General features: G+C 33.4%; 1 protein-coding gene across 1 annotated transcript; it reads right to left on the bottom strand.

Moving 5' to 3' along the window:
* Window positions 1-44,692: 44,692 nt before the first annotated feature.
* Window positions 44,693-70,459, bottom strand: LOC115878450 (cathepsin L1-like). The gene is made up of 5 exons (XM_030894960.1): window positions 70,284-70,459; window positions 58,866-59,102; window positions 57,268-57,606; window positions 54,379-54,622; window positions 44,693-45,114 (listed from the first exon to the last, which is right to left on the bottom strand). The coding sequence occupies exons 2-5, from the start codon at window positions 59,088-59,090 to the stop codon at window positions 44,786-44,788; spliced, it is 1,137 nt and encodes a 378-aa protein (XP_030750820.1). The 5' UTR covers window positions 59,091-59,102; window positions 70,284-70,459; the 3' UTR covers window positions 44,693-44,785.
* Between the last annotated feature and the right edge of the window lie 1,630 nt (window positions 70,460-72,089).

Raw genomic sequence — 72,089 nt, 5'->3', positions numbered from 1 at the left:
TCCTAGTTTTGCACGGTTGCTCGACCGCCGCTCGACTCAGGAGGACCAAAAGGTGGTAAAATTCTTGGACTTTTTTTCAGATTTTCGCCTATAGTTCCAAAACGTTGCGTTCTAGCCAATATTTTACTATTACAAAAATTAAAGACCATCAAATTCTTCGTATAATGAGTATCATTCGTTTAATTCGGTCTAGCAGCATGGCATCATCAAAAAAAGATGAAGAATGGTGATATTTTTCAATTTTGAAATTTGAATGATGCAGATTTGTCAATTTTGAATGAAAGTTGCAGAGCATCAAATTAGCATTTTACAGCAAGTAATACATGCTGAAGAAATTGACAATTTTGGCGTTCCGTCCAACTCTCCATGAAATTACTTAAGAAGTGGTATTTTGAATTAAATTAATACACATGTACAGGGTGGTTCGAATTCGACACTCATCATTGGGATTTCGGAAACCGTAAGAGATACAGGATCGGTTAAATAGAGGCAAAGTTACGCAATTTGATCCTCAATAAAATGGAACATTTGGAACTCAATAGGAACCACTAAAAACAATAAAGAAAAAATAAAGATTATAATCTGTATAATCTGTGCCCCTAGAAATAGGAATCATATTGACATCAAAATCAAACTTCTCATGTCAAAAAACTCCCAGACGCCAATTTTCATCCAAGTATTGACGTTACTTCAGAAATTATTTGGAAAAAAATCGAAATAAAAATGAATCTTCTACACATTATATCTCCGAAAATAAGCATTTTAGGACATATATTTATACCAACTTTTTTACTTACTTTTATTTTCAGAATAATATGCTGTTGAAGTTTCCGGAATACAGTTCGGACCACCCTGTATTTTACAATTACTCCATGTTTCCAGTGAAGACCTTTTGTTTTTATAGTAACCTACAATAGTCATTGTTGTACCTAATTTATAATTAGAGCTAAACAAAATTTCAAAATAATTATTTAGGCTTCCGATTGACTCTCTTCAAAAAAGAAATTGAAACATAATTTCACATGTCTATTTCCACTTGAAATTTTGTGTGTGTTCCGAAATCATAAACTTATATCCTAAAAATCCTAGTTATTACATTTTTCAACTTAATTGCTGAACTCTGTACCCTAAAATGAAGCTATTTCTCAAAACTGGGCTTTAAAAAAGCAATTATATCCTATCTTAATTGTTCGAGACACGAAACATGCCTCAAACCGCAAACGCTGTTCAGATTTATTGCGCTGTTTGAGAATTATTTATTTCGTCGGACAATATAATTTTGTGCTTGAACTGGCTAATTCGCTTAGCGGACTTTCCAAATTGGACTTATAACGAATTGCAACAGAATTCGATTTAGTGTTTTAGAGTACTTCTGAAACTTGCAATACCTGGCATCGGAAATAACACACAAAATAACTGAGGGTAGCATACGACTCTCAGTCATCTTGTCTACCGGGTGCGTCTCAAAAGTAGCTCAGCCCTATAACTTCGTCAGACTTGGTCAACCATACACTATTTGAGTGTCACGCGCACGATGATATACGTGAAAATGCAGAAACAGTATGTAGTACGAAGATCACTAAAGAAAACGTCGGAAATCTTCTGACATTATCGAAAAAAAATATCGGAGCGATTTGCGGGATAAGGAACATTGTGAAGAAAAAGGAGAAGAATGAAAAAGACATGATTTGGGTACAGACAAGACTAACCATAGAAGAATAGATAAGTCCCTAATTTCGATGAAATGCCTTCGGCAATACCGAGATTGGCGAGCTTAGGGCATATACAGGGTGGCCCATCGAAAACGTTCCGCAAGGCATAACGGCCAGGGTATTTTTTTTTCAAAAAATCCAAAAACACGTCAATTTTGTTTGTGAGGGGGACAACTTTTGCCACAAAAATGATTGCAAAATCTTCAACCCTCTAAGCGGGGGTGTCATCCCCCAACTTTTTTCAAATGGGAAGGGGGGTCAAGTGGCGCCGCAATGGAAAGGACTTTCTATTCTCTATATTTCCCCGCTTCGTTTTTGAAAATCGGTCGAGTCATTTAGAAAATATGAAGGATTGAAATTTGAAAAGTTTATTAAAACATTTATCAGAGTAAATGATAAGGATAAATTCCTTCGACCAATTTGCTGTTTTTTCTTATTATTTCTAGATGATTACGCATTTTTTCATTTGCCACAAGGTTGAACGATCAGGTGCGGTAGTTGCTAGATAGCTGTTCTGTGACTCGTGCGTTGAAGTTCTTCTCAATATCGTTAAACTGACCCACAATAGAATTTCTAAAAATACCAGCCCACATGTTCAATTTCTGAGGGTTTTGTGTGTGCACCTCGTGAAAAACCCTGGAGTTGTCTTCAGCCCACTACCAAGAGTTGTGCCGGTTAACTATATACACCGTTCAAAAAGAAAGTACACTCATCCGAAAAACACACATTAAATAGAAATTATTATCATTCGCCACTCGTTCACTCATAGTTTCACAAAATTGCAAGCGACGATCAAAATCATCTTCGTTGACTTCTTGTATCAACTGCATTTTGTACGGGTGGAACTTGTGTTTTTTAATAACCTTTGGATACTTGTACGATTCACGCCGGTCTCATTGGCTAATGTTCTTGTACTCAGCATACTATCCATGGCAACTTGGCCCAATACGAATACCTCCATAGCTTCATTTACTACAGGATTTTTCCTCTGCCTCTTTTTATTCATAACGGAACCAGTTTTGCAAAATTTTGCTACTAACTCGCGAACAATTTTTCCATAAAGGTGTTTGTCATGATGGCGTTCATTGAATCTCTGCGCAACCCGATTGCTACATTCATTATTTTTAAAATAAAGTTCGATTGGTTCGGTTGAAAAAGTGGAAATAACTTTTTCTGCAAGTGAAACAATAATTGTTAAAAAGTTTAACGATATTGAGAAGAACTTCAATGCACAAGTCACAGAACAGCTATCTAGCAACTACCGCACCTGATCGTAGAAGAATAGATAAGTCCCTAAGTGAAAAAATGCATATAGTGGCAAGTGAAAAAATGCATAAACATCTAAAAATAATAAGAAAAAACGGCCAATTGGCAGAAGGAATTTCCTTATCATTTACTCTGATAAATGTTTAAATAAACTTTTCAAATTTCAATCCTTCATAATGACTCGACCGATTTTCAAAAAGAAAGCGGGAAAGTATAGAGGATAGAAAGCTCTTTTCATTGCGGTACCACATAACCCCCCTTCCCATTTGAAACAAATGGGGGGATGACACCCCCGCCTAGAAGGTTGGGGCAAAAGTTGTCCCCCTCAAAAACAAAATTGACGTGTTTTTGAATTTTCTGAAAAAAATAACCCTGGCCGTTATGCCTTGCGGAACGTTTTCGATGGGCTACCCTGTATAGATTTTTAGTGGGTAGGTTCTCTCGCATGAGGGCGATCCCCATACTCCGGCCCTAAAGGTGTTTCCCATCTATATAAAAAAAGATTGAAGCTAAGAAACAACGGCAAATACAGATTTTGTGGGGAAAATGGGGAAATACCAAAATATCTAGCCACCGAGTGCGCTGAAACGACAACCATTCGTACCATAAACTTTGGTACGGCTGATATGGGAGATAGTGAACTACTACTCTATGGAACCCTCTCAGATACCGGCTTTTGTCAAAGCCCTGAAACTGTAAATGAGTTATAACTCGTTATAACTCAAGGAAGGGAGACACGCAATAGATCTGTAAGGTCGCGGTTCCCATTCTACATTGTTCAAAATATTTTTCATAGTTTTACTTTTACAACTCATTAATAATTTTAATTGATTTTATGTCTTGCCCGACCATTCTGGAAAGTCCGTCGAAGTTATTAATTAACCATCGCATGGAGAGCGTCATTTAAACTCAGTTTCGTGTTGGCGGTCAGCCTTATTTATATCATTTCACTGAAATGATTTATTTATTACTGCATAATGTAATTACTGTTATAATTGTTGCGGAATAATGAATTCTTAATCGCTAGAAATTAGCATTTTCTATTAATGCGTGGAAAGCAGCAGACAACCTTGTTATATTTAATAAGTGGCCGATTTACATACCCTTATTTGAAATGGAATTGTTTCATTCCATAAATATGCATTTTATTAAACTTCAGAGGAAAAAAGTGCATATAATGTATCTACTGCAGACAATTATGTTGAAATTCATTATTCAGATAGTTATAAAGCACTGAAAAATATGGTAATTAAATTTTTAGAATCTGTTACAGTTGATAGATTAGATATTATTAAATCTACCCTTGACATGTTTGATATTGCATTGTATTTATGTTTGAGTTATAAATAAAATTACTTAGATAACTATCGAGATAATTATGTTGGTTCTCGGCAACATATGGAAACGCTTAAAAATATCATAATAATTATAGTCGAAATATGTTAAAATTACTTTTATTGCAACTTCTTCTTCTTCTTCTTAAAGTGCCTATCCTCTTTGGATGTTGGCTATCACATTGATCCATATTACTTTGTTCACTGCCGTTCTGAACAAAGCTGTTGACGTCAATCCGGTCCATGTGCGTAGATTTCGCAGCCACGATATTCGTCTGCGTCCCGCTGATCTTCTGCCTTCTATTTTCCCCTGCAGTATGAGTTGGAGTAGGCGGTATTTCTCGTTCCGCATGATGTGTCCGAAGTATTCTAGTTTTCTTCGTTTGACATTTACCAGAAACTCCAACTCCTTGTTGATGCGATGTAGTACAGTCTCATTTGACACACGATGCACCCACGAAATCCTAAGCATGCGCCGATAGCACCACATCTCAAATGCCTCCACACGCTTGCATGATGCGTCGGTAAGGGTCCACGCCTCTGCCCCATATAGAAGGGTTGAGAGCACGTAGCATCTCAGGATTCTGATTCTAGTGCGGACGTTGAGGGAGAGGTTGCATAGTATATTTCTCATTTTGTTAAATGTCCCTCTCGCGATTTCGATTCGGTGTTTTATTTCGCGACAGTGGTCCCAGTCTTTAGTCAGGGTGCAGCCCAGGTATGCAACCGTCTCGGCGAGAGAACGATGTTGTTAGCAGTGAACTGAAAGTTGTTGATGTAGTTCTTGCTAATAATCAACGTTTGAGTCTTCTTGCAGTTCATCTTCATTCCGTATCTGCTGCATGTATTCGCCACACGATCTATAAGCCTTTGGAGACATTCAGCGGTATCGGCCAACAGAATGGTATCATCTGCGTATCTCAAACTGTTTACTATTTCTCCGTTTATTACCAGCCCATCCTCTGTGCCATCCAGTGCCTCTCTAAATAGATGTTCCGAGTACACATTGAATAGCAGAGGCGACAATATACAGCCCTGTCGCACTCCCCTCCTTACACTAAACTCTTCTGAAGTTTTGTTCTCGATGCGAACCACGGCCTTTTGTTGACGATAAAGTTTTGCTATTATCTTTGTATCTCTATCGTCTATTCCTGATTCCTGTAAAATCGAGATGAGTTTGTCATGCTGGACTCTATCAAAGGCCTTTTCGAAGTCTATGAAACACGCTTATTGCGTCACGTGCTTGTTGTGTCACGTGCTTGTTGGATTAGGACATGTATTGAAAACAGAGCCTCCCTGGTGCCCAATCCCTTTCTGAAGCCGAACTGAGTTTCACCTACGTTTTCATCGAGCTTTCTATATATACGTGTTTGGATGATATTAAGGAGGATTTTTAGGACGTGGCTCATCAGACTGATTATCCTGTGATCAGAGCATTTGGTCGCGTTTACCTTCTTGGGAAGCGGTATGAATGTTGATAGCAGCCAGTCGTTTGGAATTGGACCACCTGTATAAATATTGTTGAATAGGGTGGTCAGTATCTGTTCCGGTCCGGTATGCAACCGGATGCAACGATAGTATTGCAACTACCAAACCAATATACCAAACTGGTAATTTGACAAGCCTTCCGTTTGCTGTTTGCCCCAGCTGAGCATTGTGTTTAAAAAGTAAAGTAAAGATTTCAGTTAACGTCTCCTTTTTGCTGCCAGGGCTAATCTGGACGGGACCTACTTTGTTTACGCGGAATCCGAACCGCGGTCCTCGGCCATATCATGGTCAATGGCCTACCGACTTGGCAAGTGTCTAAATCGACTCTTACTCACGAGATATCCGATCTCATCCGGCCTCGAACCGGCATGAACGAGCAGTGTGTGTCAATAGATTTTACACTTTTGTCTTTATTGGACAACAGCACGATACAGAGTTTCGAACCGGTCACCCGTCCATCCACTAATATCGCCTTACGTCGCTTAACTTCGGTGTTCTAATGGGAACCGGTGTTTCGACGTAGCTGGGCCGTTGCCTCATTGAGTTTAAGAAAAGTTCTGGAAATACTGCTTTCTTTGCTAAGTTATTGGTAACAGCTCGTATATATTCAGGTCTTTCTGATGCTAAAAATTTCATAATCTCTGCAGGCACACCATGATTGAATAAGGTATAGGTTTTTCAGAATGTCCTAAAAAAACTGCTTGTGGGTTATCATTTGGGGGGATTTCCAGTCACACAAAACACCCACTCTTAAAATCGCAGCTGCTTCTTAAACAACTTTTTTTCAAAAAATAATTTTATTTTTATTTTCGTATATTGTATTTATTATTAAACAGTGGTGTTTTTAATAATATAACATAATATATTAAATTCTAACTATATTGAAAACTTAACTTAAGGAAAAAATCCCAAAAATCTGCTGGAGGAAAAATCCAGAACTGCTTTTAATAAATGCTGCCCATATCGCTTATCATGGATGCTGTTCGGTTTGTACTTATTCCACGTTTTTAAAAATTCACGATGTACGGACTCACCAGCCTGTTCCGACCATAATCCTAAACCTGATTAAAGGTCATCCAATGAATCAATTAGATGGTAAAGGATACAGTGTACTTTTAAACTAATAGAGACATTGGTGTGTCTATAAACCGAACGCAGTAACTAGATATCCAATTTCAAATTGTCAATGTTTTTAACTTGGACAGAAAAACAGTTATTGACAATTCTGTTCATAATATTCATGGCTGATATGAATGGTTGAACATATATTTTATCAATATGTATTACAGTTTGATAGTCCGAAATATTAATTATCAATTTACTTTCTGGTAGAACGTTAAATAAATCCCTGAAATATATAAATTGGTTGGTTAGTAGTCATATTTGATTGATTTATTATTGTATTAGAATATTGGTTTGGTTTTCATTGTTCAAAACTTGATTTCATTTCATTTCCCAAAACTTCCGGGGAGTTAAGTTTATCTGCATTTTGAAGCAGCTTTCGACATGCATTACCTTCAAAAATCTCTCCTTAGTAGTTGTACCAAGGAAAGGAACCAAACCCTTCCAAAACAGGTGGTTCACAAAACCCTGAAGAAGATGCAGTTCTGGCAAAATGCATTTTTTTAACACGGGCATAGCATCATTTCCATCAAAAAGTGGCGCATGCACAGTGCTAAAGCATTCTTTGGCTCTTTTTGGTTGACTTTCTAATACATTAACGTATTTTTGGTGGCTCTCTTTCAGGTTTCGATAAGTTCTAGCCTCATTATCAGGAAATTTCTTAGCTTCCCTAAGTTCCTGCAGGCTAATAAGACAATAAGGACATGGAAACGATGCTCTTTTGGCAAATGGTCTATAAACCATTTGTCAAAAGGATTATTTCAAAATCCGCAATAAATTTAAAGGAAATATTATTTAAATTGGTGATTCTAAATAACAGGGCCATATTCCCGTAAGTTTCCTTAATGTCTGGCACAATACACAGAATTATTAATTTTTGAACGCTTCCACCTTCTTTATAAGTTGATTTAGTCCTTCCTATTGAGTCCTCGTACACTGTATCCTTTACCATCTAATTGATTCATTGGGTGACGTTTAATCAGGTTTAGGATTATGGTCGGAACAGGCCGGTGAGTCCGTACATCGTGAATTTTTTAAATCGTGGAATAAGTAGAAGCTGAACATCATCCATGATAAGCGATATGGGCAGCATTTATTAAAAGCAGTTCTGGATTTTTTCTGAAGCAGATTTTTGGGATTTTTTCCTTAAGTTAAGTTTTCAATATAGTTAGAATTTAATATATTATGTTATATTATTAAAAACACCCACTGTTTAATAATAAATACAATATACGAAAATAAAAATAAAATTATTTTTTGAAAAAAAGTTGTTTAAGAAGCAGCTGCGATTTAAAGAGTGGGTGTTTTGTGTGACTGAAATCGCCCCAAATGATAACCCACAAGCAGTTTTTTTATGACATTCTGAAAAACCTACACCTTATTCAATAACGGTGTGCAGGGATTCCATTTGGTCCTGAAGCCTTATTTTGATCTGGTTTTTTAGTTTATCACAGCCTTGCCTTATTTCATCTATACTAAATTCTAAAGTACTGTTACTAATACCACCGTTGGGTATCATAGTTGGGTGTAGAGGGAAGAGATGGTGTATAACTTATCCATTGAGTGATTTTGGCGTGAGGAAAATATTATATTAAGGTTATATCCATCGCCAAAAGTGTCACAGTTTCAGTTATCACTGATTTTTTTCCAGCTATCTAGCTGGGATGATTTTCTCGCTTTTCTCATTCTTAATTTGCTCTCACCGACACTCTGACTATAAGTTTGCCAGATATTTTCAGTTTGTGATTGATTCCGTTTTCTTGACCTCGTAAAAGCTCTGCGAATTTTTATACATTGAGATCTAAGCATTGCGATGTTATCGGTCCACCAGTACATAGGTTGAAGACGAACATTTGTATTTCTCTTTGGCATTGTTGTATCACAGCTATTTAAACTATTGCTAAATTTTTTTACAACACCTATTTCTAAACTTTTTTAAGGTTTAATAAACGAAGCCGAACGTTGCTTACATATCTATCAGCGGCTTTGATCAGTTTGGAGAGAGTAAAGAATTTAATCAGTTAGCTTTAAATAAAACGAGATCTACTTATAAGAAAGTGGTTTTACTTTCTTTGAAGTTCTTTAAGGCTTCCTTGCATTAAAGTAGTTTATTTGGTGAAATAAGAAATAGGAAGAAACTACCAATTATGTAGAAAATGTTGCATTATATTACGTTATAACTATCAATTTTATAAAACTCTATTGGAAGTCTATTAAGATTTGAGATAATTACAAACACATGCATGGTAATTACAAAGAGAGAAAGTACTCGTTCCGGCAGTACTGTATCCGATTATTATTTAAATTAAATCTAGAGAGAATTGAAATGAAAAGTAAATAATTTCTCGTCCAAATTCTTTCAAGATTGTTAACTGAATAGGTAGATAAACACTTAAACAATATTATTTTTGTAAAATATCATCATATTCTTTGATAATTTAATCTAAAAATATTTTAAGACAATTTTTAACCTTTAAAATAACAAGACAGGAAAGAACGTTAGTTTTTTTAATAAATTTTCACTGCGTAGGTATATTTTATCAGAAGTCAGTTGGAATAGATTGGGACTCTTCGGCACTGTCTTTGCCGGCGTCTTTATCAGCATCGTCTGCACAAGTCGGGCTATTGAGTGTCAGTACCTCCCACTGACTTCGGAAATACTATACAGGGTGGCCCGAATATTTGCAGCATATTCTTAAAAATAAGTAAAAAAGTTCGTATAAATGTATATCCTAAAATGCTTAGGTAATTTCGGAGATAGGGGGTGTAGAAGTTTCGTTTTCTGAAGCAACGTCAATATTTGGATAAAAATTGGTGTCTGGGAGTTTTTTAACATGAGAAATTAGATTTTATTGTCAATAAGACTCCTATTTGTAGGGGGCGCTACCTACATGTGTTTTAACTGTTTTGGAGAGCACTAACTTTTCGTCCGTACCTGTATAAAACTATTGAGTGAAAAAAATATACATTTCCGTTAAATTTTTAACGTAAAAAATGTCCCTTGGTCTCTCGCTACGAGCAACCTTTCTCAGGATATTTAGAACGGAAATAGTCAAACATGTCATTATTGACAAAAAAATAAACACGTTGAGTAGTAGATAGTTATTCATTTGATTAATTAACTAGCGTGTACCCGCGACTTCGTTCGCGTCGAATTAATCATTTGTAATGGTGATGATAAAGCAAAGCAAGAATTTCCATTAACATACAAACTGGATAAAATTTTCTCTCATTTATGTCAGCATGAGAAAAAACAATATGGCGATATTATTATACAACTTGGTAATATTTGAGGGGTAGTTTCATCTCGTTGGAATTTGACTTTCGAAAAATCCGTTTGCCAAAAATAAGCTTTTTACGTCAAGCAGTTTAAGCAGAATCGTGGTTAGGAAATTACCCAGCTTTTTGGAACACCATGTATGATTTTTTTTTTAAATTTCAAAATAAATAAAAAAAACAAAATAAATTATGCGTGTCCCAGTGTTTTCCCGAAAGACTAACCGTTTTTTAAATAACAAATATTGTAATATTTGAGATTCGAGAAACCCCTCCTTATCGAACCTCTACACCCCACAGTCAATCCGTTTGCCAAAAATCAGCTTTAAACGTCAAGCAGTTTAAGCAGAGTCGTGATTACTCAATGGTCATAGTTTATAAAACACCCTGTATAAATTTATAAAAAATCTTAGAATATGTAAAACAATAAAATAAAATATACGTGTTTAAGAGTTTTTCCGAAAAACTCACCGGTTTTTAAATAAAAAATATTTTAATATTTGAGGGATAGTTTCACCCCCTTAGAATTTGAGTTTCGAAAAATCCCTTCTTATCGAACGTCTACACCCTAAAATCAATCTGTTTTCCAAAAATCAACTTTTTACGTCAAGCGCTTTAAGCAGGATCGTGATTAATCAATGACCAGATTTTTCGAAACACCCTGTATATATTTTAAAAAATCTTAAAATATATAAAAAAATAAAATAAAATATACGTGTTTAAGCGTTTTTTCGGAAACTTGACCGTTTTTTAAATAAAAAATATTGTAATATTTGAGGGGTGGTTTCACCCTCTTGGAACTGGAATTTCGAAAAATCCATTCTTATCGAACCTCTACACCCTATAATCAACATGTATGCCAAAATTGAGCTTCTTACGTTGAGTGGTTTGAGCAGGATCGTGATTAATCAGTCAGTCACTTAAAGATTTTATATATTAGTATAGATTTGGGATTTTTTTAAACTAATCATAAATTTTCCTGCGAAAAAATGATGATAAAAGAGTTTCTGTTGAACTTTTGGCACAAAACATTTCAAATTTATTGGTTCAGTCTACAGTCTTTTACTACTTTTAATCTCAACAATGTTTGATTTATGCCAATGATGACAGGTATTGATAAATTCGATTACAAATATCTCAAGAACCATTACTCGTAGCGATTTTTACCAAGAGACCTTTTTTACACAAAAAAGGTCGTAAATGTATATTCTCTACTCAGTAGTTTTATACAGGTACGGACGAACAATTATTACTCTTCAAACCAGTTAAAAAATATGTAGGTGGCGCCCTCTACAAGTAGGAGTCATAACGACACCAAAATCAATTTTTTCATGTGAAAAAACTCCCAGACGCCAATTTTCATCCAAAGATTGACGTCATTTCATAAATTATTTGAAAAAAATCGTTTGAAAAATATTTACTATACAGGGTGGCGCCTCTCATACGCCGCGGAGGCTCCAAGGAGAACGACAGTTTGTGAGCATATGTAGGTTAATTCAGAGCACTTTTTAAAAATATAGAGAGTTCTACAGGGTGTCCCCAAAAAAAGTTACATATCAAAGTTGTATTTTTTGTAATGGAACACCCTATATATTAATTGATTTTCGGATTCTGGGAGAAAAATAAAGGTGAGTTTTATAAGAGAAGTATATAACTAAAATGTAAGGTTTTTGACATATTTAACCTTTTCTAGAAATAAAAACAATTTTAAAATTACAATAAAAGCTACCTAAATTTGAATTTACCCTGTATAGCCTAATATGTAGTTAAATTAACCATTGTACTTTAAATCAAATTAAAACTTAATCCAAAAAGTTATACAGGGTGAGACAAAATTAATATTGAACATTGGCCACCTTTAAAAGCATGTTACTCTTTTGTTTTAAATGGAACACTCAGTATATTATTCCGATATTCAATGGAGAATTCATGTCTCTTCAAAATACTATTAAAGTTGCCTACCCCTCAAACAAATATTTTCCTAGATATTTTCATTTACATGATTTGATCTGAGTAAATTCTTCTTATTAGATAAAATCTAGGTGGCTGTGATATGTCTGAGGTTGCTTCAACATAGCTGTCTAATTAGTTCAACTTTAACAACTAGTTATCATTTTGTGTCTGTTAAAACAAAAAAAAATTCTCAGAAATTTGCCGAAAATGCAAACTTATCCTACATCAGAGAGAAATGATATGGAATCAAGGAAAGGAAGCATTTTGAGTATTTGATTTCATTTTAGCTAATTTTTGTCACATAATTATAGTGTTATATCTAGTTTTAATTCTGTAATAATTAAAATATGTTTTAAACTTGTATATTTTTATTACCGTTGAGTATTTTACACTACAATCGTTAATTTTTCTTATATTAACAAAAGGTATATTACACAGCCCCCTAGATTTTTTCAAATAATAAAGATCCACTGACGCAAAATAATAAAAATTAAAATATCTAGGACAATTTTTGTCTGAGGGGTAGGCAACCTTAATAATATTCTGAGGATATATAAATTCTCCATTGAACGCCGGAAAAATATACGGGGTGTTCCATTTAAAAAAAAAGGAGTAACTTGCTTTTAAAAGTGACTAATGTTCCATATTAATTTTGTCTCACCCTGTATAACTTTTCGGGTCAAATTTCAATTTCGTTTAACATACAATGTTTACTGTAATTAAATATCACGCTATATATAGTCAACTAAAATTTAAGTAGCTGTTATCGAAATTTAAAATTTACTTTTCGTTTTCACAAAATGTGAAATATCTCAAAATTCTTAGATTTTGGGTATATGCTTCTTAAATACAACTCACCTTTATTTTTTTCCTAGAATCAGAAAATCAATTAATATATAGGGTGTTCCATTAGAAAAAACACAACTTTGATGTGTAACTTTTTTGGGGACACCCTGTATAACTCTACATATTTTTATAAAATGCTTTCAGTTAACCTACATATGCTGCCAAAATTTTATTTCGATATAAACTACCGTTCTCCTTGGAGCTTCCGCGGCGTATGAGAGGCTTCACCCTGTACATAGTCTAATAATAATTGAACGTCGGCTTTGAAACGACCGACGATGTTTTATGATTCCGCAAAATACTTCTAATAGCGTAAGCAGGTACAAGAATGCGAGAGTACCACAACCTCGGGCTCGTACCTGTCGACCTTTCTATAGCCGCGCATTGTTCAGCTCGGTACGATATTTTAGCATGGAATTTCTTTCCTGCCCGGTTATTTTCAAGCTATGGGGAACCAATTATTATGACACACGACCACTTTTAAGTTAATGTTTAAAGCTCGGTTTAAGGTTCATTTAGCTATTATTTACTGATTCGAACTTGCAGGCAACAAGAAGTGAAGTTATGCCTAAATCTTTTTTTTGAACCAAATTTGGTTTTGAACCAAATATGAGAAGGAAGACTTTGAATTGAAGCAGCAAAACACAAAATTGGGATCTCACAGCGAAAACTGGCCAGGAGATTTAATATTGGAAAGACTACGGTGTTTAGAACCCTATCAAGTAACAATATTGTCTTCCGAAAAAGGAGGAAAGCTCCAAAATATACAGAGACCCAGCTAGAGAGAATTCCGAGACATAGGTTGTTTAAAAATATGATAAAAATATAAAACTATTTTTATAAGAGTTGTCAGTTTCTGAATTTGTTCCCAAAACTTTAGAACCATGCGTTACTTTTTCTACAAACAAGTTTATGCTCGTACATATCAAGGTATTATTACTTTTTACGTTAATGAATATTTCATATTATGTCATTCTGAAATCGAATTAATTATGAAGTTTATAGTTGATAGGGTAACAAATATCGCTTCAGTGTTAAAAGTAAATCACGTGACTTACTTTTAGTACCAGTGCTAAAAGTAAATGACTTTTACCATCAGTGACATAATGTCACATTTTAGGCACTGGCAGCATGCGTTAAAAATATTACATTTTTACTGACGTTTGCAGAAAAATTACTTTTTGTGCCTCACCTGTAATGTCAACGTACAACCTCGCTACAAAAATAATTCAATAAACTCTGTCATCACCACCGATTATTAACTTTATTTTAACAAACTGTGGTGATACTGAGTCATGGAAAATTTGTTATTTGATTCTCATTTTCGCTATTTTATAGCTGCACCAGAATAATATTGCACCTTCATTTTTATTATAAAAAGAATAATAATATAAGGAAATTAAAGTAACTTTGGTTGCACATCATAATACCATAGTAGGGTAGCGCGGGGCAATAAGAGCCACCTAAGGAAAAGCTGAAATAAAATGCTACTTATTCCACTGCTGGCAACAATTTTCTTTTTCTAGATAGTTCGTGATGTGTAAAATAAAATATAAGTATCAGTTCTTTGTTTTAGATAAACATTACTGGTATGCAAAAGAAAAACTAAAGCCTATCATTGGCTCTCATTACCCATAACAGTGGGGAAATTGAAGCCACTTTATTTTACATATTTAAATCTGTTATTAACATTGTCAAACAAAATTTGAATTATTTTAGGTAAAACACAAGAGAAAAATACATATGTCTGAAATATTTTAAAATAAAAATTTAAGTTATTTCAGTTGAAACCAAAGTTACAAATATGTTTGGAACATCCTAAAACAAAATTTAAATTATTTTAGTTAAAACAAAAGACATAAAATAAGGAAATATGTTTATAACATTCTAAAATAAAATTGAACCACCATGGGGGATGAGAGCCACTCTGGCTCCGATTACCCCGTTTGTTTACATATTTGCAAGTTAAAAATAACAAAATTAAATGCGCTAACAGAAGCAAAACAACTGCACAAATCGAACCTACACTTCAGTAGATTTTGATTAACACCGCTATTTTGATCTAAAGCAAAATATAAATACAACTTACACTAATTTTTTAAAACGTGCACGCTATAAGGAAGTCCCGTAAACTCGATGCGTTCTCTAACAGACTTTGAATCGTACCAAAACAAGGCGGTGGTGGCTTTAGGAAACATTTAATGGGGGATCCCGCATATCGCAACTGTCAGTGCTCAGATCAGGAGGCGTTATTTAAAATTACACAATGGCTCTCATTACCCAATGGCTCCCAATACCCCGCGGTACCCTATACCTAAGGAAACTAGTAGTTTTACTCCTTGTCAAATCCTTTGTTCTTTTTCTGCCACTTTATATGACCTTGTTCTAGCCTCCCGTGACCACTGCCTTAGCTGTATAGTCGTGATCTATTAACTAGGCAAAGTATAGTCGTGGCACTAGTTTCACAGATATGTATTTAGGAAAATATGAGTTCACAATAAAATAAAATAAAAAAATTGATCATCGAGTAAAAACTTGCTTGAAAACAGAATGTTTTCACATTTCGCGTAGGTAAAAATTCTTCTGTATCTGAAAATCTTCTGATTGAAAGAAATGCGGAAAAAATATATAATGACATATTTTTAGAGCATTATCTATTTCAGAGATTTTCTACAACTTTTTTTTGATTTAAAACAAGTTTAATTTTCTGTACATAACTGGATTCGGCATAAAATTCTGCGTATAGTCAATATAGTACACCGTCTTTAAAAACCGTTAAAAACATTATATACGAAAGGTGGTAAAAAACTAGAGTGAATATAACTTTATTAATACTTAGCTATGTTTTCTTAAACACGAAGGATACTAGAATAAATTCGTGTAGAAAAATTTACTTTATCGTATACAGGATATTTTTTAAGGCGTCACCAAAATCGTAATATTTAAAATATTGTATCTCATTTTTTTAAATGCAACACCTTCTATATTATTTTTCTTTCAGATGTAGAATTAAAAGGTAAACATTTTTTGTATTTAAAGTGTTCTTAAATTTTTACCCGTTTTGCAAATATTTTCTGTATTTCATTACATATGGGATTTCCAACGATAAAATATCAGACAAAGATCATATTTAGGTGGCTTTGATAAAAATTTACTGTTTAAAGAGCCATAGGTAATATAATACTGCGAATATCTGCGAAACCGTTAAAAATTTAGAAACCCTTTAAATAAAAAAATGTTTACTTTTTAATTCTGCATCTGACAGAAAAATAATATACAGAATGTGGCATTTAAAAAAATTGAGATATACCATTTTAAGTATTCCGATTTTGGTGACGCCATAAAAAATACCCTATGCGGGGTGTTCCAGAAATGAGTGCGTAATAAATGAGGCTCCAACATAGCAGCTATGCTATCCGGTGAAATAAGCCTCTTTCAACGGTAAAATGAGTGCGAAATAGAATAATGTATACAGAATGATTTAAAATAATTTAAAAAAAATAAAACTAACTTTTTTGTGACACCCTGTATATAACAAAATATTTTAGGATACGCCCCTTTATAAACCTTGAAACATATGAATAAAACTTTTTTCACATCTTCGACGACGACGATATTGGACTTCCTCGCACTAATGGGCCACCCTGTATATTTAAGGTGGTTTAAAGCTAGGTGTGGCACTTTTCTTCCCTCAAATATAAACTCAATATTTTGTCTATAATATTTTGAATATTGTTATATTACGACCACTAATAATAAAAAATAAATAAAAAAACATAAAAAAATACATTCCACTAAATTTATAAGAGATTATGCTATTATAAAATTCTTTCAATTAAAAAATATGAATAATTTGCGGAGACTTTAGATGTACAAAATATTTACTCTAAAATTGTTTCAAAAATAAATCTATATAAATTATCTCGTGAACTATTATTGGAATGAAAATTTTATGGCAAATCCCATGACCAAAAAATATTTTCATGCACATATTTGAGACAACCTGTATATCTAAAAAACTATTTTAAAAATCTGCCCGCATGCTAAAAAAATAATAACATTTAATTAATTACATAATATCTCAGCTTCTAAAATAACCAAATATAATTAAATGTTAATTGATAATTACTATCAGCTTGCCGATTTATATCCGATGGAAATGTAAAAAAACTCAAAGAACAATTTTTTGAATTATTACTACAATTAATAGCAGCACACAGTAATGCACTCATTTTTTATCAGTCCGTCTCACAGTGTTGCACCTTATAGGGGAATTGGGTCAAAATTCATATTTTGAAAACAAACTAATATTAATTATTGCGACTATTTTTATTTATTTTGTTTATAAGAGAGCCAACTTTTGCTCCAAAAATGATTGCAAAATTGTCATCCCCTATGCGAGGGTGTCATCCCCCAAAATTTTTCACATGGAAAGAGGGGCCAATTTATACCTTATTGAAAAGGTCTTTTATTTACCTAAATAGTGGTGTATAGTTCTCCAAAATCGATAAGCCCCTATTGAAAATATGGAGGTTTGAAATATCAATAATAAGGAAAAAAATGCAAAATAAATTATATCAAGAAATTTGGAAGGTTTTTTAAACAAATTTTAAAAATACGTAATTTTAGGGTAAAATCCATAGAGAAATCTTCAACATTCAAGTGGGGGTATCATCCCCAATTTTAAACCCCTATTATTTTCCTAAGGGGTTGATTAATTTTCAAAAATAACTAGCATTATATAGATAAATTAAAGTCCTCTTAATAAAATATTACTTGACCCCTATTTCCATTGGAAATAAATTGGGGATGATACCCCCACTTAGAGGGTTAAAGAATTTGCTATGGTTTTAATACATTTGACGTATTTTTGAAAATGTGCTAGAAACTTAAAAAAATATATTATAAATTTAAAAATAAATATTTGGCATTTTTGGTATAAAATCCTAAATTGAAAATAGCAGAGGATTTCTTTAAAAATAGAAAATTAACAAAAATCGCAAAAATGCACAAAACATGATGTATATTATTTTAATTCGACAATATTACAGTTGAGGGTTGGAACCTTTGGTGTTACACAGCAAAATAAAAACACTAAATCACCACAATACACCAAAACACTTTTACTTTTACACTGGACGCGCGTTTCGCTAACCATGTTAGCATCATCAGCAGATGATTATAAACTGAGTTATTATTTTACAAGTTATATTTTATATTACTATATTTATATATATATATATATATATATATATATTATATATATATATATATATATATATATATATATATATATATATATATATATATATATATATATATATATATATATATATATATATATAAGCAGAAAGTAGTCTCGACTGACTAGTGAGAAAGAAAATCTGGGATTTAGTGGGGTTGCAGTCGGAAGGGTTTGACAAAGAATTAATACACTTTGTTAATTGTCAAGCTTTCGGAATTTATTTATTCCTTCCTCAGGACATTAACGTGGTACAAGAAAATACCTTCATAAAAACTACATTAAACATGGTTTGTGTTGATAACTCCACCGTGAAAGCATCGCTGACCAGTCAACCGCAAGGACTCTTGTAAGGCGCAAAAAAGATTTTTTGCGCCTCCACGCTTCGGATTGAGACGCAAAAAATTCTTTAATTTAAAAATTTCTAACATCTCCTAATTATTCTAATGTTCTAACTTATATTTGGCGGCTTAACCGCCTTACAAGAGTCCTTGTGGTTGACTGGTCAGCGATGCTTTCACGGTGGAGTTATCAACACAAACCATGTTTAATGTAGTTTTTATGAAGGTATTTTCTTGTACCACGTTAATGTCCTGAGGAAGGAATAAATAAATTCCGAAAGCTTGACAATTAACAAAGTGTATTAATGTAGTTTTCAAACCCTTCCGACTTGTACCACGTTAATGTCCCAGATTTTCTATATATATATATATATATATATATATATATATATACATATATATATATATATATATATATATATATATATATATATATATATATATATATATATATATATATATATATATATATATATATATATATATATATATATATATATATATATATATATATATATATATATATATATATATATATATATATATATATATATATATATATATATATATATATATTATATATTATATTATATTTTTTATTACAAGTTATTTTTTTACAAGTTACCCATTTTTCGTATAACATGCTGTTGGGAATAGCAGAGGATTGTTCTAAAAATAGAAAAATAGCAAATTCCGCAAATCTCCGCAAAAAATGATTATTATCATTTTAAACTAAATTGTTTAAAGATTTTATTTTCAAAATTTCTTCGGACCATATTGATATATTTTTTTGTAATTCTAATTCAAAGTTGAATTTTTTTTTTTTTTAATTAAATAAATACTAAAGGCAAATAACGTAACTGACTGCTTACCTTCTAAATTAATATCCATAGTCTCCTTAATGTTAAAAAATAATAGAAAACTTAAAATGACAAAGTGCCTCTTATAGAATAAATTTTACACTAATCTTTCAATTAACGCACAAAATTATTTTTCGTTTTCTTTATCTCTGTTTCTTTGGAATTCGTAAACAATAAAAAAAGAACATTCTATTTTTATTTTCAGCAGACATTCCTCTAAAGATAGGTGTATTTACAAACCCAAAAATAAATACATGCATTTTTGAATTATGTCCATTGAGCGCAACAGTGTGCGTCTCTGTGCTGGAACGCAACGCTCGAACCTCGCAGCTCGACGGACGGAATTCAACTGAAACGCTTTGCAACCTGCCGATATTCGACAGCTTTCAAAAATTGGCAGAAAATATTTGCGAGAGTGCAATTACTCTTTTCCTTAAACTATGATAATACGACCACCAGCAAACTCCATATAAACGACGCGACGTATGGTTGATGACGTGCAACGAAAGTTGTTTTAATTTCCCTTTATGTGAAAATAAAACAAAAAAGTCGTTATAGAGCTGTAACATATACTAAAAAAATAATAGATAGAACAAAACAAAATTACTCCAATACGACAAAAAAACCTCTACTTAAATGAACGGTATCCTGTCTTCCTTTTATGCGGTACTTGAAACATGCTTTCTCTAGTTACATCATCGATAATCTCACTTAATTGAATCTCCTGCTAAATCTGTTATCGAGTCTGTTATACTAATTAAAAAGATGCTGCACGAATACTACTGCTCATCCTGCTGCATTTTATGATGATAGCTCTAGAAGCAGTTTACGTTGTTAAATTTTAATCTTATTATTTCTGTTATTTAAGTTAAACTATACTAATATACAGGGTGGTCAGAACTGTATTCGGGAAACTTCGGCAGCATATTCCTCAGATAAAAATAAATAAAAAGTTCATATAAATTATGTGCTAAAATGCTTAGTTTCGGAGATAGAGGGTGTAGAACTTTCATTTTTATTTCGATTTTTTCCAAATAATTTCTAAACTAACATCAAGTTTTTTGACATGAGAAATTTTATTTTCATTTCAATATGACTCCTACTTGTAAAGAACGCCACCTACATATTTTTAGCAGATTTGACGAATAATGACTTTTCGTCCATACCTGTATAAAACTACTGAGTAAAAAAATATAGACTTTTTTACTTAAAAACCGTAGTCTGCCGTGATAAAGCGAAAAACGAGAAGCCGGTGCACTAACGCCGTGATGTCGTTCAACGGAATAAGATTGAAAACGAGAATAGCTTCATCTTTAGATGCGGATACTCTACAACATGGGTTCTAATTATAGAGTAAATAAATTGATATTATAATAAGGTATTCAATTTTTATAACTTTGCAAACAAATCACTTTTGATAATAGCTTATTTTGGCAAAATCAAGCCAAATTTGCTGACAACTATATATTGGGACAGCACAACAAGAAATTTGTTTAATACGGAGTTACATCACCTTTCGCCTTAACAACTGCCTGAACTCTTAATGGCATTGTATTTACCAAAGATTGGCACATTTGAGGAGAAAAATTATCCGAAATTTCCTGTAGTTTTGCCCACAAATCAAAAATTGTTCGTTGAGGGTGGTTTCTTAAATATTGCTTCATTTTATGCCACACAATTTCTATAACATTGAGGTCCGGACTACTTGCAGGATAGAAGAAGAAGAACTAGAACTTTCATATTATTATTAGTGAACCAATTTTTAGTTGATTTTGATGAATAGCACAATGCTCCATCTTGTTGGAAAATATAGTTTTCGTTTGGAAACAATTCTTGAGCACGAGGCAAAAGTGAGGTCCCAAGTATATGTTGATATTTTTGGGCGTTAACAGTGCCATGTATAAAATTTAATTTGCCCAAACCTCTTGCTGACATGCATCCCCAAACCATAATCCCCGTAGGAAATTTAACAACCCTCTTTAAGCAATCTTTATGAAAGGCTTCTGCTTTATTTCGTATTATTCGTTTTCGGTGTTCTCCAACGCAAACATCAAATTTAGACTCATCGCTAAATATGACCTTATTCCAATCATTTTGTGTCCACGATAATTTAGATTTTGCCCAATTGTAGCGATTTTTCTTTTGAATTTCCGTCAGTAGCGGTTTTTCTTTTGCCTAGATAAGAATTTGTATCAATGATCTCGAATTCTAAGGGGTGAAAATATCCCTTAAATATTAAAATATTTTTTATTTAAAAACCGGTGAGTTTTTCGGAAAAACTCTTAAACACGTATATTTTATTTTGTTGTTTTACATATTTTAAGATTTTTTATAAATTTATACAGGGTGTTTCATAAAATATGACCATTAAGTAATCACGATTCTGCTTAAACTGCTTGACGTTTAAAACTGATTTTTGGCAAACGGATTGACTGTGGGGTGTAGAGGTTCGATAAGGAGGGGTTTCTCGAATCTCAAATTCGAAGAGGGTGAAAACGCCCCTCAAATATTACAATATTTGTTATTTAAAAAACGGTTAGTCTTTCGGGAAAACGCTTGGACAAGCATAATTTATTTGTTATTTTTTACATATTTTGAAATTTTTTAAAAAATCATACAGGGTGTTCCAAAAAGTTGGGTAATTTCTTAACCACGATTCTGCTTAAACTGCTTGACGTAAAAAGCTTATTTTTGGCAAACGGATTTTTTGAAAGTCAAATTCTAAGTAGATGAAACTACCCCTCAAATATTACCAAGTTATATAATAATATCGTCATATTGTATTTTCTCATGCTGACATAAATGTGAGAAAATTTTATCCAGTTTGTATGTTAATGGAAATTCTTGCTTTGCTCTTTTTTTCATCACCATTATAAATGATTAATTCGACGCGAACGAAGTCGCTGGCACACGCTAGTGATACATATTTTGATTTCATCGAAACCCTTTGGGAACACTTTGCTGTCTTGAAAATGTCAATCCCTTGTAAAAATGTTAAATAATTATAGCGACCTTAGAACCAACCTTAGAATTCCAGAGCAATCCAACAGTTCGACAGGGATATGTATCCAAATAAGATTTATCACTACACCAATACACACTATCACTCTCAACCTTAACACCACCTCACTCACGCACTCACAATATTACACGACGTAATTCCACCAAAAATCTACCGCTTTTATTTCGACGTGTTTAGGTAAACAAACTCAATTGACAACCGAAAACTGGTACCGGTACGATGACAGCAGCGATCTCGTCGAGTACAGTTAGGCGGCTCCGGTCCGGGCGGTACTACCAGAAGCGGCGACCGGCCATTCGAAAAGTTCACCGCAACATTGGAGCCTAAAGTGAACGTGTTCTAAGAAGCGGCGTTGCCAGCGGTTCTCGCAGGAGGAAAGGTCAAAAGGTGCAACAGTACCGCGAGAACGAACGACTTGGCTCGGCGCGCTCTCGGATTCAAAGTAGATGATCGCAGTATGCACCTGCTAATCGGAACAGTACAGTGCTCAGTGCATATTTAATTGTAAAGATTACTGTTGTTTTGAAATAGCATTGCTTTGAATAGTTAACTCTGCATTTATAGTTATTAATGTTGAATGTGATTCTTCAGCGTACCGCTTTATCCCATCTAACTTTATACAGGGTCCGGCAATAGTGCGTCGAGCATCTGTAGCTCCTAGAATAAAAAACTTAGGAATTTTGTTTAAGTGCAAATCTAAAGTATGTACTAGGATGTATTTCAGAAAAATATTTTAACTTCTATAGGATAGCTCAAAAAAGTGTGAGTGGATCGGCATGATTTTTTTTTAAATGGAACATCATCATCATGTAGCCATCGTTGTCCACTGCTGAACGTAGGCCTCCTCCATATTTCTCCATGTCTCTCGATTTTGGGGCCGTCATCATCCAATTTCCAGCAATCCTCTTTACATCATCGGTCCAGCGTGTCGGTGGTCTGCCTCTGCTACGTTTATCTGCTCGAGGTCGCCAGTCTAACAATCTTCTAGTCCACCTGTCTTTAGATGTTCTCGCCACATGACCTGCCCATCTCCATTTCATTCGAGTCACGTGTTCCACTATGTCTTTAATTTTGTTTTTTTGTCTGATAGTGTTGTTAGGAATTTTGTCTCTTTTAGTTATTCCAAGCATGGCTCTCTGGGCTACTCTTAAATTTTCTGCTGACTTTTTCGTTAATGTTAGAGTTTCCGCTCCATATGTAATTACCGGCAAGACGCATTGTTCATAAACTTTCCTCTTCAAGCATATGGGTATATCACTTTTAAAGGTCTCCCGCAGTTTGCCGAAAGCAGCCCAACCCAAACCTATTCTGTGCTGTATCTCGTGTGTTTGGTTGTTCTTTCCGATTTGTATTTCGTGCCCGAGATATTTGTATATATGTGTTTCTTTTATGTCGGCGTCACCTATTCTGATGTTCTGTATCAGCACTAAGTTTGTCATTATTTGCGTTTCGGTCGGTCTCCGGATAAATACGAGTATTTATCCGGAGACCGACTTTTAATGAGGCCTGCACTAATTCTTCGAGCATCTGCTTTGAATCTCCGATGTTATCTGAGACAAGGACGATGTCATCTGCGAATCTGAGATGTGTCAACCTTTCACCATCGATATTTATGCCCCTATTCTCCCAAGAGAGTGATTTCATTGCGTATTCAAGGACAGCTGTAAAAAGTTTAGGCGAAATAGTATCCCCTTGTCGAACTCCTCTGCCTACCTCAATTTTATCTGTTGTTTCGTGAAGTTTTACAGTTGTGGTGGCATTACTATATATGTATTCTATAAGCCTTGTATACCTATAATCTACTCTTCCCTGCTCCAATGCTGCTATTATTGATGTTAATTCTACTGTGTCAAATGCTTTCTGGAAATCAACGAACACCAATGCTAGGGGCCTGTTGTATTCCACAGATTTTTCTATCAGGACTTTAATTACTTGAAGATGATCGTTTGTTCCATAACCTTTCCTAAAGCCTGCCTGTTCTCTTGGTTGATAGAAATCTAGTTTACGTTCGAGACGTTTGGCAATGATTTTGGTAAACAGCTTATACAAGTGACAAAGAAGGCTTATCGGTCTATAATTTTCAAGCTCGGTGATATCGCCCTTTTTATGGAGAAGTATCGTTATGGCGTTGTTCCATTGAGACGGGATTATTCCTTTTTCAAGGCATAGATTAAATAAGTCTTTAATCCATTTTAATAGTGTTCCTCCTCCGAGTTTTACAGCCTGGTTAAATGGAACACCCTGTATATTATTGCATTTTTGGCTTCCTTTCAGATCATTTTACATAATCGTAAGATCTGAGTAAATCTATTATAAATAATAAATCTAATCTTTTATACATGCTGTATAAAAACACGTAAAAATATAACTAAAAATTATAATTCGTTATCAATGAAAATACGACCCCAAAATACAATTTCAACATTGCTTATTTCAGAATAATAAGAGCATATCCTTCTTCCTTTCAGTTTTCAATTTATTTTTTCAATTATTACTGATTTTTCTTGAATAATGAAAAGAATATACAGGGTGTTGCATCGTCGAGCGGGACATAGGAAATCTCATGTAAATTTTAATGGGGTCAATTATTATTCACTTCCCTAATTATTTTAGAGAATAATTCTATTTAAGTTTGTTGAAGAGCACTAAAACCCACATTCAAAAGAATAATTTTAGATATTTTTGGTTAGCCCGTTTACGAATTATCGCCGATTTCTCTTTAAATATTTCTCCTTTCTTATGGCCCTGTATTTACTTATGAGCACCAGTCAAGGTAAAAGATAACTGTCAAATGACGTTGTTATTTCAGAAATTTACCTATTTAGTGCTTTATTATTATTGAAAACCAGGGGCGGGAAAGTGAAATAGCAAAAGCGGTTCCACCGTTTCCACGGAAATTTCAAATAAAATAGTTCCAGCCTCAGGCGCTAGGTGGTAGTGCAATTAATTTTTAGGTTAAGAAGTTGCTACTAGTTATTGCCAGATGGCGTTAAATCAGAATATTTTTGTAGTTTCCATAGTTTCCAAAGGCCATTGTCAAACTATTGTCAAATTCTCAAAAATTATTGTCGTTGTCATAGCGCCAATCATAATATTATCAAAACGTTTTTCAAACTATAATTTGTTATAGGTATGTGTTTTAATTAGACAATTGCTTTTGTTTGTGGCCCTAAAAATATAACGTAAGTCTTTTATTTTTGCCATCATTTAAGTACCTATTTATATATACTCAATTTACAAAACTTTGGGCGTATTACCTTGGTCTTGTTTTATTATAATAAACGATGTTTAAATATTTGACTTATAAATAAAAACTTTAAATAATAAATAATGTTTACACATGTTCGGCTTTATTTTTATTTAATTGTATAAATTATACTGTTAAATCTTATTTTTTCACATCACAACGATACTTGTTATTAGTATTGTTGAATTTGTGCAAAAAATAAGATTTTATAATCAAATTTAATTATTTTAGAGTAAAATTCAATAAATACGCTCATTTAAAAAGCCCGCGCTTCGATCCATTTAAAACAAGCCCTACTCAATAGATAGCGCCACTTCTGTGGGACCATTTTTCAGTATGGCAGAGTCCATTCTTTTTCTAGCTAGGTATATTCTTTGTTGAAAACTTAAAGAAAATATTAGCCATAAATTACTCTACCGAAGAAAAAGTATTGATGATTAAATGGTATTATCAAGGAAATAGTTATCAAAAGGTGTCGGACATGTTTGCTGCTCTGTATCTGAATAGACCGATACCTGGAAAATCTAAAATCGCAAGGAATATCCAGAGATTTGAGAGCAAAGGTACTCTAATAAATAACTGCAGATGTGAAGCAGGGCAGAAACAAAGAGAAGATGCAAGAAATAATACCGACTTGGAAGTTTTATTGTGCGTGGAAAAGAACGATGGAAATATCAGCACAAGGAAACTTGAGGATGAAATAGGAATAGATCACACTACAGCGTTTTTGATTTTGAAACGACATAAATACTATTCCTTCAAATATGAAAAGCACCAAGAGCTACGAGATGGGGACGAAATACGGCGGCAGGCGTTTTGTTTTGATATGATGGAAAGAGCAAACACGGATAAGGAATTTTTAAAAAACATATGTTTCACTGACGAATGCACGTTTACCTTAAATAATGAACCCAATATTCAAAATTATCGATATGGAACAAAGAAAACCAACACAGGTTTGTCGAAACAAGGACGCAATATCCACAGAAAGTAAATGTTTGGGCAGGGATATTCGTACACAATATTATCGGGCCATTATTTCTTACGCGAAATTTAAATGCAGAATATTATTTGGAACTACTCGAAAATCATATTTTACCTGCTTTACATGATGCCGCTAGGGAAAATCAGGAAGTTTGGTACCAAATGGATGGCTGCCCGGCATATAGTACCCTGGCTGTTGGGAATATTGAGACAATAGTTTTAACGGAAACGTTATTGGCCTAAATCATACAGTAAATTGGCCAGCAAGGTCTCCAGATATTTCGCCAAATGATTTTTTTCTCTGGGGCCATTTAAAAAACAGGATATACAAGGATAAAAAATACCCTAATCTAGACGAGTTAAAAAATGCTATTTCTGCCGAATGCAATAGAATTTCAGTTTACCAACTAGCGAATGTAAGAAGAGAATTTTATGATCGCCTGGGTTATTGTCTAGCACGGTCGATGGAGGAATATTTGAACATCTTAATTCGTAAAGTTCTAACAATTTAATAGTACCTAAATTAGTAAGTTATTGAATATTGTAATATTTCTATAATTAACCTTGTAATTGATTACTTTATTTTACTTTAATTCATATTTCAATTTGTATTTATAAATACATCTTCAAGATTTCCGATGTAGGAATGAGTTTTCAATAATAATAAAGCACTAAATAGGTAAATTTCTGAAATGACAACTTCATTTGACAGTTATCTTTTACCTTGACTGGTGCTCATAAGTAAATACAGGGCCATAAGAAAGGAGAAATATTTAAAAAGAAATCGGCGATAACTCGTAAACGAGCTAATCAAAAATATCTAAAGTTATTCTTTTGAATGTGGGTTTTAGTGCTTTTCAATAAACCTAAATAGAATTATTCTCTAAAATAATTAGGGAAGCCAATAATTGACCCCATTAAAATTTACATGGCATTTCCTATGTCCCGTCCGACGATGCAACACCCGGTATAAAGTATCAACATTTTACATTCAAGTATTAATTTGACAGCCGAATTATTTTGTGACATATACATACGGTAGACTCACAATTCAATAAACAAGTCAAATAGTCGTTAATCGCTGATATTCTAATAAAAATATTCTAAGAAAGAACATACTGAAAATAATAAGAATATAATGGTTCTTGTTGTGATATATTTAGAAAAATAGAATTAGGTTTTTTAATGGAACTGATAATAATTTTAGCAAATAAAAACATGTTTTTGGTAATTTATTTTTTTATTTTTGTTGATATTATCTCTTTTTTTTCTGATTCCAAGAAAAATGATGATATACAGGGTATTAACAAATAAGTGTGAAAAAATGAACATGGGATTAACTAGTATTATGTGGTGATTTGCATATACAGTGTGTTTTCTACGATGTTTTCTATGGGTATCTCGGAAACTACTGGAGGTAGATAATTAAAGTTAAATAAGGAAAGAATTATAGTTTTGTGGGGTCATAAATACGCGCCTTTTGGATTTTTGAAAAAGTTTATGGCTAACTAGATATTTCGAAAATATCAAATTTCGGCTATTTTAAAAATGCTTCCTAATTCCATTATAATCTATTTTAGACAAAAAGTTTTCAGATAAAAGTTGTAGATAATCACATTCATAATGCGATTGTGTTCTCAGTTTTTTTTTTCTGAAGTCAGTCATTTATGGCATATGACACAAACATTGTAGAATAAAAGATCCATTATTCTACAATTGGCAACACCGGCCCTATAGCAATAATGACTCTATGCGGGCTATGTAATGAAAAAATACAATAGCATGACGGATTAGATATTTGGTAAGTCGGGCTAATCGTTGTAATAATTGTCAAGGTTGACCAACCTAAATTGACAAAAATAACAAGATTGCTCTGGTAGTCGGCCAGACCTTAGTAAAAGATAATTTCAAAGTCATTTCAGTCGATTCGCTATGGACGACTTACAAATTAGCTCCAATATTTTGTATTTAATAGTTTTATACCAATCTATAATGTATACTACGCGAGTAATTCAGCATTTTCTTAGATATACAGAGTAATTTAAATATATTTATATAGTTTAATTGTGTATTTTTTCTTTAACCATTTAACCATTAGTTTATATCCATATAGTTTTTTTTTCTTTCTTTGTTATGGTGAAAAAATTAAAAACATGTGCTATCTCTCGTGAGGAGATTCCTCACATAAAAATAAGATTTATTTTTCATATCAACATAGGTCCAATTCTGCTTTGTTTCATAGCTACAGGGTGTTAAAGTCTTAATATTTTTTCGATTTATTATAATTTTTTTTGAAGTACTTTTAGCGTTTCGAATGAAATTTTGAGGGTAAAAGTTACTATAAATGTGTCATATTTTAAAGCTAAAATAGTGTCGACATATTCACCAGGGACGTGCGTATGGGATATCACTGGAATATTTTTCTCAAAAAAGCATGTACGCCACTGGCTTTTTTCTCTCGTTAGCGAAATACTGTAAGCAGTTTAATGCCGATTAAAAGTTATCTCTTGATATTTTGTCGATTTCGGCCTCCTTGATGAGATAAACGCAATTTTATTAATTTGCCTTTATCCAAGTCTAATAGCAACCTTTAAAAAAATTAATATCTTTAACTTGCGAAAGTTTTAGAGAAGTACTCATTGATTCCTCATCAAAAAATATGAAGAAAAGTTCCTATAAACATGGATATGGAAATGCATAGAAATGGGGTCGAATCAAGAACGAAACATGGATAAATAATAATTAAACGGTATTAAAATGAAATTAAAATATATGTTTTGATATTTTGACGTAACCAATTTACCTCTTTTTGTTTCCTAGCCTACTACTATCATTTTTAGACTATATAATCCTAAGCGGCAGCCTAACATGATTTGTTTTCTTAATATCTCCGATTAGAGAGAAGATAGAAAGATGCGGTTTGCAGTGATATTTTGGAAATTTTGTGCTCTATTTAACTGTGTAAAGAGAAATATAGCCTCCTATAAATTTTTTACGCAAAAGCGCAATATCTGTTATGATGTCAAACAGCGCCCTCTAGCTACCACGAAAAAATTTCTGGAAACAAAATTTATACTGGAGATCATTAAGGAAGAAAAGTTCTTTTAAACGAGCCCTAGTTTGTTTAAATCGCGTAACCTAAACCAGAGTTATACTTATTTTAATAAAAGCAACTTTAACTTTCCCCCACCACTTTATTTCATGAGATAGAGCAAAATACTTTAAATCATAAAAATTACAAATTTGTCGATGATTACAATAGTAATATTTAAAATACCTGTTCACCTTCATATTTTTGAGAAAAACCCTGTTTTCTGATTGGCTATTAGAGAAACGCTCCCTAGCGGGCATTTTTCGAACTTGAAAATAATTTCCAGCGATTTCTCTTGGTCGATTTACTTATTAGATTTTTCCCAAAGTTAATATGATAAGTAGTTTCTGAGATACAGCCGTCGTCCATTCTTAGTTGGCCACCCGGTACAATGCCAGGAAAATGTACAATCATTTGCCTTCGAATATCAAGTCACTTTCATTCTTTCCCGCATTTCGCAAAGCTCTGAAATCATACTTACTGGAGAGTAAACGACTTTTTTTTGTTGATGTTTAATCATGAACAATTTTGAATTTTAAAATTTTGATCATCTCACACACTGGTTAAAGGTCTAGTATTTAATATATAATATTTTATATTTTATGATATACACATAACATGATTTTATCCATTTACAGTTTTCCTTTTGTAAAATTTTCTAGATACGCCTGTGCTCTGGAATGTCCGTGTATGTTTTATTTGTAATTTTAATGACGTATATTTTTTTGAATTGATTTGTATTGTATGACATTTTTTTTATTATTTGTATATTTGTTTTTGTGCTTTTTTGTTTTGTGAATGCTTTGTCGATAAAGCTGTTTTGGTTTTTTGTAAAATAAAGCGTTGTTTTTTTTTCAGGGTCAATTTTTTGGATTTTAAAATCCAAAATAGTCGAGACATTTCATTTTCAAAATTAAAAAAAAATAGTTTTCGAAAGTGGAAGAATGTATTTAAATCTTTATTTACAACTACTACATGCATGTTGTTTTTTTTTTTCAATTTATTCTAAAGAGTGTTCTTTTTTAATCCATTAGCAGAAAATACTATACAGCGATACCGTTATGCATATAAAACAATGTGTGACGTGAATAAAATCGTACATAATTATTTCGTAGGAGTTGTGCTAACCGGTTTGCATACTAAATCTTCGACACCCGGATTAAGAGCTCGATCTAGATTATCCATGCAAATTTCTTATGCTTCGCTTTTCTAACTTGTATTATCAAGATCGAAATTTAAGCCCCCTCGCCCCACGCCTGAGATTAAAATCTAAATTTAAACAACGTTTCCATAAGGTTTAAAGTTGAAAGCATTTTGTAGTTTGACGAGAGATTATAAAATATGGTAGGTTCCACTAGAGGCCCACATCATGTGCACGTAAACTTTCAAATCATCTTAAGAAAGAAAAAATGTATCGGGTTGCGCACATATTCAATGAACGCTATTCTGGAAAACACCTTTATGGCAAAATTGTTCGCGAGTTAGTAGCAAAATTTCGCGAAATTCCATTATTAACAAAAAGAGGCAGAGGGAAAATCCTGTAGTAAATGAAGCTATGGAGGTATTCGTATTGGGCCAAGTTGCCATAGATAGTACGTTGAGTACAAGAAAATTAGCCAATAAGACCGGCGTGAATCGTACAAGTGTCCAAAGGATATTAAAAAACAGAAGTTCCACCCTTACAAAATTCAGTTGGTACAAGAACTCAACGAAGACGATTTTGATCGTCGCTTGCAATTTTGTGAAACTATGAGTGAACGAGTGGCGAATGATAATAATTTCCTATTTAATGTGTGTTTTTCGGATGAGTGTACTTTCTTTTTGAACGGTGTAGTTAATCGGCACAACTGTCGGTACTAGGGTGAGGACAACCTCAGGGTTTTTCACGAGGTGCACACACAAAACCCTCAGAAATTGAACGTGTGGTCTGGTATTTTTGGAAATTGTATTGTGGTCAGTTTAACGATATTACAGAACAGCTATCTAGCAACTACCGCACCTGATCGTTCAACCTTGTGGCGAGTGAAAAAATGCGTAAACATCTAGAAATAATAAGAAAAAATAGCAAATTGGTCGAAGGAATTTATCCTTATCATTTACTCTGATAAATGTTTAAATAAACTTTTCAAATTTCAATCCTTCATATTTTAAGATTACAGTTGAGGGTTGGAACCTTTGGTGTTAAACAGCAAAATAAAAACACTAAATCACCACAATACACCAAAACACTTTTACTTTTACACTGGACGCGCGTTTCGCTAACCATGTTAGCATCATCAGCAGATGATTATAAACTCATCAGTTTATAATTTTTATTTTGGTTTTTATTTTGCCTTCATATTTTCTCAATGACCGATTATCAAAAACGAAGCGGGGAAATATAGAGAATAGAAAGCTCTTTTCGTTGCAGTGTCACTTGACCCCCCTTCCCATTGGAAAAAGTTGGAGGATGACACCCCCGCTTAGAGGGTTGAAGATTTTGCAATCATTTTTGGGGCAAAAGTTGTCCCCCTCACAAACAAAATTGACGTGTTTTTGAATTTTTTGAAAAAAAAATACCCTGGCCGTTATGCCCTGCGGAACGTTTTCGATGGGCCACCCTGTATAATGTATAGTGAAGTGAATAAATATCTATTCTATACCTTTGTGGCCGATTCATTTCTTGAAAAAAAGTACTTATAGCCACTGAAATAGAATAAGAAACTAAAAAAATCCTAAATATTTTTTGGTATCACCTCATATCGGTATATATTTATATATATATATATATATATATATATATATATATATATATATATATATATATATATATATATATATATATATATATATATATATATATATATATATATATATATATATATATATATATATATATACAGGGTGGTCCGAACTGTATTCCGGAAACTTCGGCAGCATATTCTGCAGATAAAAATAAGTAAAAGAGTTCGTATAAATGTATGTCCTAAAATGCTTACTTTCGGAGATACCGGGTGTAGAAGTTTCATTTCCTTTTCAATTTTTTCCAAAATATTTTGTAAAGTAACGTCAATATTTGGATGAAAATTTGTATCTGGGAGTTTTTTGACATGAGAAATTTGATTTTAAAGTCAATATGACTCCTGTTTGTAGGGGGCGCCACCTATATATGTTTTAATTGTTTTGTAGAGTAGTAATTTTTCGTCCATACCTGTATAAAGGTACCCAGTGAAAAAATATACATTTTCGTGACTTTTTACGTAAAAAATGTATTTTCGTAAAAATCGCTACGAGTAACCGTTCTCAAGATATTTAGAATGGAAATAGTCAATACATGTCATTATTGACAAAAAATAAACACTTTGAGTAGAGATATTTATTTGACTGAAATAATAAATTCCGGAAATTTTAATTTTTTTAAATTAATCATAATTTTTTCTGGGAAGAAAGGATGATAAAACAGTTTTTGTTGAACTTTTGGCACAGAAACATTTCAAATTTATGATTTCAGCCTAATAACTATATAGTCAACATGTTTAATTTATGTCAATGATGACAGGTATTGATAATTTCGATTCCAAATATCCCGAGAACCATTACTCGCAGCGATTTTTCCCGAGACCTTTTTTTAGGTAAAAAATGTCGCAACTGAATATTTTTTTACTCAGTAGTTTTATACAGGTACGGACTAAAAGTTATTACTCTTCAAACCAGTTAAAAAATATGTAGGTGGCGCCCTCTACAAGTAGGCGGTATATTGACATCAAAATCCAAATTTCTCATGTCAAAAAACTCCCAATTTTCATCCAAATATTGACATTACTTCATAAATTATCTGGAAAAAATCGAAATAAAAATGAAACTTCTACACCCTGTATCTCCGAAACTAAGCATTTTAGTAAATATATTTATAAGAACTTTTTCACTTATTTTTATCCACAGAATATCCTGTCGAAGTTTCCGGAATACAGTTCGGACCACCCTGTATATTTTTTTAAATACCATGAAACCAGATATTATTTTATGTTGATAAAAACTACTGAACTTTTTATTACACCAAAACAAAAAAAATCCAATGCAAAAAGAGCCAATTAATTTTTAAAACATAACGAGCACCTACAATGTTAATTGTTATATGCCTGATAAAAAATGCCAGTACATTATTTGTGGCGAACCGAGGAGAAAATTATTCATTGAATTTTCGGTCAAATATTTGGTTCTATTCATTGTTGGTTAAATTGTTAGAAAAATGTGGAGTAAATAGGAAAAATTGATGCTTTTTTTATAAATATTTCTATTAATAGACTTCTAAAACTAAACAAATTAATATATTCTACTATGTAGACTGTTGTAGTTTACTCATTAAAATTGATAATGAATTGCACTTAAGAACCGTACATATTAACTAACGGACTACAAGAAGAAGATTAAATGAAGCAAATCTCATGTCAAGAATGCCTGCTTCGGGACCAGAACTTACTAGATGTGTTGACTAGGCCCAAAAGCAAAGGCATGGTCTTAATGTAAAAATTACGAAAAATGTTAGTGCCTTCTTTAAAACCGAATATTTACAACAAAAATAAAGCTAATGAGATGAACCAAAAAACAAACCATCGAGAAAGGATGTATCTAGATGATAAAATAATTTTTGAATTTCTTGCTGTTTTAACATATTTCACAGAGTGTTTCAAACTTTCATCAAAAATATCACCAGTTTGTTTTCCCTCGTATAATTAACCGATGGGGAGTTTCATTTTTAATTTAGAAAAAGATACTGAGAAGTCAAATAATTTGGCAACACACTGCTTAAAAAATCATCAAAATCGGCCCATTAAAATAAAATATATTAACCTTTAAAATACATCAAAGTTTTAAGGTGCCCATTTTTCGTGCCGGTGAATGTATTTCAAAAACTATAAATTTTAGGCAAATACTTTTCTAATGAAACAAACCCTTATTTTTTTACTAGAATCCAAAAATCAATTAATATATAGGGTGTTCCATTACAAAAAACATAACTTTGATGTGTAACTTTTTTGGGGACGCCCTGTAGAACTCTACATAATTTTAGAAAATACTTTAAATTGACTTACATAAGCTCAGAAAATTTCACTTCAATATAAACTTTTGTTCTCCTTGCAAAAACCGCGTCGTATATGACGCACCACCCTGTAGAATTCGATTTCAATGGTTAGCATATAAGCAGAATAGGTATAGCTTATGTATTAGATTTATTTATTTCAATAAATTTACTTAGAAAAAGAATTAAAAAATCAAAATATTAAGAAGGAAATAATTAAGAATTTACTGAAATTACTGAAATAAAAAATTAAAAGCAACGAAAAAAAATGGGTAAACATTTTAGTATTTTATCTATAAAACACAATAGAGGAGGTTTCACATTAAAACATTGGCAGTAATTGAATTCCGAGGTAAGTCTCTGGGCACTCCACTAAGAAGTTTTCAGAAATTCTTAAGGATCTCGTAAAAAATTAATATCGTAAGAAATTTTATACAATGGAATCTTCGAAAATTTTCTGTTATATGATTTGTTGGCTTCAGGATGTCTAACTTTTTCCAACGGTTCGAATAAATTTTAAATTCGAATCGTATCGCCCATTATCTCCAGCCGGCGGCGTATGAAACTTATGCATTCGCATCCTTGAAAATAATAAATTCAGCAAGACAAGTCTGGAGAACATGAAAACTTTCTGACAACGTGCGATGAGATGCATTATTAGATACGTACAAGCCGAATGTTATTGCCAGATTGCATAAAAATGGCTTAGTTTTGAATTCGACACTCGGTGCTGGAGTTTTATATTAAATTTTTTCAACTTTGATAGAGTGGAGTAAAATAAATCAAAAAAGTTTGTACAAAATACACACCGGAAAAATCTAGGGATATAATTTTATTTAAATTAAAAATAAATGTTTTGAATAAACAACCACATATTTTAGGTCGATTCTTTCTACTTCGATTGAAACGAAGTAGTCACACTAGTTATTTCTAAATTTGGAACATTTGCAGAAGTGTTTGTGCATTTTTTTTTCAAATGTATAAAAAGCACCTAGCATCAATTGTTCGAATTTAACCTGTACTGGCCATGTTTTTATGATAACTGGCCAGAATTCATTCAAATAACTCTGTTTAGTATTAAACGACATTATGGAGCGTAGACATCTTAACAGAGACGAAATGGTAAGGACCATGGAAATGCTTGAAGCTGGAATGCGCCAAATCTACGTAGCTAGAGCATTAAATACAACGCAAAGTGTAATATCGCGATTAAGTGCACGTTACCGTGAAAGTGGTGATGTTGCTGAAAGGCACACAAGGCGACATCGCATTACTACCCCTCAGCAAGATCATTTTTTACAATTAAATGTTCGACGCCGACCGACTCTTACAGCACCAGAGCTTAGTTTAATTCTCCAGGAAACACATAATGTAACCGTTAGTCCTGACACTGTTCGCAATAGATTAAGAAAGGTCAACTTAAGAAGCAGACGCCCCTGGAGAACTCAACCCTTAACGAGAGGAAATCGAGAGGTACGATATTTGTGGGCTCAAGATCATGTTCAGTGGTCGAATGAACAATGGGCCAATGTTCTCTTCACGGATGAGCCACGCTTTGGAATTCATCCGGATTCGAGAAGGCTTAGGTTATGGAGAGAACCGGGAAATCTTACTCGGTTGGATCATGTTCAGGAAGTGCATCCTTATCAACACAGTTAACAGAACAAGGTGGAACAGTTATGGTCTGGGGAGGAGTCCAGTTAGGCCGAAAAACCGATCTCGTTTTTCTTGAAAGGTTTCTGGTTCGGGTCGTGAACGCAGCGTGGCAGGCTGTACCTCAAGAAGAGATCGGTAACCTGATCAGGAGCATGGAGGGACGATGTAGGGCTGTAATGGACAGTAGAGGAGACCATACCCTTTATTAAGTAAAAATGGTTTTATCTTTTTTTTTAATTCGCAGTTTAGAATAAAAACAAAAAATGTGAATATTTTTTTCAGTTCAATAAAAATCAAGGTAAATTGAAAAATTCGGTAAATTTCGCATTTTTATTTCCAATACGTCCTGTAAACTATTTGTTTATTTTAATTTTATTATATCAGAAACGCAAATAACAAAATTACTGACGATGACTGGATAAAATTGTAATATCCCTAGACTTTTCCGGTGTGTGTATTTAATAGAACTTTTTATTAAATTATTCTTTTCGATAATTTTATATACTCATTTCTCTTAATTGTGATCAGCAATATATTATTTAGTTTGCAGAAATGATCAAAATATGAATAATTATTGAGAGGTTCAGAAGAGAACGGGAACAAGTCCTAAAAGATAATTATGGAGAAAATGAGAGTTAAAGTTTTTTAATGTTACTTAATTCAAATAAAACAATCTGGAGAAGAAAACTTGCCACGATGCTTTATTTTAAATTGTATAATTGTAAACTAATGTAACTCAAAATATAACTGTGGTCGTTTTTAAGAATGTTTGTTTATACTTTTTTGGACTTGAACCATTTTATCAATGAAAATATTTGAAATTTTAGATATAAATTGGTTCATCGGTTCATTCTTCTTCGTCATTACGGGATTTGTTGACTTAAAAAAAGTTGGCCTCTCAAAAGTGGCTTACCCCCTATAACTTTTTTATATTTTCATACATGTTAGTATATGACATAAATCAGGATTGATTGACGTATTTAATTGTTTTTGGTCACTTCCTGTTTTACCGGAAACGACTACAACTTTTGATTCTTAAATGGCACCCTCGGTATATTTTTACTTTATTCTAGAGAAAATGACACTTTGAGTAGAATGACATATCATATGTCAACTTTTGACATTTTCGCATATCGTTTATTAAAGGGTTTACGGGAAATTGTAACATGGGCTTCATAACGATAATTTGACTCGAAATATCAAGTGTGTGATACCAAATTATTCGTAAAAAATGCTTTTTCCAAATATGCTAATGAGCCATCCTTGTTTCATTTTGAAAAAATTGAGATATGATTAAAAAAACGATTTGTGCATCTTTTAACCCGCCAAGGACAAAACACGTAGAACATGAGTTGATCATATCTATTTTTCCAAGGTTTCTTGATTAAAAATTAGTGCTTTTAACACAGCCGTATATTTTTTTGTTAGCGAAAATGTCAAAAGTTGACTTATGATACGTTTTTCTATCAAGTAAAGTAAAAAGATACAGAGGGTGCCATTTAAAAATCAAAAGTTATAGTCATTTCCGGTGAAATATGAAGTGGCCAAAAACAATTGAATACGTCAATCAATCTTAATTATGTCATATACTAACATACCAAATCTCGTTTCATTATCTGAAAAAATAAAAAAGTTATAGGGGTGAGCCACTTTTGAGACGCACCCGGTATAGGCGGGATAAAGGGAAGAAGATCTTTCATGTGTTGCTTTTTAGAGTGTGTTACCTTATGTCTATATGAAATGATAAGATTTTTCTTCCTCGTGTAGTTTTATTCAGATCATCAACATGTCAGATATCTAAGTATTTGTAAGGGAAATCAGCCTAACTTATTGCAATAGTAATAGTGAAAATAATGATAAATCAAACTATACTTTCAGAATCGATAGAATCAGACTTTTTTGGCTGATAATCTGATTCACTTTGTGCAAATGATTCAGACTTGTTTCATTGTCATCCATTTTATAAATAAATTATTTTTTTAGCTCTAAACCTTAGTACGTGTGTTAAAAATAGCTGCTTAATGCGTGAAGTATGACTTGATTCATTTTTCTACTGAAAAAAAAAACAATATTTTATAAACGTATAAAGACGATTATCTTAAAATAGTAGGAAATTGTAATTTCAGTTTAATTCTGGCCACTCCAATTGTTATCTCTGGAACTCCTCTATACAACACTTAAATAGTTACTGCCTTTTAAAAACAAAAATTCCGACATGGATGGGACATAAAGTAAAATAACCATCGCGGTTTCGCGACCTTGTAGAATGTAGAATGTAGAATGAGTAAGAGGGGGGGGGGGGTAATCACTGCGACCTTAAAGATCTATTGTTCCTCTTTTCCTTGAGTCATCACCTATACATACATATACTGCCATTACTCGCAATAGAACTCAATGGAGAAGAATTGTAAACTCAGTTAACAACGGCAACCAAAAAGTAAAGATGCAACAAAGCAATGAGATTTTTGAATGTCCGGAGTGCGGTAGTCACAGAAAAGCTCATGAAAGAAAACGCCTTGCGTGACCATCTTTTGATGCGTGTCGAATACTCGTCAGCGAGTAATGGCAGTATATGTATATATGTATATGTAATTCCTATTGTGTGGACCAAAACTCAAAAAGTGTGGCATTTTAAAAAATAAATAACAAAAATTAAAAACAAAAATTCCGACATGGATGGGACATAAAGTAAAATGACCAGCGCAGTTTCGCGATCTTACCATTTTGGACACATTTTTGTGGGGCATCTTGAAAAATAGAGTACATATCAATATATTGCCAATGCAGTAAGATTATCAAAAAGTGAAGCTCTTAGAAGAAGGGATATAACTAGAGCTGGTAATGATTTAAATTGACAGGCGTCATTATTAGGATGGGTCAAAAAAATCGACTATTTTTTTCAATTAATACTCTGAAAAAAAGGTTGGAGACACCTCAAAAACATTCTCTCCAAGTATGAGAAATGTTAATGGAAAGATCCTTCGCTTTTCAGTTAGCTATTGGGAAAAATATCTCGTATACAGGGTGGCCCATCGAAAACGTTCCGCAAGGCATAACGGCCAAAAAAATCCAAAATCAAGTCAATTTTGTTTGTGAGGGGGACAACTTTTGCCCCAAAAATGATCGCAAAATCTTCAACCCTCTAAGCGGGGGTGTCATCCCCCAACTTTTTTCAAATTGGTAGGGGGGTCAAGTGGCGCCGCAATGAAAAGAGCTTTCTATTCTCTATATTTCCGCGCTTCGTTTTTGAAAATCGGTCGAGTCATTGAGAAAATATGAAGGATTGAAATTTGAAAAGAGTTAATTTATAATAAATAAATTTACCGTCAATCTATTCGATACGCATGGAAAACTTCTTGATACGTGATTCGTCCTTCTTGTCGAAACGTAAAACTTTCGTACGAACAAGTTTTAAACTCGAATCTAGTCGCACATCTACGAGCGGCACCATATGAAACAAATATACGTTCGCCCGCTGCTTGAATAATAAATTCAGCAGACGCGAGTCCGCAGAGCGTGAAAACTTTCTTCCTACGTCCGATAAAATGCATTATTAGATAGCTATAAGCTGAATTCTATTGCCAGTTTGCATAAAAATGACTTAAAAGCGAGTATATTTGATATTCGGCGCCGTAGCCAAGAGTTTTATATTAAATTTGGTCAAACTCGATGTATTAAATTCGTATTAAAATAAGTTTTAAATTAAATGTTATTAAATAAACGTTAATAGATAAATCAATTCCATGTAGTTATAAATTAGGACACCAAATTTGATTCGAATAAATCCCGTAGATAACTGACAAGGTTTATACTCCTAGAATGCTGCAGATGATCCCATGTGGTGCCGCATAGCTTTTGTATTATTTTGTTTCGTGTGTGCATTTGCAACTTATTTTAGACTTCCATCCAACGTAACTTTTAGATATGTACAGGGTGGGTCAAAAACTCCGAAACCGTAACAGATATCGATGTCCGGTTTTCACCATCATGTTTTTGACAACAATTAATTGAACTCCAAACACCGATATTAGTTTTTGTCTATCTCCTATAGAGAAGGGTGTTTCCATTTAAAAGTGTCGAATTTGACCCACCCTGTACAGGGTGTCCTATTTTGGTTTGGTTTGGTTTGGCCATACCAATAGGTATAGTAGGCTATTAGGATCGGCAAAAAAAAAGTTTTTTTAATTTCACTCAAAATGAGTTACTTGGGTCATAAATGACCTAGATACAAAATATTTTCATGGTGTCTGTCTGTCTGTCTGTCTGTCTGACCGTCTGTCCGTCTGTAGCACGATAACTCAAAAACCGCTGAACCGATTTTAACAAAATTTGGCACAAAAATACTGTGGTACCCGAGAATCTGGCCATTAGTTTTTGGTGGGGGTGGGGGATTGGTAAGGGGGTATGGGAGGGGGTTAAAATTTAAAAAAATCGTAACTCCAAAATTACAGTAGCTAGCGAAACGCGGTTTTCAAATTAAGATTAGGAATAATATTTGCAACAAAATCCATACATATATAAAAGCTCAAAGGGTTTTTTTGTTACATCCATCCCGCCGAAACTGTTTTACCAATCTTGATGATTCTTCTTATAAATGAAAGGTATATATGTCTAGATTTGTTATGAAGTATTTTTAAATTGTTGAATGGCTATTTCTTTGTGTAAATCGACTAAATATTAAAACATACCTGAAAAACACCTACACACAATACCTCCAGAAATAAATTATTTGTCATTGTCAGTGGTTTGTCAGTTAGATTATATATCATTTTTCAGATATTTTAGGGATCAGTTCATACAGCCAGCTTTAGATACATAAATGTATCTAACAAGGAACAAAGGTTCGTTTAAACGACATTAGTGAAATAGCTACACAAAGCAATTTTAGGAAATTCATCCTCTTAGAGAGTAAAATTATGTCGGAATAATTTGTTGTGTGAAAATTCCTTACTATGTGGTCTAGAAGAATGAAATCCAACAAAAAGAATTAGAAGAGATTTTTGAAATTCATCAACCAAATGGGTAAAGTTAGTAAAAATTTATATAAAACTTGGTGACCTCTGGATTATACACATAAAAATTGGCACAAAGGATCATTTAAAAGACATGAGTTAATTGTTTGGATAAAGCGATTTTATGAAATTTATAATCTTAGGGAGTAGAATAGGGAATGAAAGTTTGCTGTACGAAAATGCATTACTATAACATCTTATAATTACTATAACATTACTATAACAGCAGTATAAATTTTTTATTTTTATTCGATTTTTTGTCGAGCGAGTCTTAAATAAGTGCAATTATTCTTAGCGGTAGTAGGTATATTTGACCCCAGAAACACGATTATTAGTTTTTTCGCGAATTTTTTTTTGGAAAATTTGGAATTTTTTGAAAAACCTTTTGGATTTTTTTTAGTTTTTAGTTAAAACCATAATTTCTTGATAATATGACAACATAGATAGATAGTAGATTAAATTTACAAGACAGAAAAACCCGAAAAGCTGCAGTGGTTCTCAAAATTTAGGCAAAAAAAATTTTTTTTGAAATTTTTAAAGTAAATAACTCAGTTATTTTGGAGTTATTTGAAAAACGGTAAAGAGAAAATATGGTTTTTTATCGAGATCTACCAGCCCTGAAAATATTTGCACTTATTCAAGACTTGCCCTGTATAATACCCAGAAAATCGACAATTGATAACTTTCATATGAAATACGAGTAGCTCTAAAACTCTTAAAAACATAATTTAAATATGGCATTTGTAAGGCTCACTAGCTCTATATACAAAGTAAATCATTTAAATCAATGCATGAACTAATCGAGGTGTAACGCGAACGTAGTCGCGGGAAAAACCTAGTTTGTAATAACATGAAAATCAGTCAAAGTCGCAGTTTTCGAGATATTAACATGTTTTAGTATGGGCGGGCTATACGTGGCTCCCGGCGCCAATTTTTTTTTATTTATTTATGACCGAGAAAATTCAAAGATTTTCCTTGATTTATGCAAGAACAATCTTCGGATTGTCACTATGTTTCTAACAGGACACTGTCTCCTCAACGAACACCTCAGTAAATTGAAGCTGAGAAACAAAGGCGAACGCAGATTCTGTGGGGAAAATGGGAAAACACCTTATTAGTGATTGCTCCGAGGCGACAACGATTCATCCCATAAACTTTCTAAAACTGATATCGGAGATGGAGGAGTAGCCTCTGTGAAGCCGTCTCAGATACTGGCTTTTGTCAAAGCCCTGAGACTGTATGGTGAGTTATAACTCAAGAAAGGGAGTTACACAATAGATCTGTAAGGTCGCGATGATTAACCCCTTTTGTAAACATCTACATTCTAGTCCTAACTAGCGATGGGAACTATCGAATGAATTAGACTATCGAATGGTTAATGAATGAATGATTTCAACTATCGAATGGTTTTATTCGAATAAAAGCATTCATTCATTTGTATACTAAAGCATATGTGACAACCTCGCCGTGCGACTAAATGGTTATCGTTGAGCCACGACTATCGAATGCTTTTGATAAATGAAATTTAGTATTCGTTTGATTTTTGTATGCGTCAGTGCATTATTAGTTCTTCCAAATTTTTATAACTTCGCCGTATAAATACTGTGCTATTTTTGCGTTTATTAAAATAGTTAAAATACTAAAATAGTAGTTAATTTTGAATTTTATTTATTGACGATTGTGTGCATGTGCAGGTGGTCAAAATTTTTCCGAAAATTTGTGTGGTTTTCCATAGTCCGATCTTTCAATTATTTAATTTTATATGGTATATGGTCTATTTTTTAATGGGAAATTTTGAGAAGTAGCAATTTTTAAGAGAGATGAGATGAACTTACAATTAATTTTAAAAATACATATTTGTATTTTAGATGTTTTAATAATATGAACATAGTTGAACTTAATAATCATATTTAAGTAATGTGGTTAGTAATGTTTTAATAATATGAATTAGTTGAACTTAATAATCATATTTAAGTAATGTGGTTAAGTAAATGGGTTTATTGAACTCAAACTATGGGGTGAGAAAATTAAAATGAAAGTTTTACACGTGCCAATTTAAAAAAAAAGTTAACGATGTATTTTGTTTATGCTAATTCTCTTACATGTAGTTTTTTGCGAAGAAATATTTCATTTATTTTTTAAAGTAAATGACAGTTAAAGTAAATATAATTTTTAAATAGTAATATAAAGCACCTAATATAAATAATTTTGATTTCTAATTTTTTATTTATATTTTCCTTCCATTACACTGCATGCTTAGAAAATTAATAAATGTTTATATTTCATGATTTTAACATTTGTTGTTAATATAACAAATTAGTTCTGTAATTATTATTATTATTTAATAAACCAACGTTGCCACACACAAAAAATTTAGAGACTATATTATTTTTAAATAGGATCTAATATAAATAATTTTGACATCTAATTTGTTATTTATATTTTGCTACTACTTAAAAAAAATATTTATATTAAATGATTTTAAATTATGTTGTTAATAGGTATAACAAATTATTACTGTTATTATTATTTATTAAACCAGTCTTTGCTTAACAACATTAAAAATCATTTTCCTACATCCAAAATAACAAGTATTATTGCAGTGTAACAACAGAATATTAATAAAAAAAGATGCAGAATATATAGACATACTATCCCTAACTAACTAAAGCCAAACAATAATATTCTTTGCTAATATCAACTAATACCAAAATATGGCAACAGCGCCCTTCATAATGTATTTTCTGTGTAAATACTAGCACCTCAATAAAAAAATAATGTGTCCTTATCTATATCTGACTGGGCAAAAAATCAAAGATGCCGGCTTCTTTCATAGCATTGCCACCGACCGCTGTTGGGTTTCTCGGACAGAAACCTACGTCGCCAGGCGACAACTAAAATTCAGTTAATATTTTATTATAATCGATCCTGACGAATAAATGAATTTCATAAATGAATGAATTTTATAAATGAATGGTTTTTGCTGCCGAATTACTAGAATACAATATTTCAAGGCAGATGACGGATCTATTCGATAATTTTTATTCGAATAGTTTTCAACGAATGTTTTCTTACTAACTATCGAATTATTCGAATGAATTGCAACTATCGAATGTTTCGATAGTATTCATTCGATAGTTCCCACTACTAGTCCTAACGTACAAAGGAAAATAAAATAAAATTTATTTAAAGTATATTTTCAGATATATTATTTTTAAGAACTCATAATATAATTAATACAACTATACAATAGAAGAAACAGATACTAAATGTACTAAACTAAAGGATAAGAGGCTTGCAAGGCAATGCCACAATGATTGCCAGCGTCCTTAGCCATTTTAATATACCCTCCCTGTCCCCAATCCGGTCCGTACGAATTTTTGACAATCCAGTATTTCTTGCCGTCAGATTCCTGACCGTATCCCACAATCAAGACGGCGTGGTTGATGTCGTCTGTGGTGTTGCCGCACTCTGGATCCAAGTAGACACCGTCGGAGTAGAATTGGAACCCGGTTTTACTTGCATCTATGGCGGCCGCTATAGGGCCCAAAGTTCCTACAGCTTCTTCGAGAGCTTTCTCATTAGGAGCTACTTCCGCATATCCTGGAAATAGCAGAAAAATAAATTATTTCGAAAATTCCACACCTGCAATTTTTAACCAATCAAAACGTGTTTTTTTGACAAATCAACATAGCAACAGATAAATTTTAGTGAAAATTTCACACCTCTACTTTTCAACCAATAACATGCTTTAATGTTGACTAGTTACCATGGCAACTGAAAAAATTTCCGGAAATTTTTTCGAGGCGCCACGAAACTTTAGTGGAAATTTTTTGACAGTTGAAAAGGTAAACATAAGATCTACAATCATAATGTGAATGAACTACAATGTCTATATATTGAAATATTACCCATTTGAGTTTTAGCATTTGATGTAACTAAGGTTGGTAATATTTTTATTTAAGGAAATATGTTAGATATACCTACATATGAATTTCTTCGAAATTGCCATGTTCTAAAAAATATAGTTCTGCCGTCTTTATTTAACTAAAGCTGGTATTTTTCTATTTAACGAAATATGATGGATATACACTTGATTTTGATTTTCGGGTGTTATCTGGTTTTATATTTTCAATTTCTTCTTTAATGACTTGTTGGTTTACTTTTCCAAATCGCGACATTTCGCTATACACTTCTTACTCTACGTACAGACGTTTTAAAACTAGTAATAGCTTAATGACAGAATCGCAAACAAAATGACAAAACACATAATATGTCAAAAACATCAATACCTTGGCCAACTTAACAAATTGAAATTATTTTAAAATGTCATGTTGGATTAATATTTTTTTCAAATTTAGGTGTGAAATTTTCTTACCGAATACCACGCAAGCTTAAATTATTCCTGGAAATTTTCTTTCGGGCACGAATATTTTAGGAAAATTATCCCTCGTCTTCGACTCGGGATAATTTTCAAAATATTCGTGCCCTCAAAAAAATTTCCGAAAATAATTTAAGCTCTTGTGATATTATAAGTGAAATTTTTTTCCTCGTGGGCACCCAACAGGAAATTTTTTGACGTTTATAATGACAGAATATCTTTTTGAGAGTCTAGTTTTTATTTGTTTACATGATAATTTTGATACATTTCAATTACAAAGCTGAGATGAAAGTTTGTAAACTGCTTCCATACGCTTGACTTCGATTTCCTAGTATTCGCGGGTGCCAACTGCTTAGTCTCCTGGCCAATATTTTCTTTGCTTTCATGACCGAAGCGAAACATTTTTTTTAAGCCGTGCCGCTTGACAACTTCAAAACTGAAATAGTTTTTAGGTTTGGGCATAGGTAAAAGAAAATAATCTTTTATTAAGATAGATATGAAACTTAATAGTAAAATTTTGGGTCAAAGCGCCCCTCCGTGTTCTTAGTAGAGACTACGTTTAACCCAGCGCCTTCGCCTTTTCTGCTGTAAATATTTTTTATGTTTATATTTGATTTCAAAGGATTTAGTTTTAAAGTTACACTGATATATTAGTATATCAGAGTAACTTTAATAAAACATATATATATATATATATATATATATATATATATATATATATATATATATATATATATATATATATATATAGTTTATTATATATAAATTTTGACTACAAGGTAGAAAGTAAATCACAATATTTGATAAAACTATATAAGTATATATATTTTTACAGTTAATAAATAATAAAACTGATTTCAAGGTATGATATTAAAAATTTAGATAGATAGAATATTAAAAAACATACCATATTTGCAGACGCAGGCCCAAATTCAATAAAAACCAAAATTTTTTCTGCGAAAATCGGGCTTTTTTCACAGAAAAGGTATTTTTGATTTATCAACAATCATTGTCAAGTTGACAATATACAGGGTGTTTTCTAATTAGTCTAAAAAATTGTGGTGTGATTCCTCATGTGTTCTTAAAACAATTTTTATATAACCATTGGGTCTAAAGTACTTCCTTTCTGATCTACAGGGTGTTAAAAATTTAAAAAAAATCGATATTTTGCTTAACATAAATGGTACACTACTGCTTTTTTAAAGAAAATATATTTTTTTCTTGACTGGCCATCCTTTTTCAACAAAATTGATCTTTTTAGTTTTTCTTGTTCATCAAACGGTTGCCGAGAAAAAAATAAATATACTTATTAAGAGCCCTCCTTAAGCCGTTTTCTAACGATTTTTTATTTTTTAGATTAATTAGGAAACACCCTGTATATGCATATCACAGGCAACCAAATAAACTAGTAATCTCTAAAAATTATTTTCCCTACCACTAGCGACATACCGTGTTTTTAGTGAGGAGCACAAAATTATTTTATCAAAATTTCACCATATAAATTTCCAGGGCAATGGGTTTGGGTGTCACTTAGCTGTCATAGTAACTAAATAATCAATTCGACCAAAAATCGAAAAATACCTTTTAATTATTTGATTTTCAAACACAATTTGGTGTGGAATTTTCTTACCGAATACCACACGAGGTCAAATTAAATCCGGACATTTTTTCTCGCTCATGAATATTTATAAAAAATTATCCCTCGTCTTCGACTCGGGAAACTTTTCAAAATATTCGCGAGCTCGAAAAAATTTCCGGAAATAATTTGACCTCTAGTGGTATTACTAGTGAAAATTTCACACCTCTACTTTTCAACCAATAACATGCTTTAATGTTGACTAGTTACCATGGCAACTGAAAAAATTTCCGAAAATTTTTTCGAGGCGCCACGAAACTTTAGTGGAAATTTTTTGACAGTTGAAAAGGTAAACATAAGATCTACAATCATAATGTGAATGAACTACAATGTCTATATATTGAAATATTACCCATTTGAGTTTTAGCAATACCTTGACCAACTTAACAAATTGAAATTATTTTAAAATGTCATGTTGGATTAATATTTTTTTTTTCAAATTTAGGTGTGAAATTTTCTTACCGAATACCACGCAAGCTTAAATTATTAATGGAAATTTTCTTTCGGGCACGAATATTTTAGGAAAATTATCCCTCGTCTTCGACTCGGGATAATTTTCAAATTTCCGAAAATATTTTAAGCTCTTGTGATATTATAAGTGATAATTTCTATGTTGATGAAAATTTAGCTGACATAATTTTTCAGTTTTTTGCTACCCGTTTTTATATCAACATGGGACAAAACTAAAAAAAGCAAAGTTAGGCTGTTATGCTTATGTATAATATACAGTGGCACAGATAGATCCGTATCACATAGATCCTGTCAAAAACATAGAATGTAAAAAATCCCAAATCTCGCAATACAATCCTTCCATTATAAAATGTTGTGCAATCTCATGTAAAACCAAGTCAGTTTATTTATTAAGTTTTTCTTTAAGCACCTATTCAACAATTTTGTTACAAATTGTTAGTATAAATATTAGACATATTTATTTCTGTAATAATTATAATGACTTGGCAATTAATTGCACGATATTCTCTGCTAATTAAAACACTTTTTACCTAAGGGCACTGTTTAGATTTACTTAGTAATCGAAATGGTAGATTATTCTTTTTTAATTATGTGCTTATTAGTTATTTATCTTATTAGTTATCTTATATTTATATGAACCCTTCAGTAATATTAATAGTAACTCTGTGGCACAGCCTGTGGTATGTCTAATTTCAACAAACGCATTCACCATATTGTCAAGACGCAAATACTTCTTATCTATACTAATATATAAAATCCTTAAATGACTGACATACTGATTAATCACGATCCTGCTCAAACCACTTAACGTAAGAAGCTCAATTTTGGCATACAGTTTGATTCTAGGGTGTAGAGGTTCGATAAGAAGGGATTTTTCAAAATTCCAGTTCCAAGAGGGCGAAACCACCCCTCAAATATTACAATATTTTTTATTTAAAAAACGGTCAAGTTTCCGAAAAAACGCGTAAACACGTATATTTTATTTTGTTTTTTACATATTTTAAGATTTTTTAAAAATGTCATTGATTAATCACGATCCTGCTTAAAGCGCTTGACGTAAAAAGTTGATTTTTGGAAAACAGATTGACTTTAGCGTGTAGAGGTTCGATAAGAACAGATTTTTCGAAACTCGAATACTAAGGGGGTGAAACTATCCCTCAAATATTAAAATATTTTTTATTTAAAAACCGGTGAGTTTTTCGGAACAACTCTTAAACACGTATATTTTATTTTGTTGTTTTACATATTTTAAGAGTTGTTATAAATTTATACAGGGTGTTTCATAAAATATGACCATTGAGTAATCACGATTCTGCTTAAACTGCTTGACGTTTAAAGCTGATCTTTGGCAAACGGATTGACTGTGGGGTGCAGAGGTTTAATAAGGAGGGGTTTCTCGAATCTCAAATTACAAAAGGGCAAAAACGCCCCTCAAATATTACAATATTTCACACGCATCATTTATTTTGTTTTTTTACATATTTTGAAACTCTTTAAAACATCATACAGGGTATTCCAAAAAGTTGGGTAAATGATTAACCACGATTCTGCTTAAACTGCTTGACGTAAAAAGCTTATTTTTGGCAAACGGATTTTTTTGAAATTCAAATTCTAACGAGATGAAACTACCCCTCAAATATTACCAAGTTATATAATAATATCGCCATATTGTTTTTTCTCATGCTGACATAAACGTGAAAAAATTTTATTCAGTTTCTATGTTAATGGAAATTCTTGCTTTGCTTTATCATCACCATTACAAAGGATTAATTCGACGCGAACGAAGTCGCGGATATACGCTAGTATATTATTTATATTTAATAGGTAATTGTCGTCTAGGCATTTTCTATGCAAATTTCGTGTGATAAAAATTTAAAAATATAGAAACAAATGTATTTTTGACGTTTATTTCTTTTTATTTAGTGCACCAATTTTACGGTTCGGATGATATTTTCTAAAATCGTTAATATATCCTGTATATTTTCGATCATTTCTCATAGGATGTGAGTTTCTCAAAAAAAATTGATTAACTTGATATGGGCATATTTTTGAATAGAGAACTAATAGAGATAATCAAAATGAACACTACTCTTTTTCCTTACATTGGATGATACACACAGTTTATACATTAGACCATTATATATTATCTATTTCGTTTAACAGTTTCTGGTTGAAAAATCGACCACCGTCCCTCCACTCCCTTATTAGTTAACTTTTTGAAATATGTTATTAAGAAGATATGCTCCATTTGTGCTAGTTTATATATTTTTGAAGTCATTTTGGTCAAACTTGAAAATAATTAATACTGGTCTTAGCTCAGGGTCGATACATCGTTTTACATGGGTGACCTTCAACAAATTAGAGACAAGCTGCAATTTTGCGTGGAGCTTCATTTTGTAGATCTTTAAACATCCTGAAACCCCACCGATGAACTGTTGAGCCCATCACCCCAAAACCACCCCTAAAAGGGGTAAAAATGGTCCTTTTTTTACTTTTTCTTCAATAATTCTGAAACTACGAATTTTAGGAAAAAAAGTCACGAGTAAAAAATTGAAGAGAAGAAAATTTCCTACCACATAGGTAAAGATCCAAAATTTTTAGAATTTCAGTGGCGCAGGGGAGAATTCTTTATTCTAGGACTATTGTTTTAATAACCCACAATTCTGTGTTTAGCTTCAAACGAAAGCATTTTTGAGATAAATCTCGAGACCAAAAAATGTATTAGGATACAAGTTCCTGTAAAAACGATCTTTTTTAATAAAGGTAAGTTACCAGTGGCGGAGATAATTTTTTTAAATGTGCGTTTTTATATTTTAAAAACATTGAATAAGAAAAATTGCAGTTTTACAAATAATTTCCCATGAAATAGGTATATTGAAAAATTTACACGTTTAATAACAAAATAAGAAAAACCTTAGCTCAAAAATAGGATAACTTATCTTAAGGATAGTCCTCATTCACTTCCACATTTATTGGGCTCATACATGTAATGCCATTGCATTGACCACATGCCATAGTGCAGGTGAGTCCCATTCGCTTTCATGTATATGCTTTTTTACAGCTTCCCGAAAAGCAATTACAAACATTTTTCTCTAAAACCCATGTAGGAGCAATGGGCTGGTCTGAATGTATTGGATTCATCTCTCGATTTTTCAGACTCCAACCCCAATCTTGCGGTGGTAAATTGTTATTTAACCAAGCCTGTACCCTGCGATATTTTCAGATCTGTTTTCTCAATACTATAGTTATATAACATATTTCTATGGTAAAAGTGTCACTGTTGTTTTTGATGGCTATGAAGAGATACACACCAAAATCAGGTAAAAAAATGGTACCAATTGTATCTTTCTCGAATTTATCTGCAGTGAAAGTACCAAAGGCAGATTTTTTGTCAAACAACACCAACAAAAGCAACTTCATTCGTGCGCTCGGAAAAGTATTGATGGAAAATGGAATCAATGTTAAATTCACTGATGGTGATGCCGATACTCTTATTGTAACTACAGCGGTCGCAATAAGTGACAATTTACCAGAAGGGACCGTAGCAGTAGTTAGCGAAGATACGGACATTATAGTGTTACTGATTCATTATTGCCACAAGAGACTGTTTATGATTCTTCCGGGAAAGGTGTCAAAACCAAATAAAGTAATCTACATATCAGCCTTACAACAAAAATTGGGTGATCTGAAGAATGTGATTCTAAAGTGTCCACGCTATATCTGGTTGTGACACAACGTCTGCTGAGTTCAATAAAGGGAAAATTAATTTAGTGAACACCATCCAGAAGAAAAAGGTATGTGAGCTATTAAAAGAATTAACTAACCTAACCTAACCTAATCCCGAGGCTACAAAGGAGAAGTTAGAAGAAGTTACATCTCAGTTTATTATACCAGCATATGTAAAAAACTCGACAAAAAACGTATTTGAATGTGGTCATTGCAATGGCATTACATGTATGAACTCAACAAATGTGGATGAGGACTATCCTTAAGATAAGTTATCCTATTTTTGAGCTAAGGTTTTTCTTATTTTGTTATTAAACGCGTAAATTTTTCTATATTATATACCTATTTCATGGGAAATTATTTGTAAAACTTCAATTTTTCTTATTCAATTTTTTTTAAATGTTAAAAACGCACATTTAAAAAAATTATCTGCGGCACTGGTATCTTACCTTTATTAAAAAGATCGTTTTTATAGGAACTTGTATCCTAATATATTTTTTGGTCTCGAAATTTATCTCAAAAATGCTTTCATTTGAAGCTAAACACAGAAGCTAAACACGGAATGGTGGGTTATTAAAACAATCCTCCTAAATTAAAGAATTCGCACCTGCGCCACTGAAATTCTAAAAATTTTGATTCTTTACCTATGTGGTAAGAAATTTTCTTCTCTTCAATTGTTTACTCTTCTTCTTCTTTTAGAAGGCGTATCGCCTGTTTAGTTCCGGTTTCCTCCTCGTCTAAGCAACTCTTGCGAGGTTGACTGCCAACTGTCTTGCCAACGTTTAGGTGGTCGTCCAGTAGGTCTTCTGCCATGGGGTACGTTGTTGCGAATTATTATGGCCGTTCTGTCGGGGCCCATTCTATTGACATGCTGGTTCCATTCTCTTCTTCTCTGCCTTATCCATCTGACAACGTCATTTGTTTGGCACCTTTCTCTTATGTCTACATTTCTCTGTCTATCCCTCAATGTGTATCCAGTTATCATTCTTAAGGTCTTCGTTTCAGTAGTTCGTAGGATTCTCTTTGTTACTGATGTTTCAGCTCTGGTTTCCGCACCATATGTCATCACTGGTCGTATGCAGGTTTTGTATATTCTTGACTTACATTCTGTACTCAAATGTTTGTTTTTCCATATGGGATATTTAAGATGTCCTGATATTGCGGCAGCTTTATTGGCTTGTTTCCTTACTTCTTCTTCCAGGAATCCTGAGCTTGTAATTTTGCATCCGAGGTATTCGAGTGACGTTATCTGATCAATAGTTTTATTTTTTATTACCAATTTGTACCATAAAGGCTCCTTTTTAATGGTCATGCATTTGGTCTTATTTGTGGAAATTTGCATGTTAAGTTTTTCTGTCTGTCTATTAAAAGCTTGTAGCATTCTTTGGAGGTCGTCCTCTGACACTGCAATAAGTACTGCGTCATCGGCATAGCATAATATGTTTACTTTATGCATTCCCTTGATCCATGATTGTGTTGAATAACAGAGGGCTGAGGCTGTCGTAATACCAGTTGTAGTTCAAAAATGCTGGATTTTTGATAAGGATTTTTCAACTAGTTGCCTGAGTATGAATAGTGCATCGGTAGTTGATCGGTTTCTTCGGAATCCTTGTTGTTCCTCGCTTATTGGCACTATTGAGGAGATTTTGTCCGCAATGATCTTAGTCAGAAGTTTTAGCGAGGTGCTCAGTAATGTTATTCCTCTATAGTTTGCTGGGTCTGTTTTATCTCTGTTTTTAAAAATGGGTATTGTTATACTTTGTTTCCATTCTTCTGGTATTTTCTGATGTTGTAATATAATGTTAAACAGTTTTGTGTATTCCTCTATGATAGCCGTGCCTGCGTTTTTTATTAGCTCGTTTGGTATTTTATCTTGATTAGGAGATTTTTGTTTTGTTTCCTTATTGTCTCTTCTACTTGCTTGTAAGTGATTTGCGCATGATCTTCTGTATTATCTCTTTGGCTTGTCTCTTGTGCTTCCATTGGTTCATCTGTTTCTGCGTATAAGTCTTTGAAATATTTTTCCCACGTATCTTCTGCAATTGTTCTTAGTTGTATTGTTTCATTTGTTTCTCGTTTCAAACCCCTCAACATCTTCCAAATACGTTTTTGTGCTCCGTACATATCCGCCTCCATTTCGCTACTAAATCGCTGCCAATATTCTTCTTTAATTTCTCGTACTCTATTATTTCTTGTATTGTAAGTATTTTTCCTTCTTTTCCCTTTGTATGTTCTTGACTTCTAATGTAAACCAAGGTTTAAGGTTCGGTCTTCTATTGTGTGATACAGTACGTGTTCCTAAAGCTTCTTTAGCACCTTTGCAGATGTTTTCTTTCAGTTTGTTCCAAGCTGTGTTAGGAGTATCAAACTGTGCTATGGGGTTAAGAGTGACATGTCTTTGGCAATTTTTTACTCGTGACTTTTTTTCGTAAAATTCGTAGTTTTAAAGTTATTGAAGAAAAAGTAAAAAAAGGGTCATTTTTACCTCTTGTAGGGGTGGTTTTGGGGTGACGGGCTCAACGGTTCATCGCTGGGGTTTCAGGATGTTTAAAGATCTATAAAATGAAGCTCCATGCCAAATTTCAGCTTGTCTCTAATTTGTAGTTAATCTATAAAGGGTTAAAACGTATGTCGTTTATTCCCTCAAACTTACCAGCAGTTCTGGCGACGGAACTCCCATTGACGTGCCTACATTTGCCTTCCTTCGCTTCGTAAGGATAAGCATCTTCGCTATTGACCCCGGAACGTTTTCGAGCGTATTCGAAAGCTGCGTCCGTGTAACCCGTTTGACAGCCCCCATCCCCGTCATCCGACGGAGTACAATCGACGAAATCTTGTTCGCTTACATCCACTAATTTTCCAGTTTTACGAAACCAGTGGCCTTCTATAGCTCCTGCCTAAGAAGTGAAACAGAAGTATGTTCGTAAATTTTTGAATACATTTTTTTTATGACAGGGCAATTTTTGGTAATAGAATATACGAAAAACAAATCTGTTCAAATATATTTTAAATTAAATTAATCGAGTCTTATTAATCAAATTAATCTAGTCAAATAATAATACTAGTTAGTTTCTAAATACTATACAGGGTGAGTTTGCTACGATATTCTCTATTGGTATCTCGGAAATTACTGGAGATAGAGAGTCGGTTAAATGGGGAAAGAATTGCAGTTTTGTGGGGTCATAAATATGCGCCTTTCGGATTTTTCGGAGAATTTCAAGGCTTACTAGATATTTCGAAAAAAAACAAATTTTGGCTATTTTAAAACTTGTCTCTAATTCCATTATAATCTACCGTATGATTGAATAAAAACGGCGTCAACGATGGCTATGAAATGAAGATCGTTGTCATTTTATATTACAGTTGAGGGTTGGAACTTTTGGTGTTACACAACAAAATAAAACACTAAATCACCACAATACACCAAAACACTTTTACTTTTACACTGGACGCGCGTTTTGCTTACCATGTTAGCATCATCAGCAGATGATTATAAACTGATTAGTTTATTTTAATTATTTTATTATAAACTGATTAGTTTATAATCATCTGCTGATGATGCTAACATGGTTAGCGAAACGCGCGTCCAGTGTAAAAGTAAAAGTGTTTTAGTGTATTATGGTGATTTAGTGTTTTATATGTAAAATTATTTGGGAAATATCATCGATCGTCATTTCATATCCATCGCTGACGCCGTTTTTATTCGATCATACGGTATTTTATACAAAAAGTTTTCGGATAAAAGTTGTAGATAATCACATACCTAATGAGTTTGTGTTTTCTGTTTTTTTTTTCTAAAGCATGGCATTTTTGACATATGACACAAACATTATGTTTTTTTTAAATGGAAACCCTAGTTGGCCATGACTTCATAAAAAGCGCCATTCTTTAAGCTTTTCAGCGATATAGATATAATATGTTTTTTTTTTTTCGAAAAATTACAAGTTATAGCCAATTCTTTTCTTTCTTGGCTAATTCCCATACCAATAATACCATGCCAATTAGATGGCATCAAAATAAAATTAATCTGCATTAAATCAAATTAAAATAGGTATGTAACTTTTTTTTAAATATTAATTAACAGCAATTAGCATTATCATAAATTATAAATAATGTACCAACATATCGAAATAATAATTTCTTTGTTAATACGGTTTAGAATTCTTAAAATAACAGGCAAAAATAATCCACAATTTAGAATAAAATAAAAGTTTCGTTTAAATTTCTTAATCCGCTGATCACTATTAAAGTTCGCAGAAACCCGGGCTATATTATTACATTACCACAAATTACCTATAACAGATGCGAAAGAAAGCGACTGCATCGGAAACCGTTCGGCAAACCCGACACGCCTATTGAGTGGTGTAAATACACCAGTCGTTTAGTCCGGAAACCCATGCTGTGTCGTATTCGTATTAATGGGATACAAATGTGTTTATTTATAAGGAAAAATAAGATATTTATAGTATAAAAAATTAATTTATTTAACAAAATTTAATTAACAATGTGACAAAATAGTTACCTTTCTATTGGTTCTATCGGACTTTTTTCGACTATATAAATCTTTATTTGTAAACTTTAATACATCAAATATTTTCAATCTAATAAATCATTTAATGATGTAAATAAGAGGAAATTGCTCACATGGGTGGTCAAATTTTATAGTTTTCATTATATCAAACAGCCTCTGAGAAATGTTTTCAACTCAAAATGCCTTTAATTATGTTTGACTACATCATTAAAAAGGGTCTTCAAATACATCAATGTGATATTTGTCTAAAATTTGCAAAAGAATCCGAATCTCTGGATAACTCGAAATTATTTACCCATTTAAAAGCCTTTGATCATGAAAGTGGAAAAATTTGTTCATTTTATTTACAGGCTGGAAAAATTATTTATATTAAATTTTGATGAGTTTTGCACTGAAGAAAACATTCAGAGGCTGTTTGATATAATGAAAACTATAGAATTTGACCACCCATGTGAGAAATTTCCTCTTATTTATATCATTAAATTATTTATTAGATTGAAAATATTTTATGCATTAAAGTTTACAAATAAAGATTTATATAGTCGAAAAAAGTCCGATAGAATCATTAGAAAAGTAACTATTTTGTCACATCTTTAATTAAATTTTGTTAAATAAATTAATTTTTTATACTATAAATATCTTTTTTTTTTCCTAATCTCCTACGAACTGATATAATATGACGAGTAATCTATTAAATTACTATGAGATTATATGCCTCGATAACATATTGGTGCAGATTATTTTCACCCAAACAAATAATAACCCAAACTATACATTGATGCAGATTGTCTATGAACTCTTTCTGAAGATCACAGAAACCTGAACGCGGAATTCGGTGTTCTTTCGCATCTGTTATAGTTAATTTGTGACATTACTCTGAGGAAAATAACGAAAATAATCGATATTTTTGACTCCGCCCCGAATGGTTCACGATTTGTCCTCCAGTTGGCAGCACATTTTGTCTAGTCGGTTGAACAACTTTAAGAATATATAAACAAGGGTGGTACTTACTGCTGCGAACGTCCAGCAACTTTGACATAAACCTTGAGATTTCACATCAGTTACAGCTCCAACATCTCTCCAATCGATGCTTGATGGTACAGCCGCTCCAGTTCTAGAACGCACAGTAGCTGTTGGTGGAGGTTTAGATTTTGGTGCTCTAAAACCGTTCAGTAATTTGTTGAACTCGTCGGGCGCCAAATCGCCCAACCAGTTAAGTTTTTGGGCGAAAGATGATTTTCCCTGTTCGAACAATTCGTTGAACTTGTCAATGCCGACTTTGTTTTCTGCAAAAATGCCTTGACGAAGCTTAGCAATTGCCTCCGTGGGATATACTTTGTTGAAGGTTGACTGAAACACAATTATTAAAATAATATTTTTCTAATAAAATGTGTGATAGGATCACTAGTAAGGGTTTAAAATACCGGTAGCGTCTCGAAAGTGGCTCACCCCTATAACGTTTTTTATTTTTTTAGATAAAAAAACGAGATTTGGTATGTTAGTATATAAGATAAATTAGGATTGTGTGATTGACATATTCAATTGTTTTTGGTCACTTCCTGTTTCACCGGAAATGACTACAACTTTTGATTTTTAAATGGTACCCTCGGTATTTTTTTACTTTATTTGATAGAAAATGATATTCTAAATAGAATGACATATCATATCGTCAGCTTTATGACGAAAAGACGTATCTCGATTTTTGGCGATTTTGAGATATCAACGTCATGACCTGCCCAATGGGTCATATTTTAACATAGCGAATTTGCGCATCTCAATATTGTACCTTTTTCATTTTATATTCGTTTAAAAATTTGCCCCATCTCAAATACTACAATTCTTCGTTATGCCGAAGAGACGTATGTTGAGAAGGGCTCTTGTTATATCAATTGTTATACCAATTGTTATACTACAAGAAAGATGGAATTTGAGATAGGTCCTTTTTTTTAAGTTATGATAATGCATGCGAGAGAAAATGATACCATTCTACCTAATTATTTTCTGAGGGTTGCTTGGGACAAAATAAAACTTCTATCAAGGCAGCAGCTCTCTTTTAGAGTGTGATTTTGAGTCTGTTTTTTTGCCAAGAACCATTGTTAGAATGAGCTAGACTCTGCACATAGCTGTATCGGGTATGCAAAAGATTGTCCGAGAATAAATGGCCGAAGAAAAATTGATCGAAAGCAACACAAAAAAACGAAACTGTCCTTCTAACGTCACACAATCTTGGACACAACTGTTCTGGACACGACTACTCATGTCCTCACCTAATACGCCATTTTGTAACGACGTCCATCTTGGATTTTAAATTTTGTCATACTCACAGTATTCTACTAGTGTAGCCCTTTCATTTGATACCCATATTGAGGGGGTTGTGGAAAAATATGAAATCCGCCATTTTGTACCGGCGGCCGTCATAGATTTACGATGTTATTGATATTACTATATTGTATTGTCATCGGAACTAAAGGTGTGTACCAAATTTCAGATCAATCTGACAACAGGAAGGTACTTAAATTTTAATTTCTAATTTTGACCCAAGCAAATAAATAAATACCGTACGGGTCGAGCTAAATATAACCGTTTAAAAATAAAAAGAAGAAACATACCTGAAACCCTTTCCAATCTTCTGTTAATATCTTTTTCAATACCTCCGGTGAGACTTTTTTGGTGAGTGCACCAGCGAATCCTCCACCAACTTTGGTAGCGTTCCTAATACCAGCAGTTACATCGGAAGGAGACGGCGCTCGAGGCAACGACAGAAAACCGCGTTTGACTCTGGCCTCCGCCGACACCGAAATCGTGACTAGCAACAGGACGAAGACGATCTTCATGGCGAGCAGGTTCTTAAACAAATAATATTGCAGTTTAATAAAAATGAAATATAATTGATTGCCTGTTTACGAGAATTGGCTTTTATCGATTTTAATCCCCGCTGAATATTTTAAATATAAATATGGTATCATATTTGTAATAGGTAAAATAATCTTATTTAGCGTCTCTGCATTTACAAGGTGAAGAACAGATGTTCTACGCTAGTGAAAAATTTGGGAAATAACCTTTGTAAAAGGATTGAAATAAATATCAACAAGGACGCCCAAGTAGCATTTTCACGACTTGCGACCACATGTTTACTAAACACAACGTTGGATTAGTTACAAAAAATAGTTAGCTCCCTACCTTGGGTATTAAAATAAATTTAAACGTTTTTATAACGTTGTGCCGACGTTGGACTAGTACTACAGCAAAGTAGAAGCTTCTGCGACGTCGAATAAACGTTGTCTTGTAACCTTTTTTGCTTAAGTGATCTTTAGGTGATTCGGACAACGTAGTTACAACGTCGGTCAATATTGAGTTTTCCGACGTCAGTTTCAGGACCTATTCCAACATTATGCAAACGTCGTCTGTTTTACTAATTCCAACGTTGTTTAGATTTTTTTATTCTTACGTTGGTAGGACGTCGAGTCACAACCTTTTTGCAACTGTATTGAACCATAACCTTAAATCTTAAATTTTCACTTCATTGTTCTGTTCAGTCAGACAGTTCAGTGCTGTTTTTGTTTTTATAAAAAAAAACTTAATTAAAATGGGACATAAGAAAGGTACATATAAAACTAAATTTAAATATACATCGACATATATTACCGATAGTTTATCCGCTCCCTCGTTTATTTAGATTATAGAGGGCGGCACAAGCTAGACTCTAGGATGACTAAATTAGGCAATCTTGCGACTAGTATACTACCTGTTAAGGCCGAACTGCGACTTTATTAGTCCAGTATGCGACCACTCGAACTACTCCATCTTAATCTCTAAAACAACAAAGTGAAAGCCGCCATGTTGTTAAATAAGAAAATGTTTCGTTCCTAAAGTAGCAATTCCTGCTTTTTGAATACATTAACTTGAAATATTTGACCCTAAAAAACACGCGGAAACAATTTTTTCGACTGCGAATAAATTATTCTCATTTTAATAAAAAAAAAATTCAAGGAAATTTATAAAACTTCTTTAATTTTAAGGCCCATTAGTATTTTTCAAAGCAGAAACAATACATTTATCAATAAAGTTGTTTGCGTTTAACTTTTTTGCCTTGGGTAACGAGTTACAGAGTCGGTTAAAGTGTTTAAATAATTATGATCTTCAAACATCCTCCACACTTAAATACTTTTGTTTTGTTTTCCTTCACTGCCATCTGACATATGTCTCTAACTAAATCATAAAAATAATATTTTTACTATAATTATCCCAATTTAAGATAAAACGCGACTTAGACGCCATATTAGTTTTGTATTTCTATGAATTAGGATTTTAAAGAACGTTGCAGTTTGTACTAAATTAGGCTTCTAGCCAACGTCGGTATCCAACGTCGTTTCGACCCAAAAATGATTCTCCAAACTAGTGCAGACTAGGGTTGGCACGAGGTTGTGCCGACGTTGCGCCCCGACGTTTGGTCGCGTGACACAACGTTGTCCCGACGTCCAAATGCTTCTTGGGCGTTACAGTAGGTATAGTAATAAGATGTTTTTGTGTCTTCAAATAACGGTTTTATGTGTCTGCTGGAGGAGTATTAAAGCGATACATATAGCCTAGCTTACCCAAAAGTCAACCTCACCTTCACGTGGTGCACCCTGTTTAAACAAACGAGGCTCTGACGACCGAGTATAGGTGGTATATCATTATACAACCCTCAGACCTACCACCTTTCTGGGGAAGAGGAGTAGTAAACTACTCCTAGCCGGCCGAGAACGTAGCACAAGGGAACTATCGTCGCAGTCCTCACTGTGCCATAACCATCCCGTGCTACAGTTGCAGCCAAACTGCGCGGCAGCGTAACCGTCACAGTTTAACCTTTTTACGCAGCTTACACTCATCAAATCATGGTCCGGAGGTAAAATACCTTCTCGATCGGATATCCGGGAGGGGGTGCCTACTCGGGCGTATAATCGGAGAACTAAACATCGTCAATGTTTCACGTTTGCGGCGTGGAACGTCCGCACTCTACTGGACAGGACAAACTCCAATCGACCAGAGAGAAGAACAGCACTGGTCTCACAGGAACTCTCATACTTTTAGGTAGTCTCACACTTTTTTTGGAAGGGTTACCCGGTAACACACAGGAGAATTCATGGTGTAGGCATTGCGATTAAAAACGAAATCGCCACCAAATTAACAGAGGTACATTGGTGTCTCCGAACGTCCTATGACCCTAAGGTGCCCCATATCAGTCAAAACTTACGTCAACATCATAAGTGCCTACGCTCCTACCCTAGACGCTAAATTTGAGGATAAGGATAAATTTTACCAAGCTCTGCAAAATATACTCCAACAAATTCCAAAGCACGAACGAATCATTTTGCTAGGTACTTTAATGCCCGTGTCATCAAACAACAGGAAATATGGCCTGACGTATTGGGAAAACATGGAATAGGAAACGTAAATAGCAATGGTGAACGCTTTTTAACAACATGCACAGAGTATAATCTTTGCATCACCAATACGTGGTTCATGCTGAAGGACAAATTTAAAGGTACCTGGAAACATCCGAGATCAGGCCATTGGCACCAATTGGACCACGTAATCGTTCAAAGGACGCACCTAAAAGATGTCAGTCTCACCAAAGCCAGAGTAGATGCCGAATGTGACCCTGACCACCGACTTTTAATCTCAAAAATTAAAATCCAGTTAAAACCCAAACATCCACACTGTAAAAAGCAAAGCTACATGACCAGATTGAACGTACGGGGTCTAGAGAACAACGATACCGCCGACGCCCTCCGGGAAACCATCAAAGAATCACTTCCACCGATAACTTCAATCTCAATCGTGGATGCTGAACATGGCTGGACACAACTAAGAGATGCGATTCACAAAACCAGCGAAGCAGTACTGGGAAAATCCAACAAAAAGAAACAACCAGACTGGTTTAACGAAAATCAACCGCATATACAAGCTTTGTTGGAACAAAAGCATAGAGCACATCAAGCCATCACTGCAAATCCACACAATCCAAGACTAGATGACAACTTTAAGGCAGCCAACAACACGCTCCGAAGAAAACTGCGCCAACTAAAGGATAACTGGTGGTCGCAAAAAGCTAGTCAGATTCAGGAGTATGCCACGCATCACGACTATCGTAAATTCTTCGAGGCTGTAAAAGAAGTGTACGGTCCAACTAAGAAGGCAAGATTCCCAATCATGGCACAAAATGGCGAACTTCTAAAAGAAGAAGAGCAAATCAGAAACCGCTGGAAAGAGCGTTACAGTCATATCCTTAACCAAGAAAACAACCCCAATATGGAAGCACTCAACATAATACCTCAGATAACAGCCTCGATGTATTAGACATTCCAATAACAGAACAGGAAATAAAGGACTCCATAAAACAGCTTAAAAACAACAAATCAGCTGGCTCTGACACGATTCCGGCGGAAATCTATAAGTGTACAAGTGAAGAACTTATTGGTCATCTTAAGGCTCTCTTTGATGTCATATGGGAAAGCGGAGAGGTACCTCAGGACTTTTGCAACGCGAATAGAGTGAATATATTTAAGAACAAAGGAAGTGCATCAGACTGCGGAAACTACCAAAGAATTTCACTACTGGCTATCGGAGGAAAAATTCTTGCAAAAATTATGTCAAACCGCGAAACCGCCTGCACCCACATATAGAAAAAATCCTCCCAGAATCGCAAACAGGTTTTCGCACCAACCGCTGTACCGTCGATTCCATATTCTCCATCCGGCAACTACAGGAAAAAGTAAAAGAGCAGCAGTCTAAACTTTACGTTGCATTCATCGATCTAACAAAAGCCTTCGACTCTGTGAACAGAGATGCACTTTGGGCAATTATGAAAAAGTTCGGGGTACCCATCAAATTTCTTACAGTGTGTAAAAGCCTCCATAATAACAACAAATCAAGAGTGTCATATCATGGATCACTGAGCGATCCCTTTCTAAGAAACACAGGCGTTAGGCAGTGATGTGTCTTAGCGCCTCTCCTATTCAATATATTCATGGCAGCGCTCTCCATTATAGTGGACAGCAAACTGCAGGAGAGAGGTTTGGGCATTAGATACAGATACGACGGCGGTCTGTTCAACATAAAAAGACTCAGGGCAAAAACACGTACAAAATTCATCACAGAACTTCAATACGCTGATGACTGTGTTCTAGTTGCAAATACGTTGCAGCAATTGAAATGTTGAACACATATACATGGGCATACGGGGCCTTGGGACTTGAACCGAACATCGATAAAACTAAAATCATGTGCACTCCCCCGGAAGATCACAACAATGCTATAAAAATCGGATATGAGCTGTTGGAATATGTAGCGGAATTCAATTACCTCGGCAGATTGATTTCGGAAAAGGCCAATATCCTCTGAAATTCAGCACAGGATTAGCAGCGCCTCAAGAGCATTCTGGAAATTAAAAGACAGGGTTTTCTTCAATCATGACTTGGGCACAAAAATGAAACTTGCGGTGTACCGGGCGATAATAATTCCCACCATGTTATATGGAAGCGAAACCTGGGTGCCATACCGCCGACACATGAACGCATTAAACAAGTTGCAACAGAGACATCTTAGACAACTCTAAGAATAAAATGGTTCCATCATGTCTCAAACGTATCGGTCCTTGAAAAAGCTAACTGCGAGAGTATTGAAGTCATCATTACAAAGTCCCGCTTAAGATGGGCTGGTCACGTATGCAGAATGCAAGAAAACCGCATACCAAAATCTCTGCCAAAAATATCATTGATATCAGCAAGTTTTCAAAACTGAATGCTATTTTGGAAATGCAAAATGTAGGTTCCAAAGCGAAAAAGTCGACAGTTTTTACAAGAGAAGATCTAACACAAGCTCCAGATAAGAACTACTTAATGTGGAAGGTAATAAAACATAATATTTTCATATGTCCATCCACTCGTATCAACTAACGTCGCTTAACCTCGGTAAAGCACTGTCCTGGCTGCATCAGGGCGGTACTACTCTGCGCTGGGTGCCAGGCGCTGTGGTGACAGCAATGTGGTGGGCAATCAGGAAGCAGACAGACTCGCCAAGGAAGGGGCCAGGAGAGAGGCCGTGGCAGATGACCCACCACTTGTGACGATCAACACACTGAAGGAAGCTATAGCAACTGCCACCAAGGCCAAGCAGCAAGAGACGTGGCAACACCGTGAGGACTGCGCTACAGCTCGAAGACTATGGCCAGTGGTAGATAGCAAAAAGACAAAACAACTACTAAGGCACAAAAACCTAGTACGCATAATTGTAATGTGTGTCGTCACTGGAAACTGCCCCACGGGGGTAAGCCTTATGAGATGGAAAATTTCCAACCACGATTACTGCAGAGAATGCGGAGAGGAAAAAGAAACCATAGCGCTGTACCGCTGTCCGGCACTGGAATACCGACGCTTTAAAACTTTAGGGCAAGGTTTTTTGGAGGGACTAGAGAGAGCAGCAGAAGTCAACATCAGCGACATCGAAAACTTTGCAAAGAGCTGGAAGTTCTTTAACGCAAAAAAGTATTAGAGGAAGGTTGAAGAGAGAGAATACAGGGGTATCGAAATGGGCCCAAGGGGCGAGTGAGAATCCCTCCGAGTGAGGCATCAAACATGATCCCAAACCCCAGCAACTTAACCTAACCTAACCTAAATTCGGTAATCTATCTTTCGGCGTAACTGGACCATTGTCCAAATAAAAAAACAATGAATTGATAATTCAATAAAGGAAGAGAGTTAATCGGAATTTTTTAAATACCGTACGATCGAAAAAAACGGCTCCCAGTTGGCTTGTAAATGACGATCGATGACATTGTCTATATAATCTATACTAATATATAAAATCCTTAAGTGACTGACATACTGATTAATCACGATCCTGCCCAAACCACTCAACGGAAGAAGCTCAATTTTGGCATACAGGTTGATTCTAGGGTGTAGAGGTTCGACAAGGAGGGATTTTTCGAAATTCCAGTTCCAAGAGGGTGAAACCACCCCTCAAATATTACAATATTTTTTATTTAAAAAACGGTCAAGTTTCCGAAAAAACACGTAAACACGTATATTTTATTTTGTTTTTTTTACATATTTTAAGATTTTTAAAAAATGTAAACAGGGTGTTTCGAAAAATCTGGTCATTGATTAATCACGATCCTGCTTAAAGCGCTTGACGTAAAAAGCTGATTTTTGGAAAACATATTGACTTTAGGGTGTAGAGGTTCGATAAGAAGGGATTTTTCGAAACTCGAATTCTAAGGGGGTGAAACTATCCCTCAAATATTAAAATATTTTTTATTTAAAAACCGGTGAGTTTTTCGGAAAAACTCTTAAACATGTATATTTTATTTCGTTGTTTTACATATTTTAAGATTTTTTTATAAATTTATACAGGGTATATAAAATATGACCATTGAGTAATCACGATTCTGCTTAAACTGCTTGACTTTTAAAGCTGATTTTTGGCAAACGGATTGACTGTGAGGTGTAGAGGTTCAATAAGGAGTGGTTTCTCGAATCTCAAATTCCAAGACGGTGAAAACACCCCTCAAATATTTGTTATTTAGGTTAGTCTTTCGGGAAAACGCTTGGACAAGCATAATTTATTTGGTTTTTTACATATTTTGAAATTTTTCCAATTCCACTCAAATATTACCAAGTTATATAATAATATTGCCATATTGTTTTTTCTCATGCTTACATAAATGTGAGAAAATTTTATCCAGTTTTTATGTTAATGGAAATTCTTGCTTTGCTTTATCATCACCATTACAAATGATTAATTCGACGCGAACGAAATCGCTGGGACATGCTAGTTTTACATATAAAATTACAGCGATTTTCATTTCATAGCCATCGCTGACGCCGTTTTTTCTCGATCATATTGTATTAAATAAGCCTAAGCAATTATCTCTCGCAGTGGTTTTTCATTAACTGAAAAAATATGACGATACCAGAAGTATCTCTGCTGAATTATGAAAATCTTTCAAATTAATCAGAAAATATTTTGACATCTTTTTTATTTCTGAACTATTGACTGTTTGGTATTATACAGAGTGAGTCTTAAATAAGTGCAAATATTTTCAGGGCTAGCAGATCTCTATAAGAGAAACATATTTTCTCTTTACCGATTTCCAAATAAATCCAAAATAACCGAATTACTTTACTTTGAAAATTGTTGAGAACCACTGGACCTTTTCTAGATTTTCTTTCCTGTAAATCTAATTTACTTCCCATGTTGCCATATTATCAACAAATTATGTTTTTTAACTAAAACATAAAAAGTTCCAAATTTTTTTTCAAAAAATTCAAAATTTCTTTTCGCGAAAAAAAACCTCATAATCGTGTTTCTGGGATCGAAATATACTACCCCTAAAAATATTTGCACTTATTTAAGACTCGCCCTGTATTTCTAGTTAAAATAAAAATAACTAATATCGGTTTTTTGCTCTATACAGGGTGTCCCAGAAATAAGTGCAAATATTTTAAGGGGTGGTAGATCTCGATAAAAGAAACATATTTTCTCTTTATCGTTTTTCAAATAAATCCAAAATAACCAAATTATTTCACTTTGAAAATTATTGAGAACCACTGAATCTTTTCTAGATTTTCTTTTTTCTTTTTTCGAGAAAAAGCCCTCATAGGCGTGTTTCTGGCGTGGTTGAACTATACTATCAGTTAAAATATTTGCACTTATTTCTGGGACATCCTGTATATTATTTATTAAGTTCGTCATGTCAAAATCAATACTAGCACCTACATATGCTGAAATATGAAAATCTTTTAAATCTCTCAGAAAATTCTTTGGTATTTTTACTACTGAATTACTGTTTGTCCTTCCTAAAAGTAGATGTAGAGAGATAAATTAAGACGAAAAATACAAATATATTATATAAACAGCAAGGTCAAGGTTATTTAACTTTAAATAATTGGACGTGAATAATTATTTAAAAACAAGGTCACGAACAGTAAAATGCAGAATAGCATCAAAACAATTTCAATTGCCGATCAAAAAAATTATAAGTCTAAAAAGTATCGTTAAGGTGCATTTTAATTAGATTTCATATTTATATTTTTTTTGTATTAAGGAAGGTGCTGTAAATAAAAAACTAGAAAATAGGACACCCTGTACAGTTTAACTAGCAATAACTTTTTTTGTTCTTTATGATAGAATATTAATTTCATAACAAATAAGGTTTTTAGTTAAGTTTTATCTTGCATTATCAAAAATGTTACAGACTCTGTCAGATGTTACTTGTATGAACTCTTCGTTTTCTAATACCCTTCTAAAACACAAGGAGCCTCATAAATGTGTTTGATTCGGTTTTAGAAGTAGATTACATAACAATGTTTCTTAGTTTTCTGAAATTTTTTACACATGCCCCTTCTTTTTAATCTATACTAATATATAAAATCCTTAAGTGACTGACACTGATTAATCACGATCCTGCTCAAACCACTCAACGTAAGAAGCTCAATTTTGGCATACAGGTTGATTCTAGGGTGTAGAGGTTCGATAAGAAGGGATTTTTCGAAATTCCAGTTCCAAGGGGGTGAAACCACCCCTCAAATACCACAATATTTTTTATTTAAAAAACGGTCATGTTTCCGAAAAAACGCTTAAACACGTATATTTTATTTTGTTTTTTTAAATATTATAAGATTTTTGTGATTGTAGAATTTTTTGGTGATGTAGAAGCGGAGGTGCGAGAACGGACAACGAAGGCAACCAGAATAGCAGGATGCCTGAATGATACAATATGGCGAAATAAAAACATTGAGGTGGAGACTAAAGCGAGAATTTACAAGGCAACGGTACGACCAATAATGACATACACTGCAGAAACTCGACCTGATACAGCGAAAACTAAACAACTACTAGAAACAACCGAAATGAGAGTACTACGCAGAATAGCTGGAAAGACACTTCTGGACAGGGAGAGAAATGAAAGCATAAGAAAGAGCGTGCAAGGTGGAAAATGTAATGAGTGGGTACTCAGCAGAAAGGAAGAATGGAACGAGCATATCAGCAGAATGGACAACAGAAGGATAGTGAGAGTTGCACGCGACAAATCACCGCTAGGTCGCAGAAGCTTAGGACGTCCACGAAAACGATGGAGCGACAACTTGTCAGTCTAACCGGTAGAGACGACGAATCCAAACAGGCGATTCGCCTAGTATGAAGAAGGAAGAAGAAGAATAAGATTTTTTAAAAATGTATACAGAGCGTTTCGAATAATCTGGTTACTGATTAATCACGATCCTGCTTAAAGAGCTTGACGTAAAAAGCTGATTTTTGGAAAACAGATTGACTTTAGGGTGTAGAGGATCGATAAGAAGGGATTTTTCGAAACTCGAATTCTAAGGGGGTAAATAATAAAAAATTAATTCTATCCCTCAAATATTAAAAAAAAATTATTTAAAAACCGCTGAGTTTTTCGGAAAAACTCTTAAACACGGGTATTTTATTTTGTTGTTTTACATATTATAAAAATTTTTATAAATTTATACAGGGTGTTTCATAAAATATGACCATTGAGTAATCACGATTCTGCTTAAACTGCTTGACATTTAAAGCTGATTTTTGGCAAACGGATTGACTGTGGGGTGTAGCGGTTCGATAAGGAAGGGTTTCTCGAATCTCAAACTCCAAGAGGGTGAAAACGCCCCTAAAATATTACAATATTTGTTATTTAAAAAACGGTTAGTCTTCCGGGAAAATGCTTGGACAAGCATAATTTATTTGGTTTTTTTTACATATTTTGATTTTTTTTTAAAAAATCATACAGGGTGTTTGGTTTGGTTTATGCTTGTCCAAGCGTTATCCCGAAAGACTAACCGTTTTTTAAATAACAAATATTGTAATATTTGAGGGGCGTTTTCACCCTCTTGGAATTTGAGATTCGAGAAAACCCTCCTTATCGAACCTCTACACCCCACAGTTAATCCGTTTGCCAAAAATCAGCTTTAAACGTCAAGTAGTTTAAGTAGAATCGTGATTAATCAACAGTCATATTTTATGAAACACCCTATATAAATTTATAAAAAATCTTAAAATATTTAATACAACAAAATAAAATATACTTGTTTAAGAGTTTTTCCGAAAAACTCACCGGTTTTTAAATAAAAAATATTTTAATATTTGAGGGATAGTTTCACCCGCTTAGAATTTGAGTTTCGAAAAATATCTTCTTATCGAACCTCTACACCCTAAAGTCAATCTGTTTTCCAAAAATCAGCTTTTTACGTCAAGCGCTTTAAGCAGGATCGTGATTAATCAATGACCAGATTTTTCGAAACACCCTGTATACATTTTTAAAAAATCTTAAAATATGTAAAAAAACAAAATAAAATATGCGTGTTTAAGCGTTTTTTCGGAAACTTGACCGTTTTTTAAATAAAAAATATTGTAATATTTGAGAGGTGGTTTCACCCTCTTGGAACTGGAATTTCGAAAAATCTCTTCTTATCGAACTTCTACACCCTAGAATCAACCTGTATGCCAAAATTGAGTTTCTTACATTGAATGGTTTGAGCAGGATCGTGATTAATCAGTATGTCAGTCACTTAAGGATTTTATATTTTAGTATAGATTGAGTTTCCCATTGTGGCATTTGATATCCTATGACAATTTCGGTAGCATGCAAGTGCAATTTGTCCAAAAAGCTTATGATTTGTCTTTTTAATGAATATTTTACCATTTAAAGCGGAATCAAACAAAATGCCATCACTGTAAAGGTTTTTATAAGACCCCAAAAAACGGTAGAAAAGAACGAATAAAAGTTAAATTAATAAATCCACTAAATTTCGATATTTTAAATTATTTTTAATGCATTGCGGTCATTGCGTTTTACTACTCATGGGAGATTTTGACAGACAATGACAAAAAATAAACAGATGACGTCCATACCAATCCATTTAAAAAAAAATGACGAAAAATCTAATCGACAAGAAATCGAAAATAAATTATTAGTATAAACTATTACGCTTTCTTCTAAAGTAATATAAGAACATTTTATTACTCACCTAATAATTAAACGTTATAATAAATATCCCTAAACAATTCTTAGTTAATCCACCATCTGTTATTTACACAAATCAATAATCTCTGAAACATTTCAACTAACCGACGAACAAAGATGGTTTCTTCTTTTAATCATCTGAAACTTGTTTATAATAATTATGTCCGCTATAATCTAAACCTTGATGTTAACTATTGAAATAAACTCGATTGTTTATGGTTATTTTATTTTTTTCTCTAAATCTGCTATTAATGTAGTCATGGATTTAAGTTGTGGGATACTCTATAGAAATGTTAATTAAGTTTAGATCATGATTTTTTTGTATTGTTAAAAGAAAGTCAAAAATAAACAAAATATTCATATAAAATCGTGAATCTTTAAATAATAAATTAATGTAATTTTGTATTTATGATTGTTTAACAAAACACAAACAATTTGTGCGAAGAACACTCAAATTTTGTATTGAATTTCAATTTGTATTGTGAGGCGTGAATTTTACAATCATTTGGGATATTATCTGTTTATGTAAACATTTTATTAATTAGTATAGTTTTATAAAGTTCCTTTAATTACATATATTTCATTTATTTGTTAAAATATTGTGGATGTATGTGGTATGAGCCAGACCTGCAAGTGATCGAGTAATGAACAACATCAAATGATACTCCGTGAGTACTATTTCCAGTTCAACTAATTCTTTTGTAGATGATCATTCCAATTCAGAAAAAAATAACCATCCTTTCCAAACCACATAAATTCTTGTAAACAAAAAAAAATGTGACATCGAATTTGACAATGACAAAGTCATATTTTTGCTGGTATTTTAATTGTAGTTTTCTCTGGGCCGTATTATAATATTTTAGGAATTTGAAGGGAGATTTTTGCAAATAACTTTTAGATTTCTTCGCTGGTATTATAAATCGCATCCCTCAGTTCTGTCCAGTCTTGTTCAGCTTCGGAGATTGAGGTTATCGGGGGAAGTGCTTCTCTGATGGCTTCCTGGAGGGCGTTAGCGGTGTCGTTGTTCGTTAGACTCCGTACGTTTAATCTGGTCATGTTATTTTGCTTTTTGCAGTGTGGATGTTTTGGTTTTAATTGAAGTTTCGTTTTCGAAACTACAAGTCGGTGGTCAGTACCACATTTGGCATCTATTCTGGCTTTTGTAAGTCTGACATCTTTCAGATGCTTCCTTCGAACGATGACGTGGTCCAATTGATGCCAGTGGCCTGATCCGGGATGTTTCCAGGTACCTTTAAACTTGTCTTTCAGCTTGAACCATGTATTGGTGATGCAAAGGTTGTACTCTGTGCATGTTGTTAGCAAGCGTCCACCATTGCTATTTACGTTTCCCATTCCATGTTTTCCCAATACGTCTGGCGACACGTGCGTTAAAGTCACCTAGCAAGATGATTCGCTCCTGCTTTGGCATTCGTTGGAGAGCATTTTGTAGATCTTGGTAAAATTTAACTTAACCTTAGCGGCTAGGGTGGGAGCGTAGGCAGTAATAATATTGACATAAGTTTTATCTGATATTGAGTACCTTAGGGTCATGAGACGTTCGGAGACTCCAATGGGCACTTCTGTTAAACCGGTGGCGATTTCGTTTTTGACAGCAATGCCTACGCCATGAATTCTACTGTGTGTGGCAGGATGACCCTTCCAAAAGAAGGTGTAATGCGCCTCAGTAAGACTACCTTTATCTGCAAAGCGGGTTTCGCTAAGAGCGGCAACATCTATACTTAGCCGGTGGAGTTCCTGTGAGACCAGAGCAGTTCTTCTTTCTGATCGATTAGAGTTTGTCCTGTTCAGG

This window comes from Sitophilus oryzae, unplaced genomic scaffold, assembly GCF_002938485.1.
Source record: "Sitophilus oryzae breed Bouriz unplaced genomic scaffold, Soryzae_2.0 scaffold_1512_pilon_pilon, whole genome shotgun sequence".
Lineage (NCBI taxonomy): Eukaryota > Metazoa > Arthropoda > Insecta > Coleoptera > Curculionidae > Sitophilus > Sitophilus oryzae.
Note: the sequence above shows the minus strand (reverse complement) of the source record. Positions and strands in the feature narration are given on the sequence as shown.

Bases quoted from the DNA above. Each gene is read 5' to 3' on its own strand.
- LOC115878450 (XM_030894960.1), bottom strand. From the start codon at position 59,090: ATGAAGATCGTCTTCGTCCTGTTGCTAGTCACGATTTCGGTGTCGGCG. The intron at 57,607-58,865 runs GTATGTTTCTTC...ATTGTGTTTCAG, and splicing joins AAGATTGGAAAGGGTTTCAG to TCAACCTTCAACAAAGTATA. The intron at 45,115-54,378 runs GTAAGTTTGAGG...TGCTATTTCCAG, and splicing joins TTCCGTCGCCAGAACTGCTG to GATATGCGGAAGTAGCTCCT.